At 48.6% G+C, this 60,948-nt stretch overlaps 3 protein-coding genes across 5 annotated transcripts; 2 read left to right on the top strand and 1 right to left on the bottom strand.

Moving 5' to 3' along the window:
• Positions 1-16,911: 16,911 nt before the first annotated feature.
• On the bottom strand, positions 16,912-23,290 carry SLC2A10 (solute carrier family 2 member 10). Of its 2 annotated transcripts, none has more exons than XM_030963295.1 (5): positions 23,241-23,290; positions 19,793-21,172; positions 18,625-18,747; positions 17,960-18,095; positions 16,912-17,291 (listed from the first exon to the last, which is right to left on the bottom strand). In XM_030963295.1, the coding sequence occupies exons 1-5, from the start codon at positions 23,242-23,244 to the stop codon at positions 17,195-17,197; spliced, it is 1,740 nt and encodes a 579-aa protein (XP_030819155.1). In that variant the 5' UTR covers positions 23,245-23,290; the 3' UTR covers positions 16,912-17,194. The 2 variants fall into 2 exon arrangements, with proteins under 2 accessions (XP_030819155.1, XP_030819154.1); XM_030963294.1 differs by having other exon boundaries at positions 16,912-17,294.
• Positions 23,291-28,079: 4,789 nt separating this feature from the next.
• On the top strand, positions 28,080-29,593 carry TP53RK (TP53 regulating kinase). Its single transcript, XM_030963366.1, has 2 exons — positions 28,080-28,473; positions 28,978-29,593. The coding sequence occupies exons 1-2, from the start codon at positions 28,095-28,097 to the stop codon at positions 29,454-29,456; spliced, it is 858 nt and encodes a 285-aa protein (XP_030819226.1). The 5' UTR covers positions 28,080-28,094; the 3' UTR covers positions 29,457-29,593.
• A 6,139-nt stretch (positions 29,594-35,732) lies between these two features.
• On the top strand, positions 35,733-60,526 carry SLC13A3 (solute carrier family 13 member 3). Of its 2 annotated transcripts, XM_030963167.1 has the most exons (14): positions 35,733-35,854; positions 44,938-45,203; positions 45,517-45,680; positions 50,137-50,203; positions 50,264-50,266; positions 50,928-51,113; positions 51,969-52,094; positions 54,493-54,588; positions 56,292-56,396; positions 57,379-57,476; positions 58,706-58,818; positions 59,116-59,277; positions 59,607-59,744; positions 60,332-60,526. In XM_030963167.1, exons 1-14 carry the CDS (start codon positions 35,744-35,746, stop codon positions 60,515-60,517), a joined length of 1,821 nt encoding a protein of 606 aa, XP_030819027.1. In that variant the 5' UTR covers positions 35,733-35,743; the 3' UTR covers positions 60,518-60,526. The 2 variants fall into 2 exon arrangements, with proteins under 2 accessions (XP_030819027.1, XP_030819026.1); XM_030963166.1 differs by lacking the exon at positions 50,264-50,266.
• The last annotated feature ends 422 nt before the right edge of the window (positions 60,527-60,948 follow it).

Consider the following 60,948-nt stretch of genomic DNA (forward strand, 5'->3'; position numbering starts at 1 on the left):
CTCAATAATACTCTCTATGAGAAGTAGACAAATATTTCTTAGGGGAGGGGTTTGGTTATTGAAGAGAGAAGTGCAAAATAGAAAACAGCAGGATAATCAATATTCCTTTAGGCATTGCCAAGATCCTCTGATAGAGATTCAGTCAACACCCTTTCCCTGCTCTAACAGCAATAGAGGTCTTGGAATGGAGCATTGTCAGGGGATTAGTCTTGTGCTTGTAGAAGAAATGCTTTAGCAGTTCCTCAGCAGCGTGATGCCATTATCTTGTTGGCAGTGCTCTGTGTCACTGATACTGTCTCTGCTGCAGCTTCTGTTCAGACACAATTTGCTTTCATTAAGCTTTCATCTGAGCTCTCTCTTTTGCAGGACATTTCCCTTCATTTTCCCACAGGTACTAGAGCATCCCTCAATAACTGTGTAAACAAAAGTTGCAATGAGGGTGTTTGATATTAATGAACATTAGGAAGAAATGAGGTAACCAACAGCTCAGGAGTCTTTGCTGCCTGTGGCATGACACAGCTCCTTGCTTGAGAACTTGAAATATGTCAGTTAGAGTTTGTTTCTATCAGAGTAATGTGGTAGTTGTATCTATGCCACTTTCCCAAGAATGTAAATGCTTCGTTAGTTCTGTCCCTGTCCTGAAAAATCTAATATGGCACAAATAAAGTGCGGTCAATGGCTTCATGGAAAGCAGATGTGAGTGGAAGCCTAGACTCCTACCAAGGCTTTAGGGGACTTCAAAGACTGAAAGAAAGAGCTGAACAAAATATTTGACTGTGCCAAATTTTCACTGTTCTTGATGAAAGAGCAAAAGTGAGGAGAAAAAAAAAAAAGAAAATCTGGCTCCTTGTTTTCATTTTCTGCTAGCCTAGGGCAAGGCTTTTAGAAGGAATAAATTACAAGCAAACAGGGAGACAGACTGAATGGAGCAACTGCTGAACAAAGGGCATTCTTGGAAGGGTCTGGTTTTAGAGAACCTAGAAATTGTCAGCTCAGTTATCAGGAGGCAGCCTCCCTCCCCTCCTGCCAGCTTTGAGCATTGCCGCGGCTCCCCGGGAGCTCCCTGCCTGCAAACGCTGCCCCTGCACGGCCACGGGGAGCCCTTGGCACAGGGTCCAACGCAGGAGTGGCTGCCAGGACAGCCAAGTGCAGAATGCTTTGAAAATCTGGCAGCAGATTTGAGCGCGACATAAATGATTGCAACCTTTAAAGTTGTTTTGCAGAAGAAGCCGGTTGGGCTGTGCTTGGAAGTGATGTAGAATATGGATGATGGTATTCAAGCAGCTAAAACATGCCAGCTCTGAAAACTAGAATAATTTATTCCTGTTGTTTTGGGTATCATGTACCCAAGGATTAAAAAAAAAAAAAAAAGCCATGCACAGAACAATCAGATTTTTCTTTTCTTCCTCAGATACTGTGTGGGGGTAAAGGCTGTGACTTAACAAAAGTTGGTCAGAGATGAGAGGAGAAATATAAGAAACTGAGCCATGTTACTTGTGGCAGTTTTATGAAATGATGCTTCATCTGCTTAAAATCTTTTCCATCCCTATTTCCTTCCAAACTGCCCTCTAGGCTCCACCCCTACTGAAGGTGTGGCTGGCAGTCTTGCTGGTGGCCTTGACAGTCTCTTCCTCTGTTGTAGGTGCAATTTATGGTCCTGAGCTCTGGGTTTTCCTTGCTCCATGTGAGAGCAACCTGCAGGAGAATCTTATCTACATGGCCAGTGAGGCATGTTTTTTACACAGGCAGAGAGTGCTAGAACAAGGGAGGAATGGTTTTAATATGAAAGATAGAAGACTTAGATTAGATATAAGGAAGAAATTTTTCCCTGTGAGGGTGCTGAGGCCCTGGCACAGGTTGCCCAGAGAAGCTGTGGCTGCCCCATCCCTGGAAGTGTCCAACGCCAGGTTGGACAGAGATCTGAGCAACCTGGGATAGTGGAAGATGTCCCTGCCCATGGCAGGGCCTTGGAATCAGATTAACTTTGAAATCCACCCCAAACAATTCTGTGATTGATCTGATGATTTGAGCAATACAATATTATTCTCTCCATTTTTTCCTGCTTAATTGTACTTCCTCCTCCACGCCTAAACCGGAAATATCTTTTAAGCAGTATTAACCCACTCTTAGTCACTCAATCCATAGCTTAGTTCATGTAGGTGCCCATTGTGGCTGCACATGACAATGAGCTAATGGTTTGCAGAATGTATTTTGTACATGGACACATAGTTGTGAATTAGCTGTGGGAGCTCAAGGCACATTTACAAAATACAATTGTGTTGCTGAAAATAATTATGTTTGCTTGAGTTTGGGCCAGGCTGCCTAAAGATTCTCCACACTGAAATGAGCTGTTGCTGGCTCAGCCTATGGTTTAGGTGTAACTATGGCAGTTTATTTAATTTTTATGGTACTTTTTTTGAAAACCAAAAAAGAAAACAGGGCAGCAGAAGTGGATGAGCTGAGTGGAAGAAAATCCTGGTACTTGCTAAGTGCTTAGCTGATTTCCCACTCCGTTTTCTGCAGTAGCCCGAATACCAGGCTGTATTTGTTTGCTGCTGCCTGCTGAAGCCTTCGACCTCAGCCTGCCCTTCTCTCCCTTAGTGCTGACAGTAAGTGAAGAAATGCGAAATTCATTCATCTGCCTGAGAGCCCTTTGAAGTTCCCCACTAAAAGCTCTATTGTTTTATTAGCTGTTAATGCGGCACGGGGGAATTGGGCAGTGCATAGCAGAGCCGGGGTGCGGGGGGGCCCTTCCTGGCAATTTGTCACTCTTTAGAAGTATGACACGCTCTGCTCTGCTTTGCTCTGCAAAGCCGCGGGCAGCTGGAGCGCTGCGGGCTCCGCTGGGGCTGCGGGGCTGCGGGGCTGCAGGATGGGGGCACACACACACCTCGGTGCGCCGCTGCAGGATGGGGGCACACACACACCTCGGTGCTCCCTGCAGGGATGGGGGCACACACACACCTCGGTGCTCCCTGCAGGATGGGGCACACACACACCTCGGTGCTCCCTGCAGGATGGGGGCACATACACACCTCGGTGCGGGGCTGCAGGATGGGGGCACACACACACCTCGGTGCGCCCTGCAGGATGGGGCACACACACACCTCGGTGCTCCCTGCAGGATGGGGGCACACACACACCTCGGTGCTCCCTGCAGGATGGGGCACACACACACCTCGGTGCTCCCTGCGGGATGGGGGCACACACACCTCGGTGCTCCCTGCAGGATGGGGCACACACACCTCGGTGCTCCCTGAGGGATGGGGGCACACACACCTCGGTGCTCCCTGCAGGATGGGGTCACACACACCTCGGTGCGGGGCTGCGGGATGGGGCACACACACACCTCGGTGCTCCCTGCAGGATGGGGGCACACACACCTCGGTGCTCCCTGCGGGATGGGCACACACATACCTCGGTGCTCCCTGCAGGATGAGGCACACACACACCTCGGTGCTCCCTGCGGGATGGGGGCACACACACACCTCGGTGCTCCCTGCAGGATGGGGGCACACACACACCTCGGTGCTCCCTGCAGGATGGGCTCACACACACCTCGGTGCTCCCTGCAGGATGGGGGCACACACACACCTCGGTGCGGGGCTGCAGGATGGGGGCACACACACCCTCGGTGCTCCCTGAGGGATGGGGGCACACACACCTCGGTGCTCCTGACACCGTGCTCCCTGCAGGATGGGGCACACACACCTCGGTGCTCCCTGCGGGATGGGGGCACACACACACCTCGGTGCTCCCTGAGGGATGAGGCACACACACACCTCGGTGCTCCCTGCAGGATGGGGGCACACACACCTCGGTGCGGGGCTGCAGGATGGGGGCACACACACACCTCGGTGCGGGGCTGCAGGATGGGGGCACACACACCTTGGTTCTCCCTGCGGGATGGGGGCACACACACACCTCGGTGCTCCCTGCAGGACGGGATGCAGGTCAAGGGGGATGAGAAATTAAAGATCTGCAGAGCCGAGCGTGCTGGAGACCGGCTGTGGAGAGCCTGCTTGTCAGAACGGGCAAAGTGGGGCTCTGGAGGGTGTCAGAGAGGGCTGTGGGTGCTGGGGGTGGGCTGCTTCTTCACTTCCCTGCCTTAAGATGGTTTGTGGCATGACCTATGTCATGCCACAGGCAGCAAAGACTCCTGAGCTGTTGGTTACCTCATTTCTTCTTAATGTTCATTAATATCAAACACCCTCATTGCAACTTTTGTTTACACAGTTATTGAGGGATGCTCTAGTACCTGTGGGAAAATGAAGGGAAATGTCCTGCAAAAGGGAGAGCTTAGATGAAAGCTTAATGAAAGCAAATTGCGTCTGAGCAGAAGCTGCAGCAGAGACAGTATCAGTGACACAGAGCACTGCCAACAAGATAATGGCATCACGCTGCTGAGGAACTGCTAAAGCATTTCTTCTACAAGCACAAGACTAATCCCCTGACAAACCATTATCGTTCAGGTAGTGAATGCCTGAACGCAGCTACTCTCAATCCTCTTCCTTTCCTAAATCCTTTCTCAGGTACGTGGCATGTGGGGCTGCAAGGCGCTGCTTGTCTTCTGGAGACTCTCCAGCACCAGCGCTGCTCGGGGCTGACATCACGGGCCCAGTGATGGCTGGTGGCTTTTAGGGGTGATGGCTGGTGGCTTTTAGGGGTGACCCAATGCCTGAACATCATCGTGGCTTCCTAAAAACACGCGCTGGGAGTGCTGCTAAACTGCAAGATGAGGCTTGTCTTTCTACACATGTGCTCTGCACAGGCAAAGAGTCAGTGAGTCACAGGAAGCTGCTGAAGCACCCATTGCCCTCTCCTTGTGGCTGTCAGCTGTCTGTATCTCACCTCTCTCCCGAGGAGGGGGCTGCAAGGAGCTGCTGCTGTGTACCTGTCTGGACACACATTGTCCTGCTGTCCCCTGTGCAGGGTCTGAGCACCAGGCATGGCACACCTGGGCCAGACCCAGGATGTGGAGTGGGTGTTGTTCATGGCCCAGCAGGTACAGAGGGCTCTGCAGAAGCCATCCATCACTGCAAGTGCAGCTGGTGGCAGGGGCTGTGTTCCATAAACACAAACAGGATGGGAGGCACAGCCTGCTGGCCCCACTGCCCACAGCCAGCCCCGTGTTTGCTTTGCTCTGCTCTGACTGCTTCTCACTAGCTCAGCCGGGCAGTCCATCACCACAGCCTTTCTTTGCATCCTTCTTTCCAGAGCCTTCTGCGGCACTTTAAGTCAATAGATATGAAAAACTTGTGTCCTCAGCCTGACAGTTCTTGAGAACTTGCTCATGGCTTGCACAACTGTTTACCTGCACTGCAAAGGGAGCTCCTCAATGGGGTGTTGTCCTGCCATGTGGAACTGCTGCTGTTTGCTCTCAGAGGAAATGAGCCTCCCAGCATTTTCCCGTGGCAGAAAGGTCAGGGGTCACAAGGAGCTTGTCTGCTAACATCTATAATGTGGGACTGTGCAATGGATTTGATCCCACCCTCACCTCTGGGCTGCAACACATCCGGGCAGGGTGGCACTGGAGCAAGGGGACAAGGGCACATCAGTGGTGAGATCAGTGTTCCTCTTTGGCTGGGCATTTAAAATTCAGTGCCTTAGAAAAGCACAAGGCAGTGGCAGAAAATAGTTCCCACTTTATTGTCCTGATTCAGCAAATCATGTGTGAGATTTGTGTGTGTCTGTTCTGCATAAAACACATCCCTAGGGTTTGAAATGTGCATTGATGGTGAAGCCTTTTAAAGGTTTATTTTAAATGGCCACAGTAAGGGTAACCTTGCAAGGCAGTTGTTGCAGACCCAAACTCAATGCACAGTGCACATTAAGCAGCTCTCAAGTAGTTTGAAAGCTGGTGGCCTATTCAGGCTCTCTCCTAACATGCTTATGCATTTGACATTCTGACCAAAACATTTGCAACCACTTTAGTCCAATGTCAGTATAGTTGTAAACCACAAAGAAAATACAATAATTAAATATTAATTATTAAACTATTTATTATGCCTGTGTTTCTCTTTGGTTTAAGTGGTGGTACAATTGATTAACATGATATATGTGTAATTGCATGACCAACCTTTGTCACAGCTAGCACCTAGGCAGGCAGGGAAAGCACACAATGAGCACAAGCAGCTGCTGTGACCCCCCTCTGCAAATCCCAGCCCCTTTGGAGCAGATGGAAGGGAGAATCACCCCTGATTTGGTAATTAATGTCTTCTGTGCACCTCTGGGTTTGTAAAGAACCTCTGGGACAGGCTGCTTGGCACTGGGAGGCAAGTGTCACCCTGCTACTGACCAACTTCACCATCTCCCCATATCCCAGCTCTTGGCCAGTGGTTAGATGGGAATTAGGTGTGCAGAATGCCCACATGCTCCCCAGTTGCTTAATTAGGGAAAATTTAGGATGACACTTTCCCCTCTGAGGGAAAGAGTGTCAGGCAGCCTTGCAGAGATGTCATTGCTGGACAAATCCCTGCACCTTTTGCCTGGCTGGGCTGGGTTTCAGGGCTTTTGCCAGAGCACATTTGGGTGCTCTGTTTCCCACTCAGTGGGGGATTTGCTCATGTGGGTGCTGACTCTCAGCACAGCCACTGCAGTGCTTTTAAACCCTGAACTGGAGCATCCCTGCAGCAGCGCAATAGATTGGTTCCTTGCCACACAATTTCCAGAGGTTTGAGAGGGATTTGAACTCTATCCCAAATTTTTCTGCTTTAATGCTTGGAAAATGTATTTAAAGGAGGCATATACTCAAAATGCTGCTCTACAGAAATGTCTCTTTCATTATGTTCCCATTAACCTTAGAATGCTTTTAAGCACTCTTCTTCCATGGGAATGAAACTGGGGAATATTTCCAGCTACTCAGAAATTTTTTATTTCAACTCATGGGAATTGGTCAAACTCAAGACATCAAGCAGCAACCAAACCTGACTGGTGGTTTGTCTTTCAAAAAACCCCTCTGCCCCATTGCCATGGCTCTGCATTCAGAGCCCTATTTCTGAATATAAAGTAGGGGTTTTGTGCAGGTCACCAGCAGTTCTAGTGCCAGCACAGTGCAGAGTCCCACTGCTGCATTAGAAAGGCAGGTTTGTGCTTACCACATTGCTTCACAACTTGAGAGAAAAGACATTTTTAGAAAGCAGTTTGGTCCTTCAAGCATCTGGCTTCCAGGGGAAAAATGTTGTCATGCCCCAGGTGACTTGTGCCTTCAGAGCTGGGGAATGCCACCACAGGGTTCTGGCTTTCTGCTGGAAAACAACCAGAAGGGTGTGCTGAGGTTTTCTCTCTTTTTCTCCCTGTCTTTAATCTTACAGCTACTGTGTAGGGTATCTGAAGGTGAGGCCAAGGGGAAGGAATACATTTGGGTGTTCTCTGGTGCAGTTCAAGCTGCAAAGGTACCAGAAGGGTCGTGATGGGGCTTCTCCACACACTTTGGTGTTGTCCTGAGTGTTAAAGCAGAGGGTGAAGGACTGGAACCAATTACACCTTCCCTGATTTCTTTCAGAGATTTTCCAGTAAATGGACACAAAATGTTCAAGTGGCCTGTGGTTGCAGGGGATGGGAAGAGGCAGATTTTAGCGGGGTGGTGAAAGCTTGATGCCCAAGGCAGGTACTTAAATGTGTTTCTCTGAGTTAGTTTTAGAAGAAATGGAAGTGAGGAGTGAGGGAGGTCACATTATGGAACTGCTGGCATCCAGCTGGGCTGCCTGACACAGGGTTTGTCCTCCCTCTGTAGTCACACAGGAGAGAGCAACTCCTCCCACAGGCACTTTACTGAGGGCCAGCTCACTCCATGGGGACTGACACCTGTGGGGAACCTGTGACACATCCCATGGGGTTGCTGGGGGCTTAAACCCCCAAAATTCTTCTCTGTTTCAGTGGGATATGTGATAAGTTCAAGCCAAGAAGAGATATTTCCATCCTTAAGTTGTGAAGCTGTCCAAGTTACAGACAGCCATATTTCCAGATGGGTAAAATTCCAGAGAAACCATAATGGATTTGACACATATCAAACGACGACCATGGAGGTTGTTGACTCCCCCTTTAATTCCTTCTCCTAACAGACAGGGTCCCTGAACCTGGACCACTTCACTGACATGTGCAGCACTTGTTTCTCTCTCCCTGCATGTCTGGTTGGCTTTGCCTCCCTCCCCTGCCTCGTAACTCCCAGCTCCTTTCCTGCGGGAAAGATTAGGGAGGATAGGAAGTCGTCTGTGCAAAAAGCATCCCTGGCCAAAATAAATACAGGTCACAAGATTAGGCTTCATCAGAACTTTAAGCCTGGCCCAAGCTAAACAAATGAGCTGTCATGCCTTGGTAAAAGCTCCAGTATGAGTGAGCTGGCACGACTGCAAAAACGGTAAAGCAGTTAATAGGTTTTGCAATATGGAAGCTTAAAGTTTTGTTTTCAGTGCTGCATTCCTGACAGTCAAGACTTGCACTGAACTTCAAAAGTCATTAATTTTGTGTGCTGGCCTTGCTTGCTGCTATGCAAACATCCTTCCCAAAGCACAGCAATAGCAGCAAACAGCACACAGGGCTTGTCCACCCCGAAGAGCCCTCACAGTGCAGAGGAGCAAACAGGGGGTGGTGAAAAACACCCTGTTTTCAGCAGCTTGGCAGCTCTTGCCTGTTGACACTCTGAGATTGAACATTTGAATGAACTACAGATCTGCTAAAAAAAAAAAACAACAAAATTCTAGCTGTTCAAGTACCTAACTTTTGGATGTCCAAATATCTCCATAAAAAATACCACCAGAGCTATGGACACCAGGTGTAGTCCATAGCCATTTGGTAGCTGTTCATGAAAAAGGATAACTGACCCAGCAAGTAGGTGAAATGTCCCAAGTTTCCCTTTAGAGAGGGTAATTTGCACCAAGAGAGGACTGTGAATATTTTCTCTTGCAGTGAGCAGAGCCCATGAACAGGGGACTCAGACATTGTCCCCTGGCTCTGGCACTGCCCTGTTATTCATCTCTGGAGTTGTTAATCCCCTCAAGCACTTTGATTCCCACACCTGCACAGTGGGCATGGCAGTGGCAGGACAGCCACTGTGCTGGAAAAAGTATTGATGCTGCAAAGCACAGAGAGGCTGCAGCAATCTGCAGTGCTCTGGTGTCTTCAATAATTACTGGTCTTAAACATTATCAAGGAAAAAACCAAAACCAAACCAGCAAGCATTAAAAGTCTTTATGGAACAAAAGTCAGGCTTTTAATAATGTTTTAACATACTTGACAAAGCTTTGGTTCAGAGCTAAGGCCGGCCTCTTGCAAGTATGCAAGGCTTGAGACAATTGAAAAACCAAAATACTTCTCCCAATAGGGACCTTGCAGCTTATCAGGTAACTGCAGACTGTATTTTGGCCACTTTTAACTGGGCATTAAAAGTCTTTTTGACACTTTCTTTATTCCCCTACAATAGACTCTAACAGCCCCTCGGAGGCCTCCTACAGCCCGATGTGTAAAACGTAATGGGGATTGGTTTAAAGAGTGGAATTTGACCTGAGAGAGATGTGAGTATTCAGGGACTACTTAGTCCTCAGTAGCACTCGGGGGCTCTTTACTTTGTGGGGCACTTTATTACTCATGAGTGCTCAGGGACACTCCTTTGCTGTCTGGTGGCTTTCTCTGCTCAAGCATTGCTGTGTTGTTGCAGAGCAGATGGAGCCTTCCTTCTCCTCCTCTTCCTCCTCCTGTTCATGGAAGGAGCAGCTGGACCTGCTCAGGGATATTAAGGTGTCCTGGAGGGTGTTTGTCAGCAGAAAAGGACTGAAGTTAGTTAGCTGGCCACAAACATGAGACCTGTGGATGCAGGGGAATGTCTGATGCTCACAAAATTGTAAATATGGATAAGAGGCCACAGCAGGCTCACAGGGAAGCTGTTTGTGCTGGTGGGTTCTGCATAACCCAGTGCAAAGCCACTCCTCAATGCCTTTAAGAGAGGTACTTGTTTCAGCCTTGTCCTTCTGCTTTTCCTCATCCTCCTGGCTGTGTCCCTGAGTCCTGCACGGGCCCCTGCCAAAAGCAGAGGGGGATGCCCTGGTGCTGGCAGATCCTGTTCTTTTCTGTTTCTGTGAAACAAGCTTGGGTGAAAGCGCCAAAACTCCTGCCCTGCCCTGAGCTGCCACTCTCTTGCTTTCCAGTATTGGCCAGCTGTGGGGATGTGATCATTCCTCATCCAGGGCCACAGCCATCCTCCCAGGCAGGGCTGCCTGCTGGAGGGAATGAGGTGGGCTCAGAGACAGTGCTAGTCCTTCTCACTTTTACTTTTCCCTTTTAGCTTAAATTATTCCCAGACGTGTGAACTCAGCAAACAAGGATCAAGTTTTCTCCACAAGGCAAGGTTTAGTCCAGGGCTGGAATAGTGCCTGAGCTTCCCAGTGGTCAGGAAAAAGCTTGCAGGGAGCAGATGAGCAATTTCTTTTGTATTTTCCATCCATCAGGAAAAGCTGCATCTGAAAAAATAGCTGAACTGGAAAATAAAACTAGACAAGTCTGAACAAATATGGAAACCATCCCTGGCTTGGTATTGGAAAAGTCTCAAATGCTGGAAAGGAGAGAAGCAGAGAGCGGGAATGGATAAGTTTTGGCCTCTGTTAGGAATATGGAAGGAATTATTTCATTCTTTTTCCCCATCTATTTGTTCTCTATATGGCACTCTGTGTGGTTAACCCTCCATCTTTGTCATAAATATATGTGGCAGAGACAAGTTTTTTTCAGAGATCCCAACCAAAACATCTGTTTTGCATCTGTGGTTTTGCATATGTAAATATTATTACTAATAGTAGCAAAAGCCATCCTAATGGCAGCAGGAATAGAAACACTATTAATAGCCATGGTGCTGACATTTTATTTGTGTTGCTGCAGGAGTTCACATCGTGCACCAGCACTCAGCTGTGAGTTTGAGTGAGAACAAAAGGATGGCTGTGACCCCCAGGAGCTGTGAGTGAGCTGGGACACTGCCAGAGGTGTGGGGCCAGGATTGTCACTCTGGGACTGTGGCACCTGAACCTGACCATTTCCCCCAGACCCTTGCAGAAGACCTTCACAAGTGGAGATGGCTCCTTGCAACTCTTGTCATGGTGGTGAGGAGAGGAGGATTCCCAGTGGTGAGAGTGGCTGAAAAGTACCTGAAGAAAAATAGAAAACTTCCCAGTAAAGGCACTGATGTGATTCTTGCTTATCTGGAAACTGAATTTGTCCTGGTAGGTCCAGGGGAAGAGCAATGGTTTTGGTGTTGCTCCTGCTGCACCTGAGGTCTCGGCCCAGCCCAGCCAAAGATAGCTTGTGTCCCTCCCTACGGACAGCAGGCTCTTCTGGGTGGGTGACCTGTCAGAGCAACTCATTCTGCAAACCATCAGCAGTGGGGTGGAGACCTTATCTTTGTGTCTCTGCTTTGCTGCTGTGATTAACAGTGACAGCAACTCTCCTCCTTCCCTCTACTCATTGAATTAGGAGACCTCAGGGCTGGGGGAGCTGGGCCCAGGAGCAGCAGGAAGGAGGCCAGATGGAGCAGGAGGAACCAGGGCACAGGCCATAGATACCAAACCTGGAGAGCCTGGAGGTGCTGGTGCTGGCAGCAGCACTGCAGAGAGGAGAGATGCAATAAAAGGAGGAAGCTCCCTCCACGTTTTAGGCTTTGGTCTGACCCACACAGTGCCTGGAGACACACAAGCTAACAAAACACAACACACCCATCTCCTTCCAGGTTTAGCCTGGGTTGAACTGGTATCTTTGTTCCTATATGAGGACTGGTTTTTGTTCAGCTCTGGTTGTTTTGCTGGATCTGTAGTGCATTAAACAGCCCATCTTCTGGTTTGTATTTTTTCCAGTGATCGTGTTTCACGTATTCTGGCTCCTTTCAGCCAGCTCTGTATCCCCCCGAGCAGACACTAAGCAGGATCCAGTCCTTAAGCCTGCTGCCTTCACATGCACTAAAGGGATGTGGACTCACATCCCACATTTCTCTGCTGAGTTGTGGGAATATTTGCAGCAGGGACTCACACCTTGCTCTGCTTTCAGTCTGTCACCTGGATCACGTTACACAGCCGGACACTGCGGGCTCAGGGATGGTACATGCTGCCACTGACACTTCATGTCACCCCTCTACAGGCTGTTCCTTGTCTCCCTGTTCTTCTAAGTTCTTCTAAGCCTTCTAATGTTTACATTCTTGTAATGAACTTTCTCATGCATTTTTATGTAAATAATTATTGTTTTACATTCTTCTCTGGAGGAGGAGAAATTTGATGGACTGTTGTCTTGTCCAGTGTCATTGGAGAGGTGGCACTTTCATCCTCCAATCCACAGTCACTTTTGAAAGTCCATAAATGTTAGAGTCAAAAAATAAACTTCCCTTCTTTTCACCTTGGAGGTTCCAGTGTGTGTGTGTCATTTTATTTCGTGTCCTATAGTGACGGTTCCTAAAGCCAGTCTGGGCCAGCAAAAGTTTGTACTTATTTTTCACATCATTCAGATTTTCATTATGGCACGTATAAGAGTGGGGGGTGGCTTGTTGGTGCTTTTTAAAGATCTGCCCCAACAGCATCTTTCCTGGGCCACCAGGCTCTGCAGCATCCCTGTGGATGCCATGGGACAGAGAAAGAAACAGCAAGAGTTTCTCACAGCAGCTTGTGAGAATTTTTAGGGAGTTGTAAGGATGTGATAACTTGTTAAGTATAAACAAACTGCAGGTGGTATTTTTTTTACTTCATCTTTCTGTTCTTCTCAAGAAGAAAGGTCTTGCACTGAGATAGCAGCCACAGGACACCTAAATCTTTCAGAGAAAGAGGATTTATTGCTCCATTATCAGGAGAAATGAACTTCTTCCCACCTTGCTCGGGCAGGATGATGCTGTCAGGATTCAGAGGAAGAAGTTGATGATGACCAGACAGAATCCTGTGTTTGAATGGAATGTATGCATCATGTATGAGACGTATGAATATGCAAGAGGCTGTTGTTTCTAAGGGTTAATCCTCTGTTAACTTGTGTCCTTTTTCAGGCTTATGCTGCCCATAAAAAGGTACCCGGACTCCTGTAACTCTTTGTTTCTATTGTCTCATATTGTCCTAATCCAAATTGTCCACATTATTATTACTCTAATTGTATTACTATTTTTATAACCATTTTATAACTATCAAACTTTTAAAATTTTAAAAACAAGTGATTGGCGTTTTTCACAGCCAATCAAATAGAACGTATTGTATCACTATAAAAACCGCACGGTTTTCTTGAATAAAGCCTTTTTTTGCTCTTTCTACAATACTGCCTCCCGCCTGTTCCTGTGCCATTATAAAAACCACACGGTTCTCTTGAATAAAGCCTTCTTTGCTCTTTCTACAATCCTGCCTCCCGCCTGTTCCTGTGTCATTCTCTGCACAGGAGTGACACATCCCTGCGCCCAGCCCGAATCCTGAATCCTTTCCTCTGCAGCTCTCCAAGGGATGCTCCGCTGATCTTTTCCTGCCCACTCTGAGCAGCAGGCGGTGTGTGTGTGTGGGCTGGGCCTGGCGGGGCTCTGTGAGTGCAGTGATTATCCAGCAGCACCTCGGGGGCAGGCAGGGGCCGCTCCGAGCCGGGCTGGATGCGCGCCTGGACCATTTCAGCGATGCAGCACCGCCCGCCCCTCGCACAGCTCACGGGCATCCCTCACCGAAACCTGCCTGCCTGGAAGGCTGTCTGCACAACCCGGGGAAAAAGAAAGGCATGACAGCACAATTAGTGAGAGCAAATGAAAGGCTGTTTGAAGAGGAGGAGGGAGGAAAGGGGAGAGCTGCATAAATCCCTGGTGGGGTTTTGGGCTTGACATCAAAACCCCTTAACAGTGTATTACTTCAGCCCCCGATGTGGACAGATGTTGAGCTGTGGCTCAAAGGAAGTCAGAAATCTTTCCTTAGAAAAAATTTGGCCAGGAAACTAAAGAAAATATTGTGAAAGAAAAGGAAATAAAAGCCCACTAAAGAAGATTTATCACTGCCTCAAGCATTTCTGTATCCTCTGGTCTTATGAGGTCTCAGCCTCAGGGGAGGGAAGAAGAGAAACAGCCTGTTGCTATGTTAATGGGTTAAAATTTGGAGTGGGGACACATTTGTCCAGTTAGATGATGATGGAGGGAGCTAACTCACCCAGGCAAGCTCTCTTCTCATCCATGCTGACCCCAGACAGCCTTCAGGGGCCTCTGGCACCAGCTTGCAGCATTCCCCAGCACACCCAACCCAGCTGCCCTTTTTGCCCACTCATTCCCATTTCTCAGGGTTTTACAGAGCCCTTTGTCAATGGCAAAATGTTCATTCCTAAAAGAGTTTAGTATCATCCACAAACATGGAGATTTTGCTGTCCATTCCCTTGCCAACACTGAAGGTGCTGAATAAAACCAGACCCAGCAGAGATTCTTGGGCAGTCTGGTTACTGAATCTCATTTATCTTCAAAAACTGCCTATTAAAGCTTGCACTTTGCTACCTTAGACAGGAATATCCTTAAAGAGGTTTCAGTGTATAAAAGAAGCATTGTTTCAATCCCCTGGCAATGTAAATGTTTTTTAAAATAATTTTGACAAAATCTTTCATCTGTCTGTTGGGTCTTCCCTATTCACGTGAATAGTTGATATATTCCTAGAGTCCCAGTATGGTGGCAAGGGAAGCTTTCCCTCTTTGGCATCCCTGTGTGCTGGCTCTGTCCCAGCTGCCCATGTGCTTGCTGCTGGTGAGACCCCACCACCCCAGCAGGGACAGAGGTGACACTCACCCCTGCAGCTCCCAGGTCCCCTTCCAGAGCTTGGTTTGTACCTCAGAGCTGCACCAGCAACCTGCCACCCCTCTGGTACTGCAGTCATTTGGAAAGTCACACTGATCCAGTGCCTCTAATTTACTGGCTGTGAGGTTCTTCCAAATACCTGCAGCAGTGCAGACCAACACAGTTGTGCCCAAGCTGTCTCATCATGTCTGATCCTCCCTGGCACCCTGTTGCGTCTTTGTACTGAGCAATGGCTCCCCAGCCAGTTTCTTCCTTTTGGTATAGTTAAATAAAGATTTTTAGAAGATACTTGCAAGATCTTTGCAAGATCTTCATGCTCTTTTTTAGCTGTCTTTTCTGTCTGCTCTTTACTCACCGTGTTTTATGGCTTTTCCTTTTCTCTTCATGTGGGAAACCTTTTCACTTTTCAAACACTGACCTTCTCCCTGTGATACCTCCTTAACCTTAGCAGTGAGTCAGGCAGCGTGATTTTTAGGACCTCTTAGTTATTTTTTGAGTTGTGGCACATGTTTTGCTTAGGCTTTAACAGAGCATTTTTTAATCACCTCCAGACTGCTTGCTTTCTGCCTGCTCCTTTTTTGGTTTGTTGTTATTGACTAATCACCTTCTTTTTTCATAGTTCCCTTTCTTGAAATTGTAGAGCCCCAGGCTGGATTTATTTGGTGTGCACTCTCCCACTACAGCATTAAAGGTTGTTTTGTGGTCACTAGCAGAGACCAGCTCTGCCACAAACACCTTGTGAAGCAGGTCCTGTGCACCTCTCCCCACCAAACCCAGAGCACAGCCCTCCCTGCACTTCCAGCACTGCTTGGTCCTGGAGACCCTTTACTGTACCCAAACCCACTTTTTATTCCTTCCTGATGGATCACTGAGCTGAATAACTTCTCCAATCTCATTTTATATTTACTCTGGGCTCACTGAGCCCCCTTACCAGGAGCTGTCTCACAGCTTTCTGTACCATCACCACAGCACCTGGCACTGTCCCCAGCCCTGTCTGCTGACCCCAGAGCTAATTCAGGTGCTCTCCCAGCACAGCCAGCCCTGCCTGCTGCCCCTTGTCCCCCAAGACCCCAGTATCCCCATCCTCTGCCCTGCCCCATGTCCTCCTGACACCACAGCATCCCCATCCTGTGCCTGGCCCCTGGTCCGATGTGGGAACCCAGCACATCCCTCTGGCTGTCCTGAGCAGCCAGGACCCCTGCCAGGGGGCTCAGAGACCCTGGCACAGAGCCCAAAACACCTGTGGGTTTGATTGTGACCCGTGGAGCAAATTACCAACCTTGTATGAAGATCAGCAAGCCACGACAGTTTTAAGTAGAATAATAGTGAAGTTATCACAGGGTGGAAAAGTAGATTTTAGGGTTTTTGATATGGGGGTTCAGGAGGCAAGATGGAGGGAACTGGGTGTGTCCAGCCTTTCTCCTTCTTCTTCTTGGCCTCCATCTTCTGCTGGGATGTTGGCACTTTTAGATTGGTCTAGAGTAGAAGCTCACTGTCTAAAATAGGTGATAGGTATTGGGAAGTAATTGTAAATATTGTATGTGTAGTTTTTAGTATAAAGACAACACCACCCCGGGGGCAGGCAGAGTACCTGGAACTGTCCTGCTGGATGGACCTCGGCAGGGCAGGAGAAAATTTTTTATAGATAAGGAACAATGAACAACCTTGAGACCGAGAAATGAAGAGCTCTGACTCATTCCTCAAGCGCCGGGCTGGGAAAAGAGACTTTAACAATCTCGGGGTCACAGCGAGCCAGAAAGGCCCCGAGAGTCCCCCTGAGACCCCAGCATCCCCATCCTCTGCCCTGCCCCTGGTCCCTGTGACACCCCAGCATCCCCATCTCTGCCTTGTCCCCTGCTCACCCCCAGGCAGGTACCCCCAATTCCCGCTGGCATATCCCTCCTGCCGGGCCCTGCCAGGCCCCGGGCACGGTGCGGGAGGCAGGGAAGGGGCTCCGGGGGTGCGGGGCTCTGATTTTGGGCATTGCGGGCTCTGACCGTGGAGCCCCGAGCGGGCGGTGCCGGCCGCCCACTGGCGGCAGGGCCGGTGCGATGCGGGGCGCCCTCCCCGGCCCCATCCTGGTGTTCCAGAGACCTGGAAAATAACACAGCCTGCTCAAAAACGAGCCTCAGGGATGGGGAAATTGTCAGCAAAAGCCGTGTTTTAATTCCTGCGTATAAAACCACGAACCTCTTAAATGCTAGGAGACACAAATGATTAAAAATTCAAAGATATCAAAGGAAGGATGTATTCCCTGCCTGGGGACAGAGATTCCCCAAGGACCCAAAGGACATGCTGTTGGTGTGTTCCCAGATCCAGGGCACTGCAGGGGGAATTGTCACTGGCCACAGTCACCAGTTCAAAGCCCCAGAGAAGTAGTGTCCTGGTGGCCCAGCCTGCTCCTCTGCTGCTGCAGCTCCTCACACTCGATGCTGTGGGCAGGTTTCATGTGCTGCTGGAGTGCTCCACTCTCTGGTACAGTGCATGTGTGCAGCTGGCTCCTCTTCCACGTCTCTGCTTGAACACATTTGCTTCCCACACCCTGCTGGGCAGTGATGAAGGTCAGGAGCAGCAGCTGCAGCAGCAGGGAGCTGGGCAGGGGCTGACAGCAGCCACCCCTCCTGCCCCCAGGGCTGTGTGCTCCCTCCCCTTGGCATCAGCACCATCTCCCCTGCTCCAGCAGCGCCTGCCCTGCCACTTCCATCACAACCAGGGTGGCAAAACCACATTTTGATCTTCCCTAGTCCATTACAAGCTTTGTGTGAAAATTACCAGGTGGGAGCCCATGCTCCAGGAGATGTCTCTGCCTCAGAGGAGAAGGATCAGCCTGGGCTTATTCTAAGATGAAAGGACAGGACTATCATCCCCTCCTGCCTCCTCTCAGTCCTGACCTTCCTGTCCCATGTTGTGGTCCTGGTCTCCTCTCCTCCATGAGTTTTTAACCCATTGTTCTTGAGTGTCACTACTGCCCTGTAGCATTACAGCTACAAGGCTCAGGGCAGTGACCTGCTGGTGAAGGCACTGCAGCCTCCTGCAAGGCTCAGGGCAGTGACCTGCTGGTGAAGGCACTGCAGCTCCCCCACCCTGTCCCACTGCCCTGCCACAAACTTGACATTTTCTATTTTCTCAGTAGCAATGCCACAGAGGCCAGGGGCTGGCAGTGGGCAGCCCCCAAAGGCAGCACTCCTGCTGGGACAGCAGCACACCTACCTTTTCCTGGAGAGCTGCTGCTCTATCTCCTCCAGGGACTGTCCTTTTGTTTCAGGCACAAAAAGGTAAATGAATACAACAGCCATCACTCCCATCAGCCCATAGAGAAGAAACATCCAAGAGAATCCAATGGCATCTGCAGAGATTCAGGTGTGTGAGTGTAGGAGTCACGTTGTGGGGTACAAAGGAAACTGCTTCCTTACTGTGAGGTGGCCATTGGTGCCTGACAGGGGCACCTTATTTTGTGAAGCCTTCAAGAGGGTTGGGAAACTCCTTAATTGCAAGGTTTGGACTGAGAATTAGCAAAGAGAAAGGTTGGTGCATGCCAGGCTTTGCCAGCAGCAGGGGAAGAAGGCAGCTGAGGGCCAGGGCCAGCAGTGCCTGCTGAGCAGTGCTGAAAAGCTGCCTGTGTGGAAGCTGCAGACTCTGAGTTTCCTGAAACTGTGGTGCTACAGTGCAGCCCAGTGGGCAACTGGTGATTTTTATAAACGAGAGGCTCTGAGCAGAGCTGCTGGTGCCTGGCTTTCCTGCTCTCAGGGCCAAAGGGTCACACCTATTCCAGCTTCAAGTCTTCACAGTTCAAAATGCCACTTCATCTCCAAATGGCTCGTGGTGGCCTTCCCTAACCAGCTGTGGGAGGAGAGGGAGGGGAAGGGGCTACTCACCAATAAGGTCCAGGAAGGAGAGGCTGATCAGTAAATTAGCAGCCCAGTTAAAGCTGTTACAGAAGGCAAAGGCTCTTCCTCTTATCCCAGCAGGGTAAATCTCACTCAGGACCAGCCAGGTCACTGCACAGATTAGAGAGATCACAAAGACAGCGTGGAGTTAAGCAATTTGTTTGGGAAATGGGCAAGGGAGATTTCAGCAGGGGGTTTAAACTCTGGCTTCACCCAGCACCCGCTGCTGGTGGTGTCAAACATTCATCGATCTCAGAGGCTGATCACAGCAGAACCCTTCAAACCTCCTGTGCTCAACGCTTCATGGAGGAATGAAATGGCAATAAACAGGCCCAGGGAGTAAAGAAGAAAGCAGGGTAGCTGGTAATTCCATTCACAGGAGATGAAGAGATCTGACAGGCCTGCTGTCAGGTCATGCTCTTTGTAAAGAAATGAGAAAAGGGTGGAATTAGGTAGACAACATTGCATTTGGGCTAAAATCAGAGTTAAAGCAATACATATCTTTAAGTCTCTCTCATCCTGGGGTTATTTTGCTTGGAATAATTTGCAAGGTGGCTATCAAACCCATGAGACTTGCTCACCTAACATTCTTTTCTTGATTTAAATGCTGTTTTCTCACATCAAGGCGTTTACATGCCAGAAAACAGTAGAATTTACAAGAAAGCAATAATTAATGTTCAATCTAATCTGATGAAAAACAATTAATAATACATAGACTAAAAGAACCCAAATTGATATTGAGAAACTTCAAAAGAGGTTCAACTTCCAGTTCTGCACTGACTCTCATAATCACACAGCAGAAGCCCTTCAGTCCCTCTGTCCTCAGCCCTGTATTTTCCTCCTCACCAGGGTGGCAGGAAGTTTATCTAGTGTTTGTAGGGTTTGTAGGATGTTCTGATTTTCCATTGAACTTCAGAGAAAAAAACAGCTTTACCAGGGTAGTGAATAGCATGGAAGAGAAAGTTACCCCAGTGCTGTAGCTGACAGAGCTGCAGTGCTAGAATTGATTCAGGGGGCAGGAGGGGACATATTTCCAGCTGCCAGACAGTGAGCTGCTCAGCACAGCAGATACACAAGGAATGGTTCAGGCAGGCAGCTTGCAGACCAGCCCTAGTTTTATTCTCTGGGTTAATGCAAGGATAAACACCACACTTACTTGGCCCAAATCCAATTGAGAAGGCACTCACAAAGGCCATCATGCTCAGCAGTGTAATCCAATTTAAGGCTGTGTGTTGTGCCCAGGGAGCAGCACCGACGGGAGGGCTGGTGCTTTCCAGTGCTCCTTTCCTGGACTGACCTGCCAAGTCCCTTTTCTGAGTGAGGGGAGGATTAGGAACAACCTCTTTGCTTTGAGTGCTGGCAAAAACTTCCATGAGGCTCCCTGTGGCAGCAAAATCAGGGCTTGCCTGACTTCTGGCAGCACCTGATGCTGGCGGGACGGGTGACACAGCAGCCTGGGGGAGCACAGGTGGGGTCAGGGGGTGCTGGCTGAGGCTCTGGGATGCACTGGGGCCTGTGGCTGCCCTGCAGTCCCTGGCCATGGCCAGCGGAGACATGCGGCTGGTGAGGCCCAGGCTGGTGACAGACATGGCCATCACCACACAGCCTGCCATGAGCAGCACCCTCCTGCCTGCCTTGTCTGCCAAGGCCATGGCCACCAGCGTGACCACCACCTTGATTGCTCCCAGCCCAACTGAGGCCAGGATGGCTGAGGAGTTGCTCTGGAACCCCACGGAGTGGAAGATTTTGGAGGCATAGCCCAGCACATTGGGCTGCCCAGTGAACTGCTGGAACAGCACCAGCCCCAGGCCCACCAGAGTCCGTCTCCTCATGTTGTCTCTGCTCCTAAAAAGATCAAGAAATGAGTAATGCTTCTCCTGATAGGGCTCCCGCTTGGCTGCTGCTCTGTCCTCTGTGTCCTGCAATGGGATGAGGCCCTTCTGGCAGTCTGAGTCCCACGAGCTTAATTTAACTGGGTTCACTGGGAGAAAGAGGATGCTCAGGAACTGCATGGCTGCCGGGGCAATGGCCAGTCCAAACATGTACCTCCACCCCTCATCCACGTCTGCAAAGACATAATTCAGTGCATAGGAGAGCAGGATGCCCACAGTGATTCCTGCTTCGTAGAGAGACACCAGCAGCCCTCGCTGGTGAGCAGCCACCATTTCTGAGACGTAGATGCAGCAGGCCATGGATGAGACAGAGATGGCAAAGCCCACAGTCACTCTCCCAATGACCAGCACGGTGAGTGACCTGGCCAGAGTGAGGATGAGGCTGCCCACCAGCAGCACCAGGTTGCTGACCAGGATTGCTCTCCTGCGGCCGTGGCGGTCGATGAGGATGCCCCCAGCCAGGGAGGCGAGGAGGGCTCCGACGAGGACGGCGCTCACCAGAACCTCTTGCTCAAAGCAGCTGAGCTGAAAGTCTGCCTGCAGCTGCAGCAGTGCTCCAGAGATTATCCCCAGCTCGTATCCAAATATCAGCCCGCCCAGGAGAGACACTGTTCCGGACAAGAGGAGGACCAGCAGTGCACGACCTGGAAAACAAGCAAGCAGGGCTAGGTTCAGTTTTCTGATGCTATAAAACAAGCTGTCAGCATGCACAGGCTGGAAGAACTCTCCCAGGACAGCCACAGTTTTCCACCAACAAAGTCATGATGTGGAATTCCCCCACAGGTCACTAAGTCCCATGTATAGAGGCACTTGCAGACAGTCACACAACCCACCAGACTTCCACTAACTGCAGGGGTACTTATTTGGGGTGCAGGACTTTGAAATCAGGATTTTTAAACAGAGTTAAGACTTGTTTTTAAGTGCAGGACAGTGATTTGCAGTGCCTGGAATTGCACAGTGGGATCCTCTGTGGTATCTCTTGATTGTAACTACAAAATTTGTTCTGGGCAGGAAATGCAGCTTCTGCTTTCTGGTTCTGCATTATCATTTTCACATTTCAGTGCACATGGTATGACCAGCACTCCCTGCAGGTTTTGCATTCTTACTTCCTATCTTGTGGTTAAAAGCCCTGCTCAAAAAAGTTTATTTTTCCTTTATTTCCTCCTTTAGTTAATCTTGTGCCCTCTGTGGGGTGCCCCTGATTTCTTCATTTCTCCTTCCGCAGCCCACAGCTCCCAGGATCTCCAAGTCAATTGCGGTCTCCTCAAGCTGGTCCAGGCCCACAGGACGAACTTCATTGTGAGCTGAAAAGTTCACTGTTGCCACCCTCAAACACAAGAAGTGACTCTTTGACCTTGCCCTTCCCACAGGGCTGAGCGTGCCAGTTTCCTAAGCATGAAAGTTTAGCTAATTTAAGACAAAAACAACAAAAACAAACTCAAACCAACCCACCCCGAACAACCCTACAAAACCAAGGTGCTGCACGTGCTTCTCACCAAGGGGAGGAGATGAAGGGGTGACTATGTGTGAACCATGAGCCATGTTCCACCAGCAGGGATTGCACTGAGACAAGAGCTGATTTGGGGACCTCTGAGGACAGAAGTGACAGTGACCTCACCTCCAACCACACTTTTGAAGCATAGGTGGATTAGTTTTGGGGTTTGTGCTGTTTTGCAGCACGTAATGCTATCTGCATTCTTTTGTTTAATTAGAAATACTCACAGTTTTGGTAGACTGTAAGTGGAAAAAATGTTGGCACAACTAACAGACCATGGAAACTTTTCTCACCCTGCTGAAGGAGTTTTTTCCTGTCACAAGCTGTGTTTAATGGGAACTGTCTCCGCGTGGCTTTTAATTACTGTTATCAATAAAGGCTATTTCTCAGTGATGGCTGTATATAAATACAATTATTTTTATTTATTCTGCAACCCTCTGTGTTTCATTTGTGCTACTTATGCCGTCCCAGCTATCCCAGTCCCTTCCACCATGCTCTGTGTGACCATCTGCGCTGCTTTTAGCACTCCTTGTCCATGTTATGCAGATAATTAGAAAAAATATCTGCTGAGAACATAAGGCGTAAGTGGCCATCCCATGAGCTTCAGGCCACAAATTCTATTAGACACAGACAGTCCCATGGCTGATTTCATCAGGTTTTGCTGCATTTCTTGTTAACTTAATAAGCACTCATGGCTTATGAACTTTGACTGAAATCCAGTTTGTGTATGATCTATTCTGACGTAGCTGGGGAATTGGAGGACTCTTCAGATCTCTACACGGGGTTTGGAGGAGCAGGGAGCTGTGCCAGGCGATTTTCTCCCTACAGCAAACGGGAGAGGACCGTGCTGCAGGGCAGGGCAGTGACCGACTGTCCGGCCGGGCTGGGGCTGGCACCGGGCTGACCCGGGCTCTGCTCACCCCAGGGCCAAGGCCAGAAATGGGCACAGCAAACCCAGCTCCCTCCATGCTCCCGAGCCCGCTCCCCGCCCGGAACAGCCCCGGGAACGAACCACAGGAAATTCCTTGGCTCCTACGCTCGCCTGTACGCGCTGCTGGGACCGCTAAAAACAGCACAGAAAGAAAGGAAGGGGCGGGGGATGCACCCAAACCTTTAGGAAAAGTTGCAAACTTTTTGGTTTTTGGAAATTCCTCCCCGGGGCAGCCCGTTCCCGTTCCTCCCCGGCTGCCCCCCGTCCCGTCCCGTCCCGCACTCACCCATGGCGGGGCCGAGCCCCGGAGCGCAGCGGGCGGAGCGGGGCCGGAGCGGCGGCCGCAGCCACGTCGCTGTGCCCTGCCCCCGGCCGGGCAGCCTGGGGCTTGTAGTCGCCCTGCCCGGCCCTCGCGGGGGCGGGGGTCCCGGCCCGGGGGCGCTGCACCGCCCCGGAGCGGTGCCGGGAGCGGAGCCGGGTCCGCGGGGATGGGGGAGCCCGGCGGGGTGGCCGGGGACACGGAGCTGCGCGGCGATTTGGTCCGTGTGAAAAACGCCAATCGCTTGTTTTTAAAATTTTAAAGGTTTAATAGTAATAAAATGGTTATAAAAATAGTAATGCAATTAGAGTAATAATAAGGTGGACGTTTTGAATTAGGACAATATGAGACAATAGAAACAAAGAGTTACAGGGTCCGGCTACCTTTTTCTGGGCAGCATAAGCCTGAAAAAGGACCCATGTTAACACAGGATTAACCCTTAAAAACAACAACATGTTGCATATTCATATATCTCATACATGATGCATACATTCCATTCAAACACAGGATTCTGTCTGGTCAGTGCCAACTTCTTCCTCTTAATCCTAACAGCGTCATCCTGCCCGAGCGAGTTCGTTTCTCCTGATAATGGAGAAATAAATACTCTTTCTCTGAAAGATTTAGATGTCCTGTGGCTGCTATCTCAGTGCGAGTCCGTTCTTTAGAAAAAAAAAGTATCCTACATAGCCTAGTTTCTATTTTAACATTTTGTTATAACCTAAAACTATATCTAACACACTACTTAAGAGAATTAATACAGCATTACTTTCTAACACAACACATATAATATTCATTTTAATATTTGCGAAAAGCCAGTCATAAAATATGCATTTTTCAAAGTTCAGAAACGAGGATGTGGCTCTGGTGGCTGGAACGTCAGCTCTGTCCCCAGCCTGTCTCACTGGAGGAACAGAAATCTCCTCACTGCCAGCAAGCTGCTCCTGTGCCGCTCTCTCTAGATGAGGAAGCCTCCAGAAAGTGCACAAGAGATCGACAGTTTATTCATGTTTTTAGGTAGCTCAGCTGGAAAGCCACAGAAACCTGCTAAGAAAGGGGTGGCCACTTGAAAGCTGAACCAGTTCATGGCAGACAGCAAACACTACATGTTTGTGTCTGGGCTAATGCTCCACCTTTGGGGAGCACAGGGGGATGCAGGGGATGCAGGGGATGCAGTGTGATCTTGCCCATGATCTCTGGCCCCCAGAGCTCAAGCCAAGGCACTTTGGGTGAGCTGTGTTAGGAACTGGAGATGTCTCCCATGCATTGCTCCCCACCATGCCAGGCAGAGCCAGAGAGAACCCCGAGTCCTCATCAGCCTCAGGGCAAACTCACTCTTGGCTACATGATCTCCAATTTGCCTGGACAATCCCTTCTTTCTGAAATTATTTCAGTGTGAGAAGGAATAAATTATATTTTTCTCTATGGTCACTCAGCATTTATTTTTCTGCCAGCTGAACATTTTCTGGAGGCTTCTTGGTCTCCAGCAGGACAAGAAATATTATTAGCACTGAGAACACGAAGGTGAGGTCTTGGTGAGCACAGGAAGAGCTTTATGGTGTGTTTACCAAAGGAGGACAAAAAGATGACATCAGTGTGTACAGAAATGCAGCTGTCACATGGACACTGTGGAGGCTGTGGGTTATTGTCCTCTGCAAAAAGGGTGAAAACCTGCTATGATGTGCAGCAGGCATAATTTGGGAAGAAAAAATCTTTCTTTGGGGTCCTTAAAGTACAGATTTCTTATTGCAACTTTTGTAGCCAGTGAATGTTCTGGGCCTGCTGAAAGAATTCACAGAATTCACAAAATGATTGGGTTGAAAGAGACCCTCAAGATCATCAAGTCCAACCCATTCCCCAACACTTGAACTAAACCATGGCACCGAGTGCCACATCCAATCTTTTTTTAAACACATCCAGGCATGGTGACTCCACCACCTCCCCGGGCAAACCATTCCAGAACTTTATCACTCTTTCTGTTAAAAATTCTCATTTCTTTCTTTTTTTTTTTTTCCTTTCTTTTTCTTTTTTTTCTTTTTTTCCCAGCACCTTTGTCCCTAAGCTCCACGTGAGAACGCCTGGGGAGGGGTTGGATCCACCAACGCTTCGTGCCTGCAGGCACGTTCCCGTCCTTGCTTCCTCCTGTGATGCCTTCCTCCTCCTCCTGTCTGCAGTCCGTGTGGCTTGGCAGTGCCATTTCCCCTCCGATCCTTATCTCGATCCCGGCTGCCGGGCTTGCGGGGCGGACAGCTCCTCCCCAGGGCTCAGATATCCATGCCCAGGGCTGACACATCCATCCCAGGGCTGAGCCGCAGGAATGCGCTCCTGAGAGCCCTGCCTCGGGAACCGCAGCCTGTGTTTGGCACCACCATCTGCCTGTGATTGCTGGAAATGTTACCTTCTACCTCTGAGCTGGAGCAGCTGAGAGGCTCTAAATTCACAAATTGACATACAAATAGAACAGGAGAAAGAAATCCATCCTGGGAAAAGGAAGATGTGTTCAGGAATCCTCATCACAGCCTCAAGAGTATTTTCTTCCACTATGGTTGACCCTTAGGAAGGGGCTCAGGGGAGCAAAGTGACCAAACTCAGTTCAGTTCTTGATGGAAATGATGGTCCCAGAGCTGGCAGAAGTGTCATAGCTGGCCTGGATGGAGCCAGCTCACAGGAACCTGCATTTATTGCATGTTCATTTACATCCCAGAGAGGTTCTCCTCCTGATGCCAGGCTGCAGGTGTTTTCTGCTAGGTTGTCCTACCCCAGGGAGTTCCCTGGCAATGCTGCTCAGCAGCGCTGGTCCCAGCAGGAATCTTGTTCCCTTGAACATTTTAGGGATGCCTCCAGCATGGCACCCTGCAACAACTCAAACTCATCCCTTTTCCCATCTGTCCAGCTCCGAGGATGGCAGCGTCCATCCCTAAAGAAGCTGGGAGAGCTGCTTCCAGGGCTGAACATGATGCCAAGGGATCTGTAGGACAGCAGGGAGGAGCCCATGAAACCTGTCTTGATTCCCATTAGCTTTGTTTGCTGGGCTGCAATTTTTAACTTAATTACATTGTTTGTGAAAGGAGAGTTTGTAAATGTTTGTCACAGGAGCACAAAGTTACATAATGAAACCATTTACCAGTCTGTGGCTTCAGAGCAGTTCTCTGGGGTCATTCAATATTCCAATAAAAATACTGGGTGATACCATAAATATTGTAAATGGCTCTAGTTAGTTTCCAAGGGCTATGTCAACTGTTTATTGCTTTACAAGAGGAAAGAATAAGTGGAATCACAGGGAAGATAAAATTTAAATAAATAAAATAAAGGGGGAAATAAAGCAAAAATATTTTCTTTCATATTTTGAAAGCTCTGGAGGAGGTTTTAGCCAGCATGAGAGAAAACCATCATGTTTGCCAGAATAATGAACCCAAGGCTATGTGTGTGCACTTGCTTATAGTTTATATGTGTGTCTGTGGGGGTATCTGTGCACAGATGCTCTCATAAAATCTGTTCACAACACAGGGAAAACCTTCTACTTTGAGAGTTTGAGGCATTTGCAAATTCCAGCCACAGAGCATTCACCCCATTCCCTGGGCAAGCCCTGCCACAGCTGCAGGAGGGTGCCACGGGTGGGCAGAATTGCAGGATGGATGATCTGTATCATTGGAACCTTGGGAAGGTGGTTTAAAAGTTGTCACCGAAGCAAGATAAATATTTGCCAGGCATGATCCCACCGTGCAATGTCATGTAAGCTGTGTGGAATGTGTTAATAAAATATAAATGTTCTGAAAAGGAAACAAATGCTGTGGGTGAGAAAACAAAGACAAAATGGACTTGAGGCACCTCCAAAAGCAACAACTGAAAACATATTGACATGGACTGGGCTGAATTCTTCTATATCTTCTGAGGAACATATTTGCAGCGTGCACAGGTCACCCAGTGGGGCAGAGGGTTTTCAGGGTGCCATAAAAACCCAAACACTGCTCCAATGAGGTTTATGAGGATAATGAGGTTTATCCGTCTCTTAATAAGATGGCAGTGGGGGACTTGGCTGCTGGAGGAAGGGGGAGTGACCTGACTCACGGCATGAGTGGCCCATGGCAGAGCTGGGGCAGCTTTGGTGGTGCCCAGAGTGGGGACCCGAGGTGACAGCACGCCCTGCCACAGGCTGCTGATCCTGTCAGCTTACAGGCAAACCCCTTCTCCTTCCCTGGGCAGCGCCTGGGCAGCTGCAGTGCGTCTGCACAGGCTCCAGCAGAGGCTTTTGGCACATGAAAGAACAAGAGCCAGTGACGGACCATGCTGGAGGTGATGTCCCAGAGGTGGAGTCCCCACGGTGATGCTGCAGTGGTGGGGGTGACACTGTAAATGCGGTGACCCAGGGATGATGGGACGTCCCTGGAACCCTGCTGATGCTGCGAGAACCTCGGAGGAACCACGAGCTCCCACTTGCCACCTCGGGAAGAAACTCATCCAACATCTTCCCTTGCGAGCCCCGGGCAAGCTGCAGGTTTCGCTCCGGCACCGGTAAAACCACGGGAGGGCGCGCCGGCTCGGGGATGCTCGGGAAGGAGTCCCACCATGCTGCAGTTACACAGAGGCAAGCAGAGGGCAGCGGGATTCCCGGGGGGAGCGCGGGGAGGGGTTTGGAAGGAGCAGCACCGGCAGCCCCAGGAGCAGAGCGGGGCAGGGCGCGTTATAGCGGGGGCGGCCGAGCGGTACAGCCGGGCAGCGCTTCGTAGCTTTCCGTCACGGCCACCGAGCGTTGCCGAGGATGGCCGGACATTACCGAACGCTGCCGAACAGGCGCCCCGCGCATGCGCGGTGTGTGTCGCAGCGATGGCGGCGGCCCAGGCGGAGGCGGGCGGTGCGCGGTCGGTCATGGCCGGGGCCGCGGGCGCTGCCATGGGCGACGTGGGGCCCGTGGGCCCCGCCACGGCCGAGCTGGCGGCAGCGGGCCCCGTCGCGGACGGTGCGGAGTGCGGGGCGGGCGACGCCGTGGTGGCGGAGGAGCCGCCGGCGCCGCCGGCGCTGCCGGGGCTGCGGCTGGTGCAGCAGGGCGCTGAGGCGCACGTGTACCGCGGGCTCTTCCTCGGCCGGGCCGCCGTGGCCAAGCTCCGCGTCCCGAAGCGCTACCGACACCCCGCGCTGGAGGAGCGCCTCAGCCGGCGGCGCATGGCCCAGGAGGCGCGGTCGCTGCTGCGGTGCCGGCGGGCAGGTGGGCACGGGGGCGGGCGGGCCGGGCCGGGGCTGCCTGGCAGGGCGGACGGACATACAGACACACCCCGGGGCAGGACACAGGGACTGACAATGTGAGCCCCACCACCCCGGCCCCTCAGGTCGCTCAGAGCAGATCTCAGGCACTTAGCGCCGTCCTGAAGGATGCGGGAGCTTCTTCTGAGCCCGGGGTGACGCGCTCTGCTCTTTCAGAATGCCCCTGAAGCTCATCTTGCCCTCGCTGTGTCCCAGAGCGTGTTTTATCGGGGAGGCTCCCCCAGGAGGGGCTGGGCTGTCAAAGGGTTTGAGCTGCCAAGTCCTTGTAATGCTTGCAGATGGCTTGGATTGAGTGTTGGCCGAGACACTCCAAGGGGTGGATCACCAGTGGCTCGGTGTGATCTCAAGTGGCATTTCTGCTTAAGGCTTTTATCGGTTGTGTTTTGTTATAATAAAGCTGGGAATTATGTAAATTAACTGCTGGCATTTGATTTGTTCTTTTAAATAGGGATTCCAGCGCCAGTGGTCTACTTTGTGGATTACGTCACCAACTCCATCTATCTTGAAGATATTGTAGACTCAATTACTGTTCAGGATCATATTTATTCTGTACAAAAGAGTGGAAATGAGAGCAGCGACCTCCATAAGTTAGCAGAGAAGATGGGTGAGCTGTTAGCAAGGATGCACGATGAGGATATTATCCACGGGGATCTCACAACTGCCAATCTCCTCCTGCGGCCACCCATGGAGAAGCTGGACCTGGTGTTGATAGACTTTGGACTCAGTTTTATTTCAGGTCTTCCAGAGGATAAAGGAGTTGATTTGTATGTTCTGGAAAAAGCCTTCATTAGCACTCATCCAGATACTGAAGAGATGTTCCAAGTTCTGCTAAAGACCTATGCAGCCACGTCTAAAAAATCTGGGCCTGTGATCAAAAAGCTGGATGAGGTTCGGCTAAGGGGAAGGAAGAGATCCATGATTGGGTAGGAGAGAGTGGGGTTAGGGATGGAGAAATAGTAGGTTTTGCAAAGAGGGTTATTTATATTTCTAGTTGGTTTTATTTCACAGATCACTATTTTGATAACTGTGTCTTCAAATAAATAAACTTGAAAGAGTTCTAAGTGTCATCAAGTAACCGAAGTAATTGTGAGATTGGGGCACAGCCAAGAGAGAAACAATTAGAGGTCACTTCTGTCCTAAATGTTAAATATTTCTAATACAAAGTAGTTCACAGTGTCATTCTACTCATCTTTGTGTGGTTAGAATCATTCAGAGCAATATTTCTTGGCCTGTAGACCATAAATTCATGGGAGGTTCTTACTTCAGAGACTACAAAACAGCATCTACAAAAGGTAACAGAAAAACAAGTGTGTTGTTTTTCTCAGAAGACTTTACAACAAAGGGTTTAAACCTGTTATAAACGACTCAACACATCCTGAAAATTTTCAGAACTGAATTCTGGAACATGAGCAATGCTGAAATACCACACTAAACATAAATCAGTTTTATTTTCTTCTGGTAGTAAATTGGCTTTTTTTACTCTCAGTCAATAGTACTGTCTTAAAGAAATATAAAATTTGCTAATCCAGAGTAGTTTTCTACTGAGAAACTTCAACTTTAAGCAAGAAGCCTGCTGTAAATGTCCTCTTTTGGAGCTTTACAAGGGGGACTGCTGGTATTGCTGTTGCCTGCCCAGGTAGGCAGTTGGCAGAGGTAGGTGGTAACTGTCTTTTTCTTGTAATGTTTTCTCTATATTACTTCGTTTTTCTGGCTTACTGTATCTAACAGTGTGAATGGAAGGTGTGCCAGAGGAGAGTCTTGCACACCCCACAGTGGGTGGGTTAGAAGATTATCAGCTTTGTGGACAGGTTGGTGTGTGAATGCGGGAGCATCGTCTGCAGGTAATGATGCAAAGAAATGGTGAACTTTTTGCTGAGTGATTCACTGTGCTGGGCAGTCTTTATCTGTCAGGAATATCCTCTGTTCTCCTGTGCACTCTCACTTCTTGTCGAGCGGTTCACTGTGCTGGGTAGTGTTTATCCATCGGGAAGATCCTCTGTTCTCCTGTGCACTCCCTTGTGCTCTGAAACTGCTCGTGAAAAAGAGGGAGTGGAGTCCCCCGCCTCTGCACAGCCACGGACGGGTCCCGTACGGATCAGGGCAGAGAAGGCAGCTGTGAGGAGCTGCTGTGGCAGGCAGGGCAGAAGGATGAGAGCTTTTCCTGCCCTCTTGGAGCCGAGCACAGGGGACAGAACAGGCGTCGCCGAGAACCACCAGGCGCCTCCGCAGCTCCGCCCTCACTCCGCGCGGTGGCGCCACCGCAGCGCCGCCGCCCCTGGTGGCGCAGGTGGCCGGTTCGCGTCCCGCGGCTCCGCAAGTGTCCTGGCGCGGCGGGCTGCCCGTGCCCGGCGCGCATTTCACCTCTTGCCAGAAAAGCCGCTGGGCGAGTGCCCGACCCCGGCGTGTGGGGCACGGGTTCCACCGCCCAGCCACAGCTTTGGTACCGCGCCGGATTCCCTCGCTCTCTGCAGCACCCGTGTGGCTGCCGTGTTTTGTTCACTGCCTGCGTGGCCCGGGCGCTTCCCCCCCCCGTTTGGCAGATGGGCGAGAACGGGGCGGGATGAGCCCCTGCCGCTGCTGCACCTTCTGCTCCTCGGTCCGTCGGGAGCACACACGGGCGCACTCGGAGTGGTCCACCCGGAGCACACATTGTCACTTGGATCGGTTCATCCAGAGTACACACGGGCACTCACATCAGTCCATCCGGAGCACACACGGGCACACTCCAATCGGTGTTCCCCGGGTGTCCCGCGTGCAGCCTCGTGGCACGGTGGCAGCAGGTGGATGTGAGCTCACGAGTCCCCAAATGAGGGATGTGAGCCCCGAGTGCCGGCCCCGCGGAGGGGAGGCAGCAGCCTGACCCCCTTGCCCGCCGTCCCCCATCTGTACAAACAGCGCTCTCACCGCTCCCGGTGATGCCAGGGTTGAGTTCTGTTTGCAAAGCCCTTTGAAGAAGTGTGTTTCCAGCTATCACCGTGTTTGTTGAAATGCGGCTCTCCCTGCGGGACAGCGGAGCAGAAACAAAGGCGATCCGCGGGAGGTTTTCAGGGCGGCGCGGTGCCCTGAGCGGGGTCGGCAGCCTGCGGTCAGGCCAGTCCTCCCGGGGAGCTGTGCGTGGGACTGCCCTTCGAGCAGGGACTGCTGAACTGGCCTCTGCTGAAATCAGCTCCGGGATGCAGCTTCAAAACAAAGCAGGACATTACTGGTCATGAAAAGCAAAATATTTTGTTTTTTCACTGCGTGATAAACCCCTCCTTGTTATATAAGTGTTACTTTCTGCACATCTGTGTTAGGGCTTGCTGATATTTCCTTTTGCTCAGCCTGGCGTGTCAGATGGATTGCTGTAGAGAATGCTGAACTGTTGCTGTTTGAAGGTGGAAAAATCTCAGCAGGTTCATGTCCCAAAAAAGACACTCTGGACATGCAAAGTGTCCACCCCACATCTTCTTGCAGCCTCAGCTGTATCAGCCCCTCAGGAGCTGAACTCAATGATCCTTGGGGGTCCCTTCCAAGTCACTCTATGATTCTGGGATGAGTTGTGTCTGCAGCAGCAGCTCCTTGGATGAAAACCACTGGTTCCCTGACTGGTTCACAGGGCAGGTGGAGGTTCCAGTTTTTGTTGGCTGGGAATAGCTTGACATGCTGCTGTGTTAGCTTTCTGTGCATCTCTGTGCTCATAAGCACAGAGTTTTGAATAAACATTATTGTTGTTACTAAAATAATTTGCCATGGAATTATTAACACTCAGGCTTTATGTCCAGTGCATGTCTGTTCTTGTAAGGTAAATAGGACTCCTATTTTCTTTCTTTTTTTTTTTTCCTGTATAGTTTATCTGCTGCAAATTCACTTTTGAGCCACCAATATTCTTCCAGAGTTTGCCTGACTTTTGACAAAGTCCTTGCAACCCACACTGGTGGAAATGGTGATGTCCTGCCCTGTCCTACCCAGAGGGGCTGTTCTCCCAAAGGCTGTGTTGTCCTTCAGCCCCTCCAAAACCTTCTTGCTTGCCTTTTGGGGGAACACTGAGATTGTGGGATGTGACAAGCGTGGCTGGTGGTGCACCATGCCACTGGGGGTCTCTCTGCCACCATCACTAGCAGCAGGAAAATCTGTATGTTCAGGGAAAACCTTTGAGCAGAATGTATTTACAGCTGTGTGCTGGATGTACAGTTGATCACTCTGGGTCTTTCTACTGCTTGAATCTTTTTGCTTTTAAAAGTGAATTGTTGTCTCAGGGCGTCAACTCCAGGCCTGCTGGGAACAGCTTCATTTCCAGAGGCTTCCCAGCCTCCTTGACCTTGCTCTACACCTGGATATCACTCAAAAATGCCATGAATACAAGGAGGTGCAGATACGATGTGGAAAGAGGAATGAAAGAGGGAAAGACAAATGAAATGGAAATAGAGACATTTTATCAGGAGAAAGTGCAGTGTAGTATTTCTGAAGAAATTGCTGATTATTGATGGAGTTGCCTTTTCTGTTTATTTTGGTATCTGACATCATCAGTGGTTTTTTTGGTGGGAGTGGCAACCAGCCTGACTTTAGGTTGGCAATAAGACCAAGTTCTGTTTTGCTCACTGATGCCATGGAGGCAGAACTGAACTAAGGGGATTTTTTGAGATAAATATGAGTTGGAGACCTAGAGGAGCACTAAGAGGAAAAAGAAAGATAAAAAAAAAACATACGAGCAAGGAGCAGGGATGGAGACACTGTTGAATAATCTGGGAATGGTGTTGCCATGAATTTTGGACAGTGGCTGCTCTGTGATGGCAGTTACTGTGTGTAAATGTAAAAACTATGCACACAAGATATATGGTGTAGCTTTTTTCAGTTAGCTTTTTTTATAGTCTAAGCCTTGATGTCTGCAGGAAATTGATATTTTCCAGTTTTGCAAGATGCAGAACACTGATAACCTTTTGCCAGACTCTTCTCCCATCACTGCTGCTAGAAAACCAAGTTAGTGCAATAAAAGCATAAAAGCTCATTTGTAATCCAGGGTTCATTCTGTGAGGGTCACTACAGATAAATAAAGCCCCTCCCTGGCCCAAGCACAAGCTGTGTCCCACACTGGTCCCTTTGGGCACTTCATAGCACCTTGTTTTTGCCAATAAACTAAACTTTAATAGCCCGGGAGTGGTCTGAGCCCAGTGATGGCAGCGAAGGCACAGAGCAGCTGCAGCTGCTGCTGGCACTGGGAATGGGGGTGGTAGAGATGGAGTTTACAAGAAAACAAACTAATTAAACATTAATTCCCCTCTGAAGGCCAGGAGAACCAGCGTGCAGCCCCTGCACAATGGGCTCGGCTGGGGAGCTCTGCAGGCTGAGCCGAGAGGGGCGGGTGGGGCTGGGCAAGGGGCTGGGGCTGTCCCGGCCTGAGCCACGACTTGCAGGGACCGTGCTGCCCGTCCCCTCGCCCTGCACACTGCCAGAAATGCGTATCCCTGTAAGAGACAGAACAAACTGTGCCCGTTGTTATTGTTTTGAAGCTTTTTTTAACTTTCAAGGTTGATTTTGAGAGGAGTTTTGTAGAGCTCCTTTGGTCCAGCGTGTGGCACACATTCAAGCACGGGCTCCCAGTCTCTGCCTGATGGGTATTTTGGGTAAGCTGAACCTGTTTTAAGCAGTTGCATTGTTTTACTGGCCTGAATTTTGCCTTCACTCATCCCTCTGTCCATCCTCTCCATCATGCACCACCACCCAAGTCACGAAGCAGCTTCTGCTCCCACAGCTTGCTGTAGCATCGAGGCAGCACAGCAATCTCCTACTCATTTATTTGGCCATGAAAACTTTGTATTCAGGTTGTTGAGCAGTTCAGGGAAAGCAAGATAAAAATCCTCCTGGATTTCTCTCTCGGCCAGCTCTGTGCTCTCTGCCGGGCCCCGGGAGAAGGTGCGCTTGCCAGCGGGGCAGGGCAGCGCGGGGCCGGGCGCCAGGCGGATGCCGGATCCTCGCGGTGCCAGCGGCCCCCGGCAGTGCCCGGCAAAAGCTTTTGTGTCCGTTCTGCTGTTTGAAAAGAGCCGCAGCGGTGATGTCGCCACCCTTTAGCCCCTGCCCGGGATGGCTGTGGGCATTAACTGATTTGTTACTGTTTGTGCAAAATTACATTTCTGCTGTTAAGGAGAGGGAGGGGAATGGAGGAGGTGGATCCAGACCAGGAGCACAATCCTGTCTCTATTGCTGATTGTACCACCACATTCTGATTTCTTGTTCCCTGTGTGCCAGTGATTCATGGGTGGTATAAGGGGGATGAGGTTTTCTCACATCTGCTTTTTAAACCAATGCATTTGACTCCAACTTCTTTGATGATCCAGGAAATGGTATCAAGGGGGAGTAACTCTCCAGAGAGCTGATTACTTGTGAAACAGTGAGATTTCTCTGTCATATATGGCGCTCAGAGTATGCTCCTGAAGTACTAAGGGTGTTACTTTGCTTTCCCATTTTTCTCCCCACCACTCAGCTTTGTTTACCCTTCAATCGCAAGAATCCAGGCTGTGCAAAAAGCAGCTCCCTTGGCTTTGATCTCTTGCTCATCTTGATAGTGGAGCAGCTCAGTTTCCTGGGCTGTTTGTCTCTCACTGCACTCAGACTAGACCAGCAGCTTCTGCAGCGCTTGCTGAGATTCACTGTGGTCAGGAGAGGGAATCCTGTCCTACCCCACTACTCCCCCATCTTCTTTCTGATGGCCCCGATATAGGGCAGAGCTGGCAAGAAAATCCACCCTCGGAGTTCAAATTGGGCAGCTTTTGTGTTTTCTTTTTGACTCATGAAGAATCCTTAAGGTCCAGCCCGACAGGACACCCAGGGTACAGTCAAGGTTCGTCGCTTGCTTGCTGGAGCTCACACTTGTGTGAGCCAAGACTTCTCCTCCTGCTTTTCCGCTATTTCCCATGGCTCTATTCCGCTCCGCGCCACTGACCTTTTGTTTTAGATGTTGCTTATTTTTAATAAGGAAAAAAATAAAAAGAAAAAGAAAAAAGGCTGGGAAATGGTGAGATGGGGGAAAGGAGGGGGATCTAGGGGCCGTATAAAGGGCGGGTACCGGGGATAGGAGGCGGTATAGCGGGGCGCAGCGCCGTGGGGCGGTGCGGGGCCCCTCCCGGTGGGCGAGGCGGGGCGGAGAAGGGCGGGGGGTCCCGGGGGGGTGCCGCCCACCGGGAGGGCCGTTCCCGGGGGATAAAGCGGGTGCGCGGGGTGGCCGCGGCGATGGGCGCGGGATGGCGGCGCTGGGGGCGCTGGTGAAGAAGGCGTGGAGCGTGCGGAGGTTCGTGGTGCTGCTGTGCGCGCCGCTGGCGCTGGTGCCCATCCTGCTCAGCCTCCCCCCCAAGGTACCGCCGGGGGACCCCGGGTGGGCACTGCGGGCTGGGGACCCCGCTGCGGGGCGCGGGGCACGGGCACCGACAGACTGCGGGGCACGGGCAGCGACAGACTGCGGGGCACGGGCACGGACAGTCTGCGGGACACGGAGCGGGGCACGGGCACGGACAGACTGCGGGAACAGGGCGGGGCACGGGCACGGACAGACTGCGGGGCACCGAGTGGGGAACGGGCACAGACAGACTGCGGGGCACGGAGCGGGAGAACGCACCGGGGATGCTGCACCGGGAGCTTGAGTGTGTGGAGCGGCGTTCCGCTCTGGCAGGATCGGGGACACAGCCTGGGGCTCCGTGCCACCGCTTGCCTCAGCACCAGCAGAATTCGCCTCTCTAGAGGGTCACCCTGCTGCCTGACCATGGAGCAGAGTCTGGGCTGCGCAGCTCCTCAGGCTTTTCCAACAACTTAAAGTGCGAATGGATGGGGCGTCCTATGGTCATGTCGGCTTTATAGCGGGAAGAAGGGATAGAAAACGTGAATTCTGTTTAATGTTTCTTGTACAGACATTGGGAGGTGGGAGGATCATATCAGCTCAAGTTCAGTGGTAATGATCAGTGCTTCTGGCTGGTAGTTTTTATCAGTAGTGCCCAAATGGCATCTGGGGAAACTGAGGCAAGACCAGCATCACCCAGAGCTGGGGTAGAACTAAGTGCCCGGTGCTGGGAGTCTGCCTGGCATCTCTGGCACATCCCCTGAGCGATGGCAGTGGCAGTGGGACAGGGACCCGCACAGCTGTGCTGCAGTTTGTGCTGCAGGGCTGGAAGTGCCTGCCCCGCTGTGGGTGACTCTTGGGGACCTTTGGTGCTGTATCTGAAAAGGCTTTGCGAGTAAGATAAGTGGTGTTTTGTAAAGGTGGAAACTGGTCTCCTCTGAAGGTTTGTGCTTTAGCATGTGATGAGCTGCCCATAAAGCAATCTGCAGCAAGGCTTTGGGGGCTGGAGGATTTTTTTGCACAGCTCTCGAGCACCAGGAACCTCTGAGCCTTGGGTGGAAGTCCACAGGGCAGTGAAGACACTGTGGATGTCTTCACTGCCCTGTGGACTTTTTTTGCACCATTGACTTCAGCATGAGCCAGATTTCACCCTCATGTTCTGACTCAGATCCATTTGAGAATGACTTAAAATAAGTAATGATCAGTATGTAGTGAACATAGAATAGTTTAGGAGCTGTAAGGACACAAAGCTGGCACTTAGTTCTGCCTGTTCAGTGCTTGTCAGGTGAAACTTTCTCCTTTGAGATACAAAATACACCTGTTAAATTAAAAATAATATAGATTGACCATTGCTTTATTTAGTGACACCATATATTAAAAGATAAATTTCTTTGGATTTAATGTCACTTTTTTCCTCTGTTTTATATTGTTGGCTGAGTTATGAATAGGACTGTGTTGAATGTCTGCTTCAAGGAGTAGAAAACACATTGCACAGCAGGTACTAAATTCCCTTGAGAATTCATAACTGAATAGTTACATTTCTACATTAATTTTCAGTAACTGAACAAATGACTTCAAGTGTATTTAATAGCATCTTGTTTGGCTTTGGCACTTGGTAAAATAGTGAGATAGGATTAGAGGAGATGCACTGTATGCTAAGTGCAAGCTCATGTCTGGCTTTGTGCAGTGGTTAATAGTGAGAAGAAATCACAGATGAACCCAGTGCTGTGGGAAGGGCCTTGATTTCAGTGCTCTGTGTGCTGGTAGAAGTGTGTAGTGTTACACAGGCTGTACAAGGATTTGGATGTGCAGGAAAGGGATTCCTGTATGTGTACGGAACTAAAAAATATTTCTGTGGTGTAACGGTGCTGCTCACTCCCACTCAGCTCCCAGAGTGAGCTGGTAGTCCACCCTGGGGTGCAGTCCATGGAGGACCTCACGAGCAGGGTGGTCTGATCAAGGCTGTTTTATTGAAGAAAAGATGGTGTTGGGAAAGTGGAAATGTTTGCAGCTGAGCAGGCAGCAAAGCAGGGGTACAGCTGTGGTAATGGAAGGAGACCCTGGCAGAGCTTGCTGCTCTGCTGCTCACCTTGGGGGTCTGTTCTTCATTCTCCATGGGCTTTAAAGCATCACAGGTGGTAGCAGTGCCACTGGCTGGTGCCTGTCAAAACCTGGGTGCTCACATGAGTGAGTATTTCAAGCAAGTCCAAACTGCAGCTTCCCCAAGTTCTCCTAAGGTTTGGCATCGGGGGGAACCTGCAGCTGCTAACTCCTGTACACAGTTGTATCTGTTCATGTTCAGGGGTCAATGATTCATCCAGGGTTTCAACACTAAACTCTCTCACTTCTTCAACAAGAGAAGAAACTTGCTGTTGCATCAACAGGGGATTAAGTTCTGACGTCTGGAGCTTGCCTGACCCCCTGTCCGCAGCCCGAGCCGCGAGGGGCTGTGGGAGGAGAGGGAGCAGGTTATGCTTTTAACCACACTGTGAGAGCAGCAAGGGGCAGGAACAGGGTCAGCAGGCAGGGGATCAGGGGTGGCAGAGTGTGGAGGTTGTCCTGGCGTGTGATGGCAAAGCCTGCGTGCCCGCGCTGCACCGCCCCGGTCAGGCGTCTGTCTGTCCTGCCACGGGACTGCAGCCCAGCCTGGCCTCTCCTGGGCAGGCAGCTCGTGAGAGCTGCTGCAGGTGGCCAGCAAGAACTCAAGTGACTGGGCTGTGCTGGAGTCGCTGGGAGCCTGTCCCAGGCAGGGAGGGCATCCAGGGACGGCAGGCTGGGGCAGGAGGAGTGCAGTGTGATGTGCAGTCACTGTAACAGCCGGGATGCTGCCGAGTCTTGTGCATCTGGAACATGGGGATGTTGGACAAGCTGAGAGAGAGCCCTGTGCTCCTGCTGGGATGTTGGAATGCTGCCTGGCAGGGTGCAACAGAAACTGGTAGGAGAGGAGAAGCAGTGAGGCTCAGCCACTGCTGGTGTCAGGAGGAGCCTTCCCTTGTGAGAATGTGTCTTACAGGCACCTCTGCAGTAATTGCCTCTCTGTCAATGTTAAAAATCTGTTCTCACGTTGTGTCACCATTTACTCCCTGCTGGGATGCTCTGCAATTTTAATCTCCCAAGGGATTTCCACCATAAAAAGCCACCTCAGCTTTGGTTTCAAGGGCAACATTTCACTTGGATCTGGAGACCAAGAACTCATGACTTAAAGCTGATAGAACACAACAAGCTGTGGCTCCTTGGATTAGTTTGTCCTTTCTGAGTAATACTCTGTGATGTGGGTGCAGCGAGTTTTCCCTACACTTAAGTGACATCCCCCTGGAAACACAAAAGAGAAAAATCATTCCATCAGGTCTGCTCTTGCTTACTGGTGATGGACTCCAGCATCCAAATCTTCAAGCTGTGATTAGAGCTCTTGCCAGCTGTCACTCTGCAGTGGTTTTTCTCCAGATCCTTATGTGAGTCCCTTCACAGAGGGATGGTGATAGGGCTGCCACTGCTGCTGTTACATTAATTGCCCTTGTTTTTAATTGATGACCTCTGTAGGTGGTGGTGGTGTAGAGGGAGGCTGGTGTAAATGGTTTTGTTTGCAGCCTCCTTTCTGCTAAATAGAAAAATGAAATTTCTGCTTTGTGGGTGTGTTTGCTGAGACCTCAGGGTGTCCTGCCCAAGCTGTGTCTGGAACAGGGCTTTGTGTCCATCACATCAGGCAGCAGAAGGAAACGCTCTGTGTGGAGCCAGTTGTCTGCACAGGGCTCTGTGTGTCACCTCTTGCTTTGGTTGCTGCTGAAATGGCTGAATATTTGTCCCATGAGTGGAAGTGCCTGTGACCCCCCTGCTTGGAGGGCTGTGAATGATTGCAAAGAGCTGGGGCAGGGCAGGAGGGGCTGGAGGAACTGTTCTGCTGGAAGGGGCATGGGGGCACTTTTAATGAGCTGTGCAAAGAGCTTGTTCCAACAGCTTCTAATGAACTCAATGTCTACAGCCTCTTGGCTTGGTAACAGCTGAGGCAGCCAAATCTGCTAAAAGGAGCTCTGAGCAGGCAAACAGGGCCCAGTGCCTTCAGAAAACTGACTTGACTTCCTCCATGGCCATGGAGCAATTTAAAATTAACTTGGACATGATGGGTTCTCCTGGTTAGTACAAGGAGACTAAGATCTTCCAGAAGGAAAATGACACTGCTTGCACTGGAAAGCAAAGAGCATGAAGGGTGTCTTTGTGGGCAGAGGGGCGATGCAAGTGTAGACAAAGGGGATGGGAGTGGGTTGTCCTGCATGCTGGAGGGAGCTGGATGCTGGCTGGAGAGCAGAGCAGGAGCATGGACAGGCAGGGAACAGTCCAGAGAGCAGCCTGGCAGGAGAAATAAGTGATTGTAGCCTGGTTTTACATTTCATACACAAAGTCCATCTCTGCAGTGTTTGTGTGTGGTGGTTTGGGAAGGCCAGTTTCACAGAACTGGAAGCAGTGGTCAGTTAAAAGATGAGAGCAAGAACTTCAGTGAGGAAAGAGGGGGATAACTGAAAGTACAGTGACAACATTTTATCACATCCTCTGTGAGCTTCAGCCCAGAGAGAGAGCCAGCCTGGCAAAGAGCAAGCAGCAATACTTGGGCTGGGGGAAAGGGAAATCTTTATTGACAGGAGTTAGTGTTAATTGGAAAACACAACTGCATATAAAACGTCTGCCTGATTCCTGCCTGTGTCTGCAATGGTTGACTCAATGATTGTAAAGGTCTTTTCCAAACTACTTGTTTCTGTGGTTCTGTGAAAAGAGATATGGAAGGAATCCCTGGGCAGGGTGTTGAGGGTGATGAACACAAATGTTGTAATCTGTTGCCAGATGGACAGTACAGAAAAAGCCACATTCAGTGAAGCATATTTGTTCTATACTGAGCAAAATTCTGATAGTGCAATCCTACAGCATAATCCTACAGCATAAGAAATTGACTGATAATAAATGTTTTTACTGTGACAGAAACTAAAATGAAATTTAAAATTTTATACATCTAACCCTGTCTACTTTAAAATCTATAAATTCAGACAACTTGCACACAATAATTTTACAAGAGCCTGAAGGGTTTGTTGTGTACCAACAAAGTGGGTGTATTTCTACAAGCCCCAGTACAGATGGAGATCACCAGGGATGCTGATCACATGCCAGACTGATCTGTAGCCTCCCTTGGGAAGTATTAAAAAAAAAAAGGTAGGAGATCATAATATGTAATTAGCTCAACACAGCTGCAGGACTGGCTACCCACAGCCAAGGTGGTAAATGTGGTATTTGTCTTCTGGGATGTGTGAAAGTTGACAAGAGCAGTGGAGAATCTTCCACGCTGCTATTTGTTGAGTTGGTGACTTTTTGCCACACACTCAGTTTGCCCACCTTATCTGAGCTTCAGCTGTCTCATTTTAAACCAGAGAATTTTTTAATTTTTGCCAACTACAAAATACCTCAAGAAGTTTAAATAAAAGTGTTTAAGCTTTATGTCATTTTAGCAGAGGAAAATAGATTCCCTGAAGCTCTTGCAGCTTTGTGGCCTGTGTTACTGGCCCCTTTCTAGCCACTCTGCAAATAGCCAGCAGGAGCAAAAGGACTGCACTGGCAGGGAGGCTGGTAAACAGGGCTTGGGCTGAGTCCAGATTACATAATGCTTGCAGGAGCTGGGTTAGTAGAAATGAGATTCCCAGATCCATCCTGCTGGAGAACAGGCCCTGGGCACAGTGGGGCTGGTAGCACAGTTACAGCTGTGCCATGAGAACACCCAGAGCTTGTTTGCTGCTCCAGGTGGTTCTGTATGTCACAGGTAGGATGTTTTTTGGTGATAGCAGAGGGATGAAAGGGCTCCAATTCAGCCAAGATCTCTCTTGGTATTGGTATCAAGGTCCTGGAGGAGCCCTGTCTGCCACTCTTTTACCTGATTAGAGGGTGGTAGGGAGCCTGTGTGGCTGATGGGGCTGTGATGGTCACGCAGCATTCAGGGGTTGATGGAGAAAACCCAAAATTTGGCAGTGCCAAGGCAGGGCTGCTTTGAGCACTGAGTCTGCCTGGTGGGGAAGCTGTGGGCACTGGGTCTGATGGGGAACAAGGTCCAGCTGAAGGTCCTGGTGTCCCTTTCAGGCTGTGCCCGTGTCCCAGTGCTGTGCCTGGGTGAGCCAGCTCGCCTCCCCTGACCCACATTCCCTGCCAGAGCCTCCTTTCCCTGGGGCACCTCATCTGCCTTTCCCAGAGACTACAGGAGACAACCTCGTGGCTTGGCTTCCTCTGCCACAGCTCAGCAGGTTCCCCAGGGTGGAAAATCCCCAGTGCTTGAGTGTAGCAGAGACAGGATCTGTGTCTGGAGGGGCAGAGGTCGATCCCAAGGCTCTTGAGCAACAGGAAGAAGAGCTCCTGCAGTCCAGAGGCACAAGTGCTTTCCTGGAAATCATTAAATGGCTGTAAAATTAACCTGATCACAAGATCCATTTGAAAGTTTGTATGTGCCACCATGAACTTTGATAGAATTCTGTTGAAAAATGTAAATACAAAGGTGCAGGGAGATACAAGAAGTAGGAGCCCTGACACGGATGCAGCCAAGGGATGGAGGGATAAAGATGTGGAGGTGATGGTGCCACACAGAGCAGCGAGTTCAGCTCAGCCTGTCCAGGGGCACCCTTGGCCAAGTCCCTAAAGGACCATTCTCCTGACATTTGTTAGCATTCATTGCTTGTGTACTAACCAAACACACCAAACACTGGGGACACCAATTAATTAACACTTGCAAAATATCTTGAAATCAAAAAGCTTTCAATTTCATATAGAGTTTGGTTCAATTTTATCGATTTTTTTTTCATTCTGGAGAGTGCTTGGTTGAAATTGAAGTTATTGTGCATTGGTCTTATTCCTTTTTTTTCAGTGGTGGTCCTATCTCAAAAACCTTTTCAATATAGCTGCAATTTGTGCTCTTTTAGGGTAGAATAAATTGGATAAACAGCACTACTACTTTCTTCAAGTGGTTTCCTCTTGATCCATTTAGGTTTCAAAAATTCAGGGAAGCCTTTCACATAGCAGTTCTTCCTGCCCTGTTTCGTTTTTACCCCTTGGCTTTTGATCTTGCAGTGAAGAGGAGTTATTAGATTGATGCTGTGTCTCATTGCAGTGTTTTCCAGAACATTTTCCATACACTGGAGAATAAATATCCATTACTTATAATTAGTTTTCTAAATTGTACATCATCTATTTTGTAAAGTCAATTAAAGCCTTCACTGATATGCTCTTGTATCATTGTTAAATATTTTCAGTTGCTCCACTCCAGTAAGAGCTAAAGTGTCTTTATTTTGAAGTTGACTTTGGTGCAACTTTCCTTGCAGGAAACTGAAGAATATTTTGCCAGTGAGGGGAAAAAAATTATCCATATGGCCTTTGGAAATCAAATGGAAGAGAGCTTAATGAGAGCAAAGCTATTTATTTGGCATATAAAAAGAACCATAGTAAAGAAGAATTATCAGTTGGCACAGGAATTGAATCACTAATCTAGTGGCAAACACTTGAAAACATGATTCTTTATTTTTGTGAAGTTTAGCACTGCCAGGTTTGCTGCTCTGGTCCTGCTGGTTTGGGGGAAATGAAGCGTGGGAAGCCCATGAGAGCTGCCAGGTGCCAGGGCTGGGCTGATCTTGAGGGTTTTGCTTCACACACTCTCATGTGTCATTTTACTGGCATCTAAAATTAGGTCTGAAAGTGATCTTTAAATCCAGATCTTGGGCACTTCATATGAGGCATTGACATTACTACAATAAATGTATGAAAAAAAAAATCAGTTACATTCAGTTCTGCTGTGCTTATGTTTCCACATTCACTGGGGCCTTGCTAGCAGGACCCCTTGTCAGTGCAAAGCCTGGGGGCTAAAAGAAAATCAGAAATTCTGTAATTTTGTCCACCTTTCTAACCCTCACTTGCAGATGTAGTGAACATAAATCCCTGTTGGTTTTGACCTCCTTCAGCCCAGGCCTGCAGCAAATTGTGTGTAGGTGAACAGGCAGGTGGTGGCTGTGCTGTACCTGCTCTAGTGCTTGGTTAATCCCTCAAATGATGGGACTGGGACCACATTATCCCCAAAATGGAGCTCCCCACAGTCCCCAGCCTTGGCAGGGAGCAGAGCCATCATCTCCCCCTCAGAAGCCCAGGGGAGGAAGGTCCCAGTGGAGGGACAGAGGTGCCTTTGAGTAGCAATTCAACCTGCACAACAAGCTGGAAAAGTGATAAAATAAATAGTTCTGTGGCTTCCAAGTGATGCTCAGCAGTTATTTATAGCGCAGTGGGCACTGTGCCTGTGCTTGCTGACAATGTCCCTGTTCAGCCCTGCTGTGACCCAGCTCAGCTCTGCCCTGGGCTCTCCCGTCCTGGGCTCGGGGCCGCTCTCCCGACTTCCTCCCATTGCTCATTGTTTTGGCTGTGGCTGTGGTGACAAATGGCTTTGGTCTAGTTTGTGCCTCCTGGGTGGATGGGTGAATTCACACTGTGGCCTGGGGGCCCTGGGTTTCTGCCAGCCTTGGCCAAGGCCGGGGTGATGCCGGGTGATGCCTGCCCGCAGGAAGTGCTGTGACACCAGGGTGCTTGATTTACTGATTTCCATAGGGACTGGGATCACTTCCCATGGAATGGGTTCTCATAAATCTCTTGGGAGACTCTGATCCAAGAAAAGAAACCTTTCTGAGGGCTGCCTATTGCAAATGTGGGGGGCATACATCTCTGTTTTTGCATAGCTGTGCAGAGGATGGTCTGCAGAAGTTGGAGGGAAAGCACAAACATTAAATGGGTCAGACACCTGAGCATGTCAGCCCTAATTCAATATTGTGGGACAGTTCTTGCTCTCCAAAGATTCCTTGGCTGATGCCTGCAAGCATGTGGGAAGATCAGGCAATCAAGGGGGACTTTGGTTTTGCTGTGGTCTCAGATCAGTCCTGAGCCCCTTACACAATGTAGGAGGGTGGATGTTGTACTTGATGGAAATTACTTGGGAGAAGTCCTGTACCCTTAAGGGAGTAACGGGAGCATTTTGCTTCTCTGAGTGTCTCCAAGTGACAAGATGTCTCTGTAATGCCACATCTCACTTTTCCTCTCCTCCTTTTGCAGGAAGGAAGATGCCTCTATGTGATCCTGCTGATGGCCCTGTACTGGTGCACCGAGGCCCTGCCCTTGGCTGTGACAGCTCTGCTGCCCATCGTCCTCTTTCCCTTCCTGGGGATCCTCCCATCTAACAAAGTTTGCCCACAATACTTTTTAGACACCAATTTCCTGTTCCTCAGTGGTTTAATCATGGCCTCGGCCATTGAGGAGTGGAATTTACACCGCAGGATTGCTCTCCGGGTGCTCATGTTGGTGGGAGTCCAGCCAGCCAGGTGACTATGGGGGTTCTCCCTGGGGGATGTGAGCTCCAGGGGCTTGGGAAGAGGCTCTGCTGTGCTGCTCCAATAGTGAGGGCTGTCCATACCCCCTTTTCTCCATTTGCTCAGCTGTTTGCTCCTGGGCCAGTGCAGCACAGGGAGAATCCTTTGGTTCAGCCCCATACTTGTACTCCATCCAGTTTCAGGAGAGTCACAGAAATCCTTTTTGGTATTGGTTTTGTTATCTCTGCACATGAGCTTTTCCTCCCAAGGTGTCAGAGAACTTGCCCAACTGAAGAAATTCAGCTTTTCCTTTTTTCTCTTTCAGACTAATCTTAGGGATGATGTTGACAACGTCTTTCCTGTCCATGTGGTTAAGTAATACTGCCTCCACTGCTATGATGCTTCCAATTGCAAATGCAATTTTAAAAAGCCTCTTTGGGGAGAAAGACACTTCTAAGGATATGAACAGGGAAAATGAAGAAAACCAAGGTAATTGAGACAAGGCAGTGGTATAAGCCAGCTGAGGTCTGCCCTGCTGCTCCCAGATCTGCCCCATTTTATTGACTTCACTGGCACAAATACCATGTTCATTAGCTTGCAGCTCAATCTCAGGGCTGGTCCCACTTTACTGCACACTTTATTCCCATGGTGGAAGAATATTGGCAGAAAACTCCCTTTTATCTGCCCTTTCCTCATGTCATGCAGGAAGCAATGCTTATGAATGGCCTGGAAAACCAAAGAGGCAATGCCTAGCCAACCTGCTCCATAAACCTGCAGCTGGCACAGGTTAAAGTCCAGCTGTGTGGCAAGGTGGTGGTGGGATTTGTAGGGATGCTGTGGGGATGGCTGGAGCCAGGGAGGGCTGTAGATAGGGCAGGTGATGAGTGGGGTCCCTCCCTGTGGCACCCAGAGCTGTTGTGCACTTGGGACAGGTGTGTTCTCTTGTTTTCCTGCTTGTCACCCATGGAACTGGAGCCTGAGCTGGAGGAGAAAGCAAAGACTCAAGGGAAGGCTGGCAGGTTAAGTATCTGTCCATAAAGTGCTTTGTGATTTTTTCCATCTCCATGTTGCTGTGTGGTGTTGTTCCTGAGCAGGTTGAGGATGGGTCAGGGGTATGTGGCCAGGTAAGACCTTTCTCCAGCCCTCTCTTCACAAGCCATTCACCAGAACTTTGGGCTTCTGGCAGACAGTGATGAGAAACAGCAATCCAGAAATGACATCCTGACATCCCCTTTGCAGCTACTGCTGATAGCTGGAGCAGTAGTCACAGCTTCTTCTTCTGCTTCTGCTGCTTCTTCTTGTACTAATTACTAATTCATCTGCCTCTGTGATTTAAAAGGCAATGGCTTCTTAGTTCCTGCTGAGTCCTAAGGCAGATAAAGGAGTCTCCAGAAGAAGGCTCAAACATGTGCACATCTAATAAAGATATAGTTAATCATTCATCATTGATGTTTAGCAATTATGAGATATTTGCACTCCAGGTTGCTTTATCACTTTTGCTTTATGAATTTTTGACTATTCACATCTATTAAAATCAACCTCACTGATTTCCTTGCTATAATTTCCTGTTCTGTGTTTTGTCAGTCTGCTTTTAACCTTTTTGTCCCCAGCCTCTGAATCTGACTGTGTAGTTGTGGCTGTAAGTACAGTAGAGTTTGGGAACACATAAGAGGAAGATTCCCCACCTCGTCCTAGACACTGTTAAGCACAGAATTAACATCCTTGACCCACGCTTGCAGTGGTAAGAGAAACCAGAAAAGGCAAGGGAGGGGCATGCAGGTAGAAGAATGAATAAAGTGATGCTTTGCAAATATCATGTGATGGTGTGATTATGTTTGGGGTTTTTTTGTGTGTGGTTTTTTTTGAGATAAAGGCTTTCAAAAGTAATTTATGATACAAGCAAAGGAGGAATCACCTGAAAAATGTACATTTCATGCACCAAGGTCTGCATTTTTATGTAGACTTTTTATTTGAACTTTAATGTCCCAAGGTAGACTCATCCTTTTCTGTAATCTTTCTGAATGGATGAGCAAAGCTGAGTTCCTTGAAAAAGTGATGAATCTGATGTTACACTTAGGAGTGGAGATGTGCAGATGAGAAAAAGGTATACTCATTTCATAGTTTATTAAATGTTTATAATCTCTCTGAATTGTGATCTGTTCTCCAAAAAAGACAGATTCATTTGTGAAAGGAGCTGTATGTGGAAGAAAACTTGTACAATGGCATGTGATAAAATCCGTTTGCCAATTGACTTGGCTTTATAACACTGGTAGTAGTCCATGAGGCTAAAAAATATTTGGGTGGTTAAAAATAACAATTTAAAATATAATAAAGAATATGTGACATTTCAAAGCATTTGACTCACAGCAAAAAATCTCAACAAGTGTATGAAACCAGTTTTGTATAGGACTTTGCCTACACACATGGAGCCTGAAATTAAGTGATCTCTGATCAGTTGGTGACACTTTTCCCTGATGAGAGAATCTCAAGATTTTGGTCACTTATGTCCATGCTCAGCTATGTGGGCAGCATGTTGCAGATCAGCAAATATTTACATTCTTGTGTCATTGACAGCTAAAACTGAGTGTAATGATTTGTTCATTTTCACACACTTGGCCTCTCCTGCAGGAGAGCAGGCAGTGAGGTTGGGTGGCTGAAGTCCCAGGTGGTTCTGGTGGATCAAAGCAGGGTTATAAATTTAACACCAACAGACATTTTTCAGCTTCTAGAACTTTCCTTTTGGAGGTGAGCCCTGCTGTTCTGTCTGACATCTCCAGCCACAGGTGTGTGACAATATGGAAGCTGCTGTGCCTGTGAACCTGACCTCTCTCCTGCTTCTGCCCACTAACCCCTCATTGGCAATATTTCATTTCTCTGAGCACCTTAAATATCTCCAGGCAAAAATCACAAGAAAATATCTCCATTCTTTTTTTCCTTCATGGAGAATATTCTGCAAATTCGAGATAAACTGCATTCAGTGCTTGAGGTGTAACTGAGTCACAGACCTGTGAATTATATCTCTAAAGTGTAATTGGGAAATGTTCATTTTTGGACAGTGCTGCCTGGTTTGACTGCCTAATCCCAGGCAGCGCTGGCAGGGTGTGGCCACAGCACTGCTGCCTGCATCCCTCAGTCAGTGGAAATAGTCCTTTTCAGGTCTTCTCAACCTTTTAGAAACAGTAAAAATGTCATTAAAGCAAAAATTATCTAGGGAAAGCATTTCTGCCTCTAAGGTATATGAGGTGTTTTGGTGAACTGGCCACAGAATTCTCATACTGCTCTGTCAGAGGTGTGCACAGCTTGGTCCAAACTCTGTTACCTTTGGCCTTTTCTGACTTAAGGACCTGTAATAATTTTCAATTCATTTTTTTAAAATTTATGGGGAAAATCTCTGCAGTATGCCTGGCTTTCCTTTGCATGGTTACCTTTGCAAACCTTCCTTGAAAGAACTCACGGATGGTTCTGCTTGGATGGGCTGGTAGTCTGAGCTTAGCAGGGGAAAAAACTGAAAAGTATTGAAGTAGAATGAAATGTTTTTGCAGAGCCAGGACTGGGCTTCAGTGGGACAGAAGTGTAAGAGCCTGTGGGCTAAATCCACTGAGGGCCCAACAGTCAACCATGGTTAATGCTCATCCTTCTAATTACATCCCTTCATCATGGCAAGGTTGGGATGAAAGCTCAGCATGTGTGTGTCCAAGCCAATTACCCCCAATTCAGTGAATTAGCCATGTGTAAAACATGACATTGCAAAAATCCTTGGTTCACTGAGCTGGAACGAGCACGGTGTCTTTGGTGCACATGTGAGTGAGTCCAGAGACTTTGACCACTGGCTTCTCTCTGTCCTTTTGATCTCTAGGTCACACTGGGTGGAAGGGGATTGGGTTTTGGGCTAAGAAGGGGTGCAGGGAAATTTGGGGATTGTTTGGGTGGCAGTACCAGCAATTGGGCTCTGTATGTAGCTGTCTGCAGAGCACAGGGGAGTGCAGGCACACAAACCTCTACACCCAAAAGCACATAGAGAGGACAAGGAAAGGCAGCAGAGCCAGCAGGGGTGGGGAAGGGACATCTGGGCTGAAGGTGGATAAAACTCTCAAGTGCTTCAGTGGAAAATGAGGTTTGGTAGCACATCTCCCAGCCTCAGGAGGTCAAGCCATGGCCACAAATGCCATGAGCCTTAATGCCAGGTCTGGTAACAGAGAGTGATTGTATTGCATTTCTATTTTTTGATTTCTGAGTTCTCCCATGGGTTGGTGTGGTGTGTGCAGCTCCCAGAGTACTGGGACTGGCTGCTCAGCCTGCAGGGCCTGGCATTTGTGGAGAGGATGATGGGCTTGGAATGGTCCTTGCTGTCAGGGTGGCTTTTGGTGGAACTGGTACAAAACCTAATCCCCAAATGCGTCTCACTCTTGTCTTAAAAGAAGGAATTGCAGCCTTATAGTGACTGCACTAGATGTCTGCAGGGTGTAAAATTCTCACCCCATGGGAATGAAGCTCAGTGCTCCTGCTGTGCCTTGGGGAACCTGCCTTACAGATACAACAAAGCCCAACGATGTTCCTTCCTAAGGATGATTAAAGTTAATCCTCCCCCAAGAAAACCCACCCCAAACCCATGAGTTGGTAAGGGATACCCTTGAAGTCTGGGCTGTGTTAGAAGATCCCAAAGGCCAACCTGTGGCAGAAGCTGTAAAGGGACCAAGTAAAGGGTGTTGGAGGAGAAGCTGGGTGCTGTGGTGGGGCTGGAGCAGTGGCAGGAGGAGGAGGAGGAGGGCTCCTTCATCCCTGCCAGGTGTGAGCTCCTGACCCCATCCCCTTGGTGTGAGCTCACCCCTCATTTGCACAGCCCCTCCTCTAACATGGTAGTTGTTTCCTCTGTCCCTCTGTTTGGTTCAAGGAGAATTTTCTAGATGCTTTGAACTGTTTTAAAGTCCTCATCTTTCTTTTTCAGCATCTTTACAGCAGAATAAACTTTACACTGTACCAACTGAGATGCAGTTTCTGGCAAGTACTGAGGAGTAAGTTAACTATAAAGTTTGTATTAGAGAGTTGAGAGAGAATTATCCCCTGAGCCAGAGCAAGTGTTAGGAATTTGAAATTCAATCATTGCAATGTTTTGATTATACTGAACATCCTGGTCACTGATGATAAAAACCCTCCTCTGTGTGTCCAGCATCCCTCTGCATGTCCAAATCATTACAGAGGTTTTTTTCAGCCACTCTGAAATCACAGCCAGAGGTGTGTCCTGCTGGGGATTTGTGCCTTGGTTTTCTCAGGAGCATCAAATGTGTGAAGCCAATGATGTAAAACCCCCCAGGATTTGCACACTGTTGATGGTCCTGCTTTGATAACAAGGATGAGGAGGAAACATCTTTTCAGAAACACAGGAACACATGTTTCTTCCCTCAAACCTATCAATTTTTAGTTGTTTTTCCTTTTGGCAGTCCTGTGGACTTTATGCTCAGTGTTACAAGCTGCTGAGGGGCTGGGCAAGGCACAGACACCCTCAGCTCCTGTGGATGGGTCTGGGGGTGCTCTGTTCTCTGCAAGGCTGACAGTCCCACGTGGCACTTCACCAAGCACACCCCTCTGCAGCACTGAGCTGCTAAGGTGTCCTTGAGCACCACACTGGTAGCTTGGATTTCTAAAAACTGGGAATTTTCCTTCTGTCAAGCCTCTGAAGTGGTTGCACTGTATTTAAACCAGGGCTTTCACCGGATTCTCTTTTGGACTGTTTTAAAGCAAAGATCTGGCGGAGGAGAAGGAGCTCTCCAGTGATGCTCTCTCAGACTTAAAGAAGGAGGAGGAATACAAAACAAACATATGGAAAGGTTTCCTCATCTCAATCCCATATGCAGCCAGCATTGGAGGTACAGCAACGCTGACGGGAACTGCACCAAACCTCATCCTTCTGGGACAGCTGAAGAGGTATGGGAGGCTGTCCTGGGGACCCCTGTGAATCCTGCAGGACACAAACATGTTCTTCATCCCTGCAGGAAATTCCTTTCTGTGCTGAGTGCTGGCTTGGAAAATTCATGTTATTCCAGAATGTTTTGGGAAATGAAAGCAGGGAGTGCACCAGCCTTAGACTTAATGAGCAGGTTTCCAGCCTAGCCAGGCAGGCTGTCAGCCAAACTGGAGCATGTGTGCTTCACCTCACTGATGCTTTTAATCCCATTGAATTTAATGGGACTTGACTCCACACCTGCAATTAACCTGGTAACTGTTTTGATGTAGTGCTTTGTGAGCAATTATAACTACTGCTGTGTGGGAGAAAGGAAAATAATGAGCACTTCTTAGTCATAAAACATTCCTCCTATGTGCATAGGAGCAGAGATTTGTGCCAGCCCAGGTGCTCACAGGTATTTCTTACTTTTGCTGACCTCTACAAGGAGTACATACAGCCTGTCCTGGACACTGCAGCATCCCTGCCAGGTTCATGTCCAGACTCTCCAGCAGTTCCTGTAGGAGGATTTAATCCTGGGTGGTCAGGAGGATCTTTGCATGAAGGTATTGGTCAGCTGGAGGGAGATTTCCAGAACTTTCCTTGCAGGCTTGCACAGCTGGGCTGGGTGAGATGGGGGTGGCAGGGTGTCCTGGGACTTGTCCCAACACAACACTCCTCACATTTCCTTATGTCCAGATAACTCACAGGGATAGTTTTTAAATGCACAGGGGCAGGTTTGTGGGATTTTTCAGTGCTGATTTCAGATGCTTGTTTACCCATGGATGGAAGGGCTGCTTTCCCATCTTGCATTAACTTGATTTTTCCCGTTTGCTTAGTTATTTTCCAGAATGTGATGTGGTGAACTTTGGTTCTTGGTTTATGTTTGCATTTCCTTTAATGCTGATTTTTCTTCTCATGGGATGGCTATGGATCTCCATCCTGTATGGAGGAATTAACCTGAGGTATGTTGATATTCACTATACATATATGTAGTCTGGTTATATTAGCATTATAATATGTTTTCCTCATGCTTCTCATCCTAAATCTACTGATATCACCTAGGATCATCTCCTGGAAAGTGGAGGAATTTACAACTAACTCTGGCAGGCCCATCCCATAACAAGTCATCTATTTTTAAAAAGCTGATATAGAATAGGAAGGTTTTAAAGATATGTCATCGTTACATATACTTTATCCAACTGAAATACATGTACAAAGTATGTATTATATTCATTCAAGTAAATGTAGAATTTTTAAAGGTTGTTTTACTGCCTGACCTTGGCCTATGGAGGGTAAATTACAGATTTTTAATGACAGAAGGAAAAGCAGGATCTAGCTTTGAACACCATGGTAAAATCTTAGTTCCCCATGAAAGAGACAGGATTTCTTCTTGGGGCAAAACCCTGGGTTTGGAACAGATTACTTCACAACAGGGCTTAATTTTACAACAAGGTGTTAATCTGTAACTGAGAATAACATGTTTTTCCAGTAAATCCTTGCTGGACACATGCAACCCCTCAGTGTGCACAACCTACAGCGATTGCAGCCCTGCTCTGCTGCTCATGTGGAGACCTTTTTCCCCCTCCACACTCTCACAAGTCATGGCAACAAAGTCAGAGTCTTGCTTCCTCCAGGGACCATACAGAATTTGTGATATTTAGAAAAGCCTTTAATTGTTGTTTTGACTTTAAAATGCAAATGTGGGGAGAGGGAAAAAAGAAGAACAGGTGTCCAAATATTTACATTGTCTCAGACATAGGGGAAAAAAAGATCAATGGGAAAGTTTTAATCCAGAAAATGCCAAGGGCTTGTCCTTGACTTGCTGGTGGGGCTTCTCAGGAGGCTCTGGGTGCTGCTGTGTGATGCTTGGCCAGCTCACTGCTGAGAGCTGTGCTGCTCTCCCCGTGTGCCAGGGCTTGTGCAGAGCTGAGTTCCCATGTCCCTGGGCATGGCACATCCCCAGCCTCAGGTGAGGGAAGAGGCCAAAGCCAGGCAAAGGCAGAGCTGCTGTGGAGCTCAGGGACGTGATGCTCTGTGTTTGCTTTGGCTCATCCCCCAGCTCAGGGCTCGGCTCTATTGGGATAGCTGGGCCAGCACGGATGCCAGAATTCCCCCGTGGTGGAGGGGACACTGCAAAGCTCCTCAAGCACAGCCAAGGCTCCACAGGAGCTTTGCTTGGGCTGTAACTGCCTGGGGATGGTGGCTGGATTTCTCTGTGGGCAGGTCCTGGGTGGCTGCAGCAGGGCACGGGCAGGGGGACACTTGGGCTTTGCTTGAATCCAAAAGGCATTTAAAGGCTGAGGTGATAAAGGAGGACTACCAGAAACTGGGTCCAACAAAGTGAGCTGTAAAACTGGGATGGAAATGAGAAAGAAATTAAGTGGGTTTGGAAATATCCTGTTTTAAGAGTGGAGGGCTGTGGGGAATGAAGCTTTTTGAAGTGGGCTGGCTGAGATGAGGCCGCTGTTAATAACACCTCCCAAAACCCAAGACATTAAAGAGCCAGGAACTTGAAATGCAGCAGCTTCTGAATGATCAACCATTCATCTCTATAGAACATCCAGCCACCCTTTGAAACAATAAGTGAATTAAGGAAGGGCAGGGACTGTGGCGATGGGCAGATGTGTCTGACACAGAAATTTGGGGTTGCAGTTTTAATCAAGGTCACAGGCAGTGTTAGAAACCAGCTTCAGTGTCATGGGATGTGATGGGAGATGAAGTGCAAGATATGAATATATCATTTGTATGCACATGCTACAAAGGAGCAAACTGTGAGCAGTCAGTGCAGCCAGGCTAAGAGGCTTAGCCAGGAGCACATTAACATTCCCGGCCACTTAGAAATTCCTCACATTTTTTGTTGATCCCCAGCAGCATCCTGGGATCACCCAGGAAATTACAAGTGACTTGAAAAATGAAGGGACAGATAAATTTTCTGTGTCACCCTATTTGTAGTCATCCTGTCCAAGTAGGTAACTTGCTTGGAAGGAAGACAAGGAAATCCTGCAATGTTGGGACTTTCATTTGGCAATCACAGCCCATGCTGGAGGAAACAGTTCAGAATATAAATGAGAGGAAACTTCCTCACCTCTGCAGGCTGTCCTTTGTACGAATGCAGAGACAAAGGATATATAAAATAAAGCCTTATTACCATTATCTCAGCAGAGATTTTCATTGTTAGTCTTCATAATCTGAAGATAACACAAAGTGAGCTGCCAGAGACGTGCAGCTCTCTGAACCTTGAAGAGCAGGTGCTGGAGAAGGACACTGAATCCTGCATAGAAAATGTGTTATTTCCTATGTGCCACTTAGGTCAGAGGCATGTTAAAATGCATGTAAAAATATAATTGTGTTTCTTGGCAGGGGCTGGAAAACAAAAAAGTCAAATATAAGAGTGGATGCAGAAGCCCGAGCCAAGGAGGTGATAAAGGAGGACTACCAGAAACTGGGTCCAACAAAGTGAGTTGTAAAGCTGGGATGGAAATGAGACAGAAATTAAGTGGGTTTGGAAATATCCTGTTTTAAGAGTGGAGGACCATGGGGAATGAAGCTTTTTAAAGAAAATTATACCCATGTTTCTACTCAGTCTGTTTGAAACCTGCTGACCTTTGCTTTTTGCATGCTCCAGCCCCCTCACCTTTGCTAGCATGAATAATTGCAAATAGCAGCTTGCACTTACATCTTCTGAAAAACAACATTCCTGGTATAGAGGGAATTCATGCTGGGTTGTTTAATTACTCTTTATGATTTTTCTACTCCAGGAACAAACCCAGTTCTGTGTGAGTTAGGTGCTAACCAACACAGGCTGGATTTCAAGGGTTTGTGCATACAGGAGGCATTTGCTGGGAAGGCTGATGAATCATATTATGGATATGAATCATATGGATTGTGGATATACTTAAAGAAATCTAAAAGCTCAGAGAAAGTATACAGAAATAAGTCAGATCCATGCCATGGAACAAAATGATTTTTTTCTGAGTAATTCCCTCAACTATGCTAGTCAAGTGAGGAAAGTAAAAGCTGGTACAAACTGCAGTGATGGGGATTATATTTTGGAGTAAGGCACCAGCAGAAAGAAACATGAGTTTTAGACTTCTGAGAAATGCCAAGAAAAAGGGGGAAGCAGGAAAAGCTGAGTATCTCCAGAAATCCAACCCTGCATATGTCCAACCATCCACTGATATTCTGGGCAGCCAAGACTACTGAAGACTGTTGAAACTGCAGGGTTTTTCCTTCAATGGTCTGTCTTTCCCCATCTGTAAAATAATATTTTCTTACTCAGGGCAGTGCTGTGAATAGCCAGTGATGTTTGTATCATGCTACTGACATTGTAATTATTTCTGTTGTGTGGAACATGGAGTGGTTCTTCAAAGGCAGCTCTCTGTGCCAGTGCTGTAAATGAAAGCAATTGGTTTATTTGTTCTATTCAGTACATTATCGAGCAGCCTGCAAAATGTCTCTGAAAGAATCAAAGTCCCACTTTGAGATCTAGGAGTGGGAAAGTCCATTAAGCTGAGCTCTTCCAATTTGATTAGCAACCCCATAACTAAAAATCAGCTCAAGCAGCCTCTTCCCAAGAGCTTGTGTGCCCTTGCCTATGCTCAGAAAGATTTTAAATAGAATTTTGAGGCATCATCTTAAACCTTGGTTAAACCTTAACTCCACTAGATACTTAGTGAATGCTATTGCCTTTTACCCTGCTGTTTGTCATGTGTCTAAGGGACAGTGTTTAGATTTTGGCCTTGGAGGAATTTGTTCCTGCTGTCTCATGTATGATTTGAATCTCAGTCATCCTTTTGTGTGGCTTGAGCTGCAGTGCCACCATGCCTGGCTGGTGTCCTGGAGGGACATGGTCAAGGAGTGACCATGAGGAGGTGCTTGGCCCTTCCACACCCAGAGGGTCAGCCTTGCATCCCACTGTTGGGACATTCCTGATCTCCATCTTGCCTCTCCTTAATGTGTTCCAATGAGACACTATTGCTGGCAAACACCAGTATTTGCAAATAGATTTACAATCTGCCCCAGTGTGTCAGTGTGGCTGGTTTTAGAAAATCAGCCTCACTTCTCAGCCAAGATGCTGCAGCAGGAGCTGGATACTTGTTCTAGCTTGGATCCACCCCTTTAGCACATCAGCATTTTAACCTCATTTCTTTTCATTTCAGGTTTGCAGAACAGGCAATTTTCTTCTTCTTCTGCATGTTTGCAATCATGCTGTTCTCCAGGGATCCCAAATTCATTCCAGGCTGGGCAAGCTTGTTTGCACCAGGGTAAGACTTTATTTTCCTTCCACTCTGCCATTTTGCAGTGACATTTCCAAGTCATTGACATTCCTGAGTTTCTGATTGTGTTGCTTAACACTATTACTCAGATTTCCTGGAATAAATTAACTGAGCATCAAGTAGCAAAGCCAAATTTGCATTTTCTGTCTCCTAGAGGAGGTGCAAGAAGCTGGTGGGAAGTTGTGATGTCTCAGTTTGAGGCCATCCCTAGGATGTAATGTTGGGAATGCTGTTCATAGGTGAAATACTGAGTTCTTTAGGCAAGCCACTGATTTCACCAGTGGTCTGAAGACTGAAGAGAGATGGCAGGAGCTGATTCTGAGTGCTGTCCTGTCTATTTGCCAAGTTTGTGCCCCCTGTGACAACCATACCTTGTGAAGATGAATAGATACAGCAGTTAGGGGATGCTAGAGCTCACAGAGAGTGTTGTTATTTCTTAAAAGAAGAGACCTTCATAGTTTGATGGTTTTTTTCAAATAAAATCCTAGTTTGATAAAAGTTTCCTTAATATAACAAAGTATTTATGGACCTTTTCCTCATCGGTTAATAACTCCTTAAATCTAACACATGCTTAAGGTTTTTACTGGATGGAGCCTGACTTTCACCTGATAGTTTGACAATTTGCAAAGAGTTCATAAAAATAAGATGTTTTGGGCTCTGTCTCTTTTCCTCCCTGCAATAGGCTCAGGAAACTTGTCCTTATAACTCTGCAATCAGAAAACCAAAACATCACTGTGGAGGGGATTAGATCTTGGTTTTTACTTTTGTAGGGCAGCTTTTCTGGGGGGTTCACAGCCCATGGTAGAAAATTAGCTCGACAGGGAATTAAAAAAGGAAAGAGCTCTGAACAACAAGCATTGTTCAAACCTGATGGAAACTTGTAATCTTCTTTGGTAAATCCCTGTTCTCATAAACTTTGTAATTCTACAGGCTTGCGTTTCTTACAAGTGTTTCCGCTGATTTTGGACAGGTTTATTTCAGATGCAGTTACAGGAATCACCATTGTGATTATACTGTTCTTCTTCCCTTCACAAAAACCTTCCTTCAGGTGGTGGTTTGACTTGAAAGGTGAGTAGGAGACCCTCCAGGCAGGGACTGTGTGCTTGCCTGTGTCCTGGCAGGGCAGGTGTGGGGCAAGGAGCAGTGCTGTCCCCCCTTGGAGCTGCAGTGTGGAGCAGGGTGGCTTGGAGGTGCCATTTGATCCTAGAAAGGCTTTTTTTAAAAAAATCTGAAGTACCAGCAGAGGCTCAGCAGTCTCTGCCCTGCTGCTGATGGCAGGAATGGCTCAGTTGCTCATGTAGCTGTCAGGGTTGATGCCGTGGTGGGATGAAGTGACCTGAAATGGGTGTTCATTTACCCATGATGTTCATTTACACAGCAGATCTGATGGTGGAACACAGGTTTGGTGTCTGACTTCCCAACAGCTCCTGTCCTTCAAGGGAGAATGGACCACTGAGAGGGCAGAGCCGGGCTAGCTGTCCATTCTCAGATATAGGTGCTCTTCCTCAGTTTCTAGAATAATTTGAACTCCTAAAGCTCAAACTCTGCAGCAGGTTTTGAAGTCTTGGGTCAGTCCTCTTGAGGAGCAATGAAATACAAATTTTAATTCATAAACTGCTTGGAATAAGAGATGATCTGAATGGGGAGAAGTAGCTGAAGGCCTTTTGCGGATGATGGAGAATTGCCTGGGGTCTGTGGGAACAAAATAGCAGCTGCTCTGAGTTATGCACATTTGTTGTGTTGTCCATACACAGGAAGATGTTTAATCAGGCCTCCTGTGGATAAAATATGTGCCCTTTTTCAACAGAAAATTTCAGTCCCATTAGTGCATCCTTCCCTACAACAGAGCTCACTTTATCACGTATTAAGAAATGGCTTTTAGGGGAGATGAGCTCTCTCCTGTAAAACTCACTGGCTGTTGAATGACAAATGGAAAATGAATAACATCTTTAATTCAAAGGGCAGAAAATTTCCTCCTTCTATGGACCCCCATCTGTTGAAGACAATGTTTATGTCTGTTACAGAGAGAAAATTAACCCCATATTAAATATTGAATCAAGAAAGCCTCAAAGAAAACTTTATTGCTAGAATGTTTTTTGTTTTATTTTTACATCTGATACTAAGTTAAATGCTCCTTTAGTTGGCTAACTCAAGACACTCCATGTGTGTATTTGATCAGCAACTCATGATCAGTGAGCTTCAGCACTGCTGTCAGACTCGTGCTATCATTCAGTCAGGCCATGACTGATGCTCCTCTTTGGGTGGGTGTTTGACACAGGCCTCTCCTCTTTGTCCAGCACCAAACACAGAGACCCAGCCCTTGCTGACTTGGAGGAAGGCCCAGGAGACAGTGCCCTGGAACATCATCCTGCTGCTTGGAGGAGGCTTTGCCATGGCCAAGGGCTGTGAGGTGAGGCCCACAGCAGATGCCATGTGGCATCATCCTGCCCAGCAGGCTTGGATCTTATCAGGGGGTCACTTGGTGTTCTCATTTGGCTTTGGAAAACTTGCATCAATGGAGTCATCACGCTCAAAGGACATATTTGTCAACTCCAAGCGACAACAATACACAGCAGATATTTAAGGAGGCTACAACTCCTTGCAAGCTGCTTGCTGTGAGACATCCTGAGGACATGTTCCAGGAGAGGACCAGTTCCCCTGCAGGGATGCAGGAGGACGACTTCTGTTTTTTCTCTCCCTTCTGCAGGAGTCTGGCTTGTCTGTGTGGATAGGAGGCCGTCTGCATCCCCTGGAGGGGGTGCCACCTCCCGTGGCTGTCATCCTCATCACGGTTGTCATCGCCTTGTTCACGGAGTTTGCCAGCAACACTGCCACTATTATCATCTTTCTGCCTGTCTTGGCAGAGCTGGTAAGGTCATCCCATGGCAAGAGCAGCTCCTTCTCTGCCCCCTCCTTGCCCTGCCCCTTGGGTGGGTGGGTTTGTGTTGGGTCTGTGCTGGGACAGGCACTGGGGAATTTTCCTGCTCCTGGGCTTCAGGCTCTTTGAAACCCTTGGGAGCAACAAGTCCTGTAGCATAACGTGGGCACTGAAGGAAGATAATCCTTCAGACTTTGTTGTGAGAGATGTGGTTATTTATTACAGAGGGCTGTGCACAGCTGGCTATTTCCATTCTTTGGTTCATCTGTTGGCAGCTCAAATCCCCAAGGTCCAATTTCTGTTCCTTTCTGCTTTTCCAGGCCATTCGTCTGAAAGTGAATCCCCTCTATTTAATGATACCAGGAACTATAGGATGCTCCTATGCATTCATGTTGCCAGTCTCAACACCTCCCAACTCAATTGCCTTTTCCTCTGGACATTTGATGGTCAAGGATATGGTAAGTTCCTTTAGATACATAAAATGATGAAAACAATCAGCCTGAGTGTTTAAAGAAGGGTTTTTTTTCTGTATTGTTAGTGCTCAATAGGTAGTAAAAGGAGAAGACAGAAATCTGATACTGTTCTCAAGGGTGTTTGAAGGCACAGGATGGAAGGAGCTTGCATGAAGTTGAAATTTGGAGCCACCATGGCTCCAAATGGTGACAGAAGTGGTCTTGAATGTGGTCAGCATCCCCCAGCCCCTTGTCCTGTTTCTCTAGTGTCAACAGCTCAACTTTCCTAGGTTTCTGGATGCAGGAAAATTTCCCCAGCTCAGTGAAACAAAGCTTATGAGTAAAATTAGGCTTAGTCCCAGTTCCTGCTCACATTCCTGAGGCTAAACAGATGTTAATGTTTTTGATGGATCAAAGCTTGGTAAGCAGCTGCAGAATGGCCTTTGTGGCTTTAAGCCTGCTTAAAATGTTGCTAATATTAACAGCCATTAAACCTTCCATTTTTATAATGTTTGCATTCAAATAGCTTCGTGCTTCACATGCTGTAGATGTCCAGTCTAAACTCAACAGCTGTCTTTGTATTTCTTTTGTAGGCCAGAACGGGGTTGCTCATGAATCTTATGGGAGTTCTGCTTCTTAGCCTGGCTATGAACACATGGGCCAAGAGCATCTTCCAGCTGGGGACCTTCCCTGCATGGGCCAACATCCATGCAGAAAATGCCACCTCACTTGTGACAGCTGTAGAAAATGTCACTTTAAGTGCACTAAATAAAATATGAACAAAGCCACCTCCGGGGAAGGACTCACTCACTTAGGACTGGGGCACTGGAATCGTCAGAGTTTGCACAGGAGGAAAAGCCACCAGGCCGCTCACACTGTGTGGGACCTTCTGGTTTAATTTTATTTCTAGAAATTCTGGTCAGTGTCACAACATCCATTCGTTATTTTCTCTGGAGATCTTTCCCCACCTTTTGCAGGTGCAAATCCGACTCTCCCGGAGTCCTTCTGTCACAGGTGGTTGTTAAATGGACAACCTGTAAGCATGGAGCATCTTTGGGTAGATGCCTGTCCCCCCATGAGAGCTGATGAGCCTTGCTGCTCCAGCTTCTGATACCCTACCTCGTTTTGGAAAGCAGCCCTGGCAACAGGGTGGAGACAACTGGATTATTGATGTGCAACCCAATGTGAGTGAGTGTATCAGAATCTGGCC

The sequence above is a fragment of the Camarhynchus parvulus genome, chromosome 20, assembly GCF_901933205.1.
Source record: "Camarhynchus parvulus chromosome 20, STF_HiC, whole genome shotgun sequence".
Classification (NCBI taxonomy): Eukaryota; Metazoa; Chordata; class Aves; order Passeriformes; family Thraupidae; genus Camarhynchus; species Camarhynchus parvulus.

Excerpts from the sequence above, each read along its gene's own strand:
- TP53RK (XM_030963366.1), top strand. The coding sequence starts at position 28,095 with ATGGCGGCGGCCCAGGCGGAGGCGGGCGGTGCGCGGTCGGTCATGGCC. Across the intron at positions 28,474-28,977 it reads GCTGCGGTGCCGGCGGGCAG|GGATTCCAGCGCCAGTGGTC; the intron begins GTGGGCACGGGG and ends TCTTTTAAATAG.
- SLC13A3 (XM_030963167.1), top strand. The coding sequence starts at position 35,744 with ATGGCGGCGCTGGGGGCGCTGGTGAAGAAGGCGTGGAGCGTGCGGAGG. Across the intron at positions 35,855-44,937 it reads TGCTCAGCCTCCCCCCCAAG|GAAGGAAGATGCCTCTATGT; the intron begins GTACCGCCGGGG and ends CTCCTTTTGCAG. Across the intron at positions 59,278-59,606 it reads TGCCTGTCTTGGCAGAGCTG|GCCATTCGTCTGAAAGTGAA; the intron begins GTAAGGTCATCC and ends CTGCTTTTCCAG.
- SLC2A10 (XM_030963294.1), bottom strand. Across the intron at positions 18,748-19,792 it reads CTCAATTGGATTTGGGCCAA|TGACCTGGCTGGTCCTGAGT; the intron begins GTAAGTGTGGTG and ends TAATCTGTGCAG. Across the intron at positions 18,096-18,624 it reads CTCCTTCCTGGACCTTATTG|ATGCCATTGGATTCTCTTGG; the intron begins GTGAGTAGCCCC and ends GAATCTCTGCAG.